This window comes from Myxine glutinosa, chromosome 5, assembly GCF_964187855.1.
Source record: "Myxine glutinosa chromosome 5, kmMyxGlut1.1, whole genome shotgun sequence".
In the NCBI taxonomy this organism is placed as follows: Eukaryota; Metazoa; Chordata; class Myxini; order Myxiniformes; family Myxinidae; genus Myxine; species Myxine glutinosa.
Window position 1 is genome coordinate 19,917,435 of NC_136265.1, and position 72,089 is coordinate 19,989,523.

At 48.0% G+C, this 72,089-nt stretch overlaps 1 protein-coding gene and 1 long non-coding RNA gene across 3 annotated transcripts; one reads left to right on the plus strand and one right to left on the minus strand.

Annotated features, from left to right (window-relative positions):
• Positions 1-8,818: 8,818 nt before the first annotated feature.
• On the minus strand, positions 8,819-10,855 carry LOC144892210 (uncharacterized). Its single transcript, XR_013623412.1, has 2 exons — positions 10,433-10,855; positions 8,819-9,600 (listed from the first exon to the last, which is right to left on the minus strand). It is a non-coding gene; the product is annotated as an uncharacterized LOC144892210 (long non-coding RNA).
• Positions 10,856-11,489: 634 nt separating this feature from the next.
• On the plus strand, positions 11,490-56,993 carry LOC144888213 (uncharacterized). Of its 2 annotated transcripts, XM_078777660.1 has the most exons (4): positions 11,490-11,582; positions 13,219-13,651; positions 52,855-52,995; positions 53,125-56,993. In XM_078777660.1, exon 4 carries the CDS (start codon positions 53,710-53,712, stop codon positions 55,264-55,266), a length of 1,557 nt encoding a protein of 518 aa, XP_078633786.1. In that variant the 5' UTR covers positions 11,490-11,582; positions 13,219-13,651; positions 52,855-52,995; positions 53,125-53,709; the 3' UTR covers positions 55,267-56,993. The 2 variants fall into 2 exon arrangements, 1 of the variants encoding a protein (XP_078633786.1); XR_013623413.1 differs by lacking the exons at positions 11,490-11,582; positions 13,219-13,651 and adding an exon at positions 30,458-30,904 and having other exon boundaries at positions 53,125-53,442.
• The last annotated feature ends 15,096 nt before the right edge of the window (positions 56,994-72,089 follow it).

Genomic DNA, 72,089 nt, shown 5'->3' on the forward strand with positions numbered 1-72,089 from the left:
AACCGTCGATGTTGAGGGCAAAGTTATGGGTGGATTTGGTGAGCGTTTTTGGGCCAATGATGATTATTTCAGATTTATCATAGTTAAGTTTGAGGAAGTTGATTTGAAGCCAGGATTTTATTTCAGTGATGCAGTTTGTCAGGATAGAGTGGGTGGCGGTGGAGATGAAAAGCTGGATGTCATCGGCGAAGCAGTGGAATTGGAGACCATGACGGCGGATTAAGTGACCAAGGGGGGACAGGTACAGAATGAAGAGGAGGGAGCCAAGAACTGAACCTTGGGGGACACCTTGGGGGAGGGGAGCAGTGGGGGATTTGCAGTTATTGATGGAAATGAACTGGCGTCTGTCAGAGGTATGATGTGATCCAAGAGAGGGCAGTGCCGGTAATGTTAAAGGTGGTTTCAAGTCGGGTGAGGAGGATGGTGTGATTGATGGTGTCAAAGGCGGCGCTGAGGTCGAGGAGGATGAGAATGTTGAGGTTGCCAACGTCAGAGGAGAGGAGAAGGTCTTTGGTGATTTTGAGGAGAGCAGTTTCAGTACTGTGGTTGGAGCGGAATCCGGATTGGAATGTTTCATGCAGGTTATTGGCAGAGAGGTGATGTTTGAGTTGAGTGGCTACAGCACGTTCCAAAACTTTTGACAGAAAGGGTAGGTTGGAGATGGGTCTGAAGTTGTTTAGGGTGTCAGGGTTGAGTCCAGGTTTTTTCAGAATGGGGGTAACAGCAGCAATTTTGAGGGATGGTGGGACGATGCCTGTAGAAAGGGAGGAGTTTATTGTTGCAGTGATAAGTGGAGAGAGAGAGCAGGAAGGGAGGCCTTGACAAAGCTGGAGGGGATGGGGTCAAGAGTGCAGGTGGCAGTTTTCATTCCTATGAGGAGTACAGAGAGATCAGTAGGGGAGACTGGGGAGAATTGAGACAGGGGTTGGCAGGATAAGGGGGGGGGCAGGTGGTTTGAGGTGGAGCAGGTGCGGTAGTGGTTAAGCTGTTGTAGATGTTGTCAATTTTGCATTGGAAGAATGAAAGGAAGGAGATGCAGTTGTCTACTGTGAATGACTGGATGGTGGTATTCAGGGGGCTGAGGAGTTTGTTTATTGTAGACAAGAGTGCTTTTGGGTTTCCAGAGCCAGATTGGATAATTTGAGAGTAGTAGGCGGAGCGGGCGCGGGAGAGCGCATCTTTGTAGTGCTGTAGGTGGTCCTTGTAGGCTTGGGAGTGAATTGTGAGACCTGTTTTATTGCGGAGTCTTTCAAGTTGGCGAGCACGAGTTTTCATCAGGCGGAGTTCAGGGGTAAACCAGGGAGCAGAATGGGTGAAAGAAACTGTTTTGGTTTTCATAGGCGCAAGCTGGTCAAGGCAGAAGGAGAGAGTGTGGTTGTAGAAGTCAGTGAGGTCAAAAGGGGTGTGGAGGTCAACGAAGGGAGAAGTAGACATTTTTTCAGAGAGGGTGGATGAGAATGAGGTAGGTGAAAGAGCTTTTAGCTTACGGAAGTTGATAGTGCGATAATGCCTTGGTGCTGGGGTGGGGATGTTGATGGTCATAGTGATGGCTAAGTGGTCAGAGAGGGTGAGGTCGGAACCAGAGAGATGATGCAAAATTAATCCAGTAGAGCAGACAAGGTCCAGAATGTGACCACGGTTATGGGTAGGAAAGTTGACTTGTTGAGTGAGGTTAAAGCAGGTGAGTAAATCAGTGAAGTCAGTGGAGTCCATGTGGATATTGAAATCACCGAAGAGGAGGATTGAGGGGGAGAGGGAACAGAGCTGGGTCAGAAAGTAGGAGAAGTCAGACAGGAATGATGGGTGTGGTTTGGTAGGGCGGTAGACGACAGCCATGACTGACTGTGTGTGACCAGAGAGTTTAAAAGCCAGGTGTTCAAATGATGGAGCAGATGAGATGGAGATGAGGCTGGTCTTGATGTCCTGTCGGTGTATTACGGCAATTCCACCACCTCGGCCCTCCGAGCGTGGTTTATTGATGTATGAATATCCATTGGGTGTAGTGAGGTTGAGTGAGAAGTAGTCCAGTGGTTGTTGCCAGGTTTCAGTGAGACAGAGAAAGTCCAGTTTATTATCCAGAATGTAGTCGTTCAGGATGAGGCTTTTGTTGTTGAGGGACCGGGTATTGAACAGGGTGAGCTTGATGTTGCTTTGTACGGTGGGGATGAACTCAGGTGATTTAGCCAGGGTTTGCAGACAGGAGGTGCGATCGTGTGCGTTGCTGTGACCAGGTGCGCTGGGACGATGAGTCCCAGTCCAGAATAATGCACCATTTCTTCCAGAAAATTGTTGAAATAAAAAATATTTTGGTATCCACAAATGTATTTCTTTGGTTTGCAGTGGGAAAAAACAAAAAAGCTGAAAAAATTACTAAATCTTAGCTTATTCCACACAGAAATCCTAAAATGGCCCGGACAATATTATTGGCACCTTTAGGAAGTTGTTCGAAAGAACTAGATTTCAAGCAGGTGATTGTCCTTTACTTTGGAATTGAACTCCTGTGGTGAGTTGCAGGTGCCTTTTATATAAAAAAATCACTCATTAACCGAGTTTGAATGGAGAAAAGGAGTCATTCTGCTGTTTTGTGTCACGCTGTGCACCACAATGAGCATGGAGAAAATATAGAAAACCAGAGAATTGTCTGAGAAGGTCAGACACAAGATTGTAGCCAAGCATGGACAATGTCAAGCCTACAAGTCCATTTCCAGAGACCTTGATGTTCCTGTGTCCACCATACGCAATGTTATCAGGAAGTTTAAGGCCCATGGCACTGTAGCCAACCTCCCTGGACGTGGCCGCAAGAGAAAACTTCATCGAAGATTGCAGCTGAGGATTGTTTGAATGGTGGAGAAAGCACCTCAATCAATTGCCAAACAGATTCAAGCTGAGCTGACCTTCAGACACAAGATACGACAGTTTCAACTCACACCATCCGTCGCCAACTCAATGAAAGGGGGTTCTATGGTAGGAGACCCAAGAGGACCCCACTGCTGAAAAAGCCCAACTCGAGTTTTCTAAAACACACCTGAACAAGCCAAATTCCTTCTGGGAGAATGTCTTGTGGACAGATGAGACCAAATTAGAGCTTTTTGGTAAAGCACATCATCTCCATGTTTACAGAAAACAGAATGAAGCCTTCAAAGAAAAGAACACCTTCCCTACAGTCAAACATGGAGGAGGTTCAGTGATGTTTTGGGGGTGCTGTGCTGCCTCTGGCACCGGGTACCTTGAATGTGTGCATGGCATCATGAAATCAGGAGATTATCAAGGCATTTTGGAGCGCAATGTTCAACCCAGTGTCTGAAAGCTGGGTCTCTGTCGAAGGTCATGGGTCTTGCAACAGGACAATGACCCCAAACACACTTCAAAAAGCACCCAGGAATGGTTCAAGACAAAACACTGGACTGTTCTGAAATGGCCAGCATTGAGTCCAGATCTAAATCCCATTGAACACCTGTGGGGAGATCTGAAAACAGCAGTTGGGAGAAGGACCCTTCAAATCTGGGAGAACTGGAGCAGTTTGCACAAGAAGAGTGGGACAAACTGCCGGTGGAGAGGTGGAGGAAGCTCATTCTTGGCTATCGGAAGTGCTTGACTGCAGTTATTTTGTCCAAAGTCTGTGCTACCAAATATTAAGTCTCGGGTGTCAATAATTTTGTCAATGCCATTTCTTTTTAGTTTCTGATTTAAAAGGAAATATTAAGTTGTGAATCAAAAACAAAGGTTCTGTAATATTAACAGTGAAATAAATAATTGTGGAGACCAAATACTTTTGTCAATTTCAACATATTTTTGGGGAAAATTGTGAGTTATTTGAAAGAAAGTGCAAGGGTGCCAATATTTTTGGCCATGACTGTATGTATGTAGGTATATATACATATACGTATTGTTGGAATATATTGCTAAGGTTTTGAGATTGGCACATATTGATCATTAAGGGTTAACGGGTTGTCCCCCATAGTTTGTCCACAAGCTACACGTGGGCCACCTTAGAGTATTAGTTATGTCATAGTATGTGTAAGAATAGGCCATTTCCCCTAGTAATACCTGCGTTGTGTAAAGCCATGAGTTTAGGTCCTTTCATTTTGCGTCCACCCTCCAATCCCACCTCCATGGGCATAATTGATCCCGCGCCCCATTTGGCTGATCCCTCAATTTGTTACGCTTTGGCTGCCCGCAGCATTTTGTAACGCTTTGGTTGCCAGCAGCATTTGCTGCCCTTTGTTCGCTCGCTAGTCGAGTAACACGAGGTAGGGCTGAGAAGAGGGAGGACCGTGGGGTCAGGGTGGGGCGGCGTCAAGGAGCGCGTCAGAGGCGATGACGGTAAGGGCCACCAGCCAACCAGGGCTCTAAGGGCATGGCGTGATAGGGCGTGGGAAGGTGCGTCTCGTAAGTGCTAGAAGGTTCGCGAGGCATGCCTATAAAAGCCTTTGCACAAAGCCCATAAGGAGGACTTGCTACCAGGAGGACCCGTTGGGAAAGGACTTATGAGAAGACTTGCCAGAGCACGAGAGAGAGCACGAGTGAATGGTGAACAGGACTCGACTGAAGTAGCACTCGCTTTGGGGGGCATTTACACGATATCTCAGTATTACATACGTGCCGAAGGAAAGGCAGCCAGACGCGCCGGTGGCGAATATCACCTATTCAGCCACGCGAGTGAACGCAGCAATAGCCGCCAGTGTTAACCGCCAACCGCCAAAGCCCAGACCCTACCGTTCGCCCCGTATTATCCCGTGTGTGCTGAACGACATGCGGAGAGCTCCTGCCCCTCCACTTACCATCTGCCCGGGACGAACCGGAGGCCGGAGGGAGCTGCACGAGAGCCATCCCTGGACGTGGTGAACGTCATCCTGCAGCTGCAAGCCCCGTGTGAGTGTGTCTGTGTGTGAGACGGGCCCGTTTGTCCTGGGGATTAAGTAAGACTGTTTTTAAGGCTGCACTGTGTCCTTGTTTTCTCGGAATCATTGTAAATAGTGTGAATAAAGTCTGTTCTTCCTTCCTTCCCAATTCGACCGCTTCTGTGATTTCTCCATTGGCTAAGCATGGTACGAACGAGATCGCTAGAACCGGGGTCACCATATAAACAGCACGAATTGCGTGTACGCACCGCTTGGCGTCTCAGCACGCGTGATTCGTGCGGGGCTTATTTCCTCGTTTCAGGGCAGCGCGAGTAATTAGGTAATAGTGATTCTAGTCCTACGACCCTATTTCGCGCTGTCCGAGAAGGACCTCAAAGGTCCCGGGTCCCGTCGGCCAGTCAAAGACAAGGACTAATCCCCCCTTGGTAAGGGGAGAAGGCTGGCGCAGAGATCCGCAACAATATATATATTCCAGATACTTACCTTGCCTTACCTATTCTTCTTACCTTGCCAGAGGAGAGGGTATTGCATTGGGGCTCACTAGTTACTTGGAAAAAAAAAAACCTGACATGTTGAAATGTGTCTGTCTGCACAGAACAGGAGTATGATTTTTCTCTGCAATTGTTGGTCCGATTGCCAAGAAATTTTCACCAGAGCAGCGGCCCCTCTAGAATTTTTTATGATAGTTATGACGTCGTATGTCATGTGGTACAGGTGCCATCTTGAGGGAAAAAAACTTTGCACCTCGATACTTCCAAAACCGCTGCATGGAAAAAAATTTAAACATGGCTCATTGTCAAGCACTCCCATGGCGAACAACATATATTCATGATGATGTCATCGGTGCCTTCATTATGACGTCATAATGACAAGTATCAAGCTTGATACGAGGAGTTTGAAATTTCTTGAGCATGGCCTGCACAAAAATTGCATGGGAGAATAAATTGTTGACGCCATCAGTCACGTGGGTGGGTAGCTATTGTGGAAGTGTAAATTTTATCGAGTGATTTATATGAGCCACAACCTGACAAACGCGTGTGTTTATAACCTGCTCACCTCTTGTGCAATTTTTTTTGTGACTTCCATACAGAAGTTGAGATTTTCTCAAGTAGGTGAATTATCTCTGGCACCCTGATCAAAATTGTTTGCTCGAGTTCGTAAACTCTTAAGAGGCAACGTTAGACCACATCTTGTCATAATTCTGTGGAGAACCACAGAATGGTAAAATCATTTTTTATGTCATGTTGGATCGGGTCTTCCCAGATGATAAATGATTCTGTGCAATATCGAATAATGATTCAGAAAATCATTATTGCGTTGTGTTTTAATACACTCAAATATAGAAATAAAATGTTTTTATACTAAGTTCTATAAGCAAATTGTAGAAAAATGAGGCTTTCTTGGTAAACAAGCATTCTGAGTATTGCGCTGCAATACATGTCCCCTACCGGCAGTCTGTCGTCCGGAAAACTGTTGGGGCACACTGAAGAGATGGATCTCCAAAAATATGCAAATTTATGCACGGTTCATGCTGGTTTTCAAACTTGATCTGAGTTATGCTGAGACACATGTGTGTACAAAATTTTGTGGAAATCAGCCACTATTTCGTGGTTATCGCACGGAAACCAAAGTGTGACAGACGAACTTCATCAAATATGCAAATATATGCACGGTTGAATGTGGGCGCGGATGATGTGAGACCGGGTTATCCTGACCGGGTTATCCTGACCGGGTTATCCGCGGACCGTGGAAGCTAGGTTACTTCTGACGCATGCTGTATATACTGCTAAGAGGGCAGAGTGACAGGAATATCCTTTGTGAATGAATGAATGATCGTTGTAAGGCCATTTTTCCCTGCGAGAGCAGGGTTTAGCCTTGCAGGCCCCATGACAATCATGGTTCCCTTTTTGAGGCAATGTTTTTTGATGGCCGGATGCCCTTCCTGACACCATTCATTCATTCATTCATTCACATTCACGTAGTATAAAGTGAATGACTTTCACATTGTTCTTGAAGTCTCCAAGCAGAATTGGGAGAGTCTTGGCTCCGCGAGGTCTGATGCGAACAAAAGAACATATCTTCCTCATTAAGGATATTTTAATATGCATTCTTCAATCTCCCCACTCAGCGGGATATCCCTCCCACCCCAATATTTCATTCGACCAATCACATTGTATCCCTCGATCTTAGCTGCCTCCCACCCCAATATTTCATTTGACCAATCCCCACTGCCCTCATCCCTCCCACCTACACTTTGCTCAACCAATCCTACTATTCTCCTCCCCTTTTCTTCATGCGACCAATCCCATCTTCGCTCCTCCTTTTTGACTTGCTCCTCCCAATTCCAGCCAGTAGGGGAAGGCGGGGCAAGTTGAGCATTGGGGTAAGTTGAGCCACCACCTCCCAGCCAGTTATGAATGAGTCAGACTTTGTGGTGGCGCCATCTATAGATGCCCCATTGCATAACTCCAAATTCTGCCATATTGTTTTCTAAATTGAAACAGAAACCAGTGTTGCAGAGGGAAAAATCCAATTTTCAGCCATAAAAGTAAAAAGGTGTAAAACAGGTAAGTTCACGTTTCTTCCATATGCAGCATAGATATAATATGGATATCAGATGACAATTGTTAGTCCAGGTATGTGTCTCCATTCTTGTCATAGACTTTAATACGATGGATGCATAGAATATGTGTGTATGTGGAGACATCTCAGAAAGTTCAGACTGGGGTAAGTTGAGGCAGACCCTACGGGGCAAATCGAGCCATGGCTCAACTTGCCCCGTAGGGTCTGGCTCAACTTGCCAACTCATGTTGGTGGAGATAATAATAATACGTATCACCATCTGATGTTCACCCATTTCCGAAAGCAACAGCAAGAAAGAAAACGAAAGCTGGTCGCAAAAAAGGCAGCAGAAAGATTCTGACTGACACCCCAGTACGCCAGGGGCTTGCAGCCCTATCTGAAAATCGCAAACGGAAGCCATCAGCCAAGAAATCAAAGAGATGCTTGTTCAAAGCTAATGGGAAAAAGACATGTCCCCCAAGATCAAAAACCCCTAGTTCCAGTGAGACAGATGGTGATTCAGAAGTTGAGTATGATGACGAATCAGATGTGGACAGTGATATGGATATCATTGAAGGTGACTTTGTAGTTGTCAAATGTGCTGGCAAATCAAGATTTGTGCATTACATTGCTCGGGTTGATGTACTGAATGGAGAGGAATTTCAGTTTGAAGGTGTCTTCCTGCAGAAGGTTGCTGGAAAAGTTGGATCTGACAACCCAGTGTTTGTTCCAAACCCAAAGGATGAAGCAGGATTTGAACTGGAAGACATCGTGCGTAAGCTGCCACAGCCTAAGTGCGTTGGCAGTTCTGCCCGTTGTTCTGGACAGCTTGTGTTCAATTGTGACTTGTCAGTTTGGCAGCTTAATTGACTTGATTTCTGACATGTTTTAGTTTTAGTTCCAGATCCAAATGATGAAGCTGGCATTGATGAGCAAGATATTGTGCCTTAATTGCCACAGTCTGACTGTTGGCCTTTCTGGGTGTATTTGGGACACTTTTGTTTTATTGTGACTTAAAACCTGTGGCAGCTGTTTTCAACTCAATCCAGCTGCCACATTGAATTATAACCATGAACACAAGGTACATGTAAATATTTCGTTTAGTGTTGTAACAAGTACATTAAATATTTTTCAGGCAGACCAATTTTTGTACTTCAGTTATCTTTATTTGGGGCAATGATCAACTATTTGGGATACTTTTTGTTTAATTGTGACTTGAAACTGTGACAGGTGGATTGAGTTGACTTTTCTTACCACAGTTGACAATATTGTTTTTCTATGAGAGTGACTCAATTTGTTCGTAACTGATTACTATAACCATGAACACAAGGTAATCATTTCGTTCAGTGTTGTAGAACTTTACAACATTAAATATTTTTCTGGCAAAACAATGGTTTTCTACTTTAGTTATCTTTATTTGGGGCAATGATCAACTTACCCCTATGTGGTACAACTTACCCCAGAGGTTGGATCAACTTACCCCATCAGGTGGGCAAGTTGAGCCATTTGGCCTCCGTTTTTTCAAAAGTCACAGTGACTTTCAGTGTGGGGATAGAAAGTAAGAACTAGCTACAAAATGTTTCCCAAGGATTAAATTAGAAGGCAAGATACTCTTTTGTGCAAGATCATCAGTAAGTTCAGTCCTAACATTCCAAGAACAAAAACTGGCTCAACTTGCCCCACCTTCCCCTATTGTCCAAAATATCCACAACACTATATTGGATTGAACATAAATCTACATCAGCAATAAAACACAAAATACACCAAACAATCACATCCTGGGAGGGTATGCAATCTCTGCTCTTTCTTGTTTGCTTATGCGAGAGCTGAAGGTGTTGCTCTATTTATATGGCTTTGGCCAGTGAGAGCTAATCTCCCATATCGAGGAGTTTTTTCCGAGATCCTCTTTGCATCGGTATTCGGAATCCATGAAAATTATCCTCAGAATTTTTATTAAATGATCAAAAGAATCCCCACTCCGCTGGTGCCTTTGTTTCGGGTGGTGTCTGGCAACTCTCTTCGCTTTCTGGGTGGCACATAGTCCTGAAATTTGATGAGCATTTCCTCCAGATCGTCTTGGTCTCCTTCCCCCCCCAAGCGTGAGTTTAGTGGATTTGATGACCTCATTCGCTGTTCCACGGTCCGAGCCATCCTGCTTGACGAGGCTTCATTATACCTGCGGGCATCCCAGACAAGACAAAAAATGACGTGATTTCTTAAACGACGAAACTCCTCATGGAGATCGAGACAACAAAAGTGAAACTCCAACAACAAAAGATAGTGTGTGTGTGTGTGTGTGTGTGTGTGTGTGTGTGTGTGTGTGTGTCTCTTCCATAACTCCGAAACCATAAAATGTATCAGCCCAAAACTCTGCATGCATCCGAAGGGAACTCCAAGGGGGGGCATGAATGAAAATTAAGTGTTTGGGTAAATAACCAGGTTGAACAAAGTATTTGATGGTTTCCATTCACAGGGATTTGTTGTAGCTGTGTCCAATAAGCTGACTGCTGTCGTAATCGAGGCAACACCGGTCAACGAGCGTATTATGAGGTGTGCACAGGTGTGCACTGTATCAAAGGAAGAGCAACACCTGTCATGATGCAACCAGCATCCTCAATTCAGGAATGAATCCCAGTCCAACATGAACTTGCTAATAACCACCAGGTGGTTGATCAAGGTTTACAAAGCATGTTACTCCACCAATCCATTTTGAGACTTGTCCTGGTGAAAGTCACTGGTTTTGTTCATGAAACTCGCCTCAGGTTTACTCAAAGGGACCGCCATCTGAAAGGTAACAACAGAGCACCACCCAGACACACCACCACCATAACCTGACACATCAGAGTTGCCCCGTGCTTTACCTCCTGTCATCAAAGAATGGGGGTCCCTGAGGCTTTGCTCCAGTCACATCATCTGGTGAACTGTCGGGTTCATCGTACTTTTACTTGTGTTTAATGGGAGCCGGAGTTCAAATCCTGCCACATACCTCCTTGAAAAATGTAACCCACCTGCAGGAGGACATCCGCAGACACAGTTGGGCACCAGATATGGATGGCTGTTGGCTCACGTGGAGCTCCTCCGCCCCTTGACGGGTTTTGTTTTTAATCCTGTTGGGTGTCCATATCCATACACCCTCCGAACCAGGACACCTGGTGGGGGAGTCGGTTTAGTCGGTGACAACCTGACCATGAAACAGGTTAGCACAGGTTTACATAGTACCTGCAGCAAGTGACAGGCATGACCTACAGGTTGTTAACTTCACGGACATACACGGCAGTCGACCTGTGCTGGGTTCCTGCCCACGTGGGCATTGGCGGGAATGAATCACGTGACTAGGCAGACAAACGCGCTCTCAGGTTGGATTCGGAACGCCCAGTTCCGCTGTTCTGGCAGAAGTCTCGAATTAACTAAACAGAATTTAATAATTTTAATTAATTCATAATAATATAAATTAATTAATAATTAAACAGAATTTAATAATAATTTAAAACGAATTTAATAATTTAATCAAATCAACAATGAATGGAAATCTCAATGGGAGTTTTCTCCACCAAGGGGAGATGGTGCCACGAGGTTCACCATTTGGTTCAATTCTCTGGGTCGTTCCCTCGGCTCTCCCGAAGGGATCAGACAATCTTACATAAGCTGCGACTCGGACACTGTTCTCTCAACTTCTACCGACATCAGATATGACGTCACCCGACGCCGACGGGGTTGTGTGGCCGGTGTGAGGTTCCCGAGGATTTGGATCATATTTTCTCTTTCTGCCCTCGGCATGAGGAGCTCAGATCGCGTCGACGTCGACCGCACACTGTCCGTCACGTGGGGATGACGTGGTGATCACGTGGTCAGGTCCACCCGATGTATTTCTCGGTCTAACTCAGAAGTATCCTCGATTCTGCAGATCAGTTTTAAGATTTATTAAAGGAACGGAGCAAGTAATATAATTATAAACCTCCAGTATCCATATCCGAGGTATTCAGGTGCGTGGCGTATATAGATCCTCGCGACGACTCTGAAAACACCAACAAATACTCATGAAAAATAGAAGAAGAAGAATTTTTTAAGGACAAAGAAGTGAAAGAACTTCCGGTTGATCTTCTCAACCTCGGACTGGACCTTCCTGTGACGAAGGTTCACGTGGTCTGATCGAAAGAGGTTTGTTCTGAGGTTGTCATTTTATTCATAATACTGAGAAATATCTGTGAAACGTTCATTTAAAGATAAAATAATTTCCTGTTCGTTGATGACGAGAAAGAAGGAAAGTTAAACGAGTTTATATTGAATGTGCGATGAGGTATTTGATTGTTCATTTAATGAGGTGTTTTTCACTCGTTTTGTTTCATTCACCACATTGTTTTATTTCACGTCATCACGAAACTTCCCACAACGATGATTAAACCTCTTTCTTCATTTTAACTACAAATCAGTCACAAAGTGTTTATAATTATCTTGTATATCCAATGTGACCTGTAAATGAGGAGGTGTAACTGTAACATTAACAAGGGTACGATGTACAATTTTGTATGTACGATGTACCGTAACGATGTACAATTATGTATGTACGATGTACCGTAACGATGTACAAATATGTATGTACGATGTACCGTAACGATGTACAATTATGTATGTACGATGTACCGTAACGATGTACAATTATCTACTTTCCCTCTTCTGGTGGATATTTAACGTTCACAACCTAAATGTCGATGGAAAACCTGATTCGTAATCTCGAAATATCAAAAAAATCCTGTGGGTCTAAACTCTAAAATGTAACATTCCTGGTTTATCTTCCCACTGAGATTCTATCCTTGCTTAAATTGGACTCAAGGAAATTAATCTGGAATTCCAGAACTGCGAGTCCGTGTCTGTGTTTGTCTCTGGCGTGCCGGTCTGTGTCTGTGTCTGTCTCTGCCGTGCCGGTCTGTGTCTGTCTCTGCCGTGCCGGTCTGTGTCTGTGTCTGTGTCTCTCTCTGCCATGCCGGTCTGTGTTTGTCTCTGGCGTGCCGGTCTGTGTCTGTCTCTGCCATGCCGGTCTGTGTCTGTCTCTGGCGTGCCGGTCTGTGTCTGTCTCTGGCGTGCCGGTCTGTGTCTGTCTCTGGCGTGCCGGTCTGTGTCTGTCTCTGCCATGCCGGTCTGTGTCTGTCTCTGGCGTGCCGGTCTGTGTCTGTCTCTGGCGTGCCGGTCTGTGTCTGTCTCTGGCGTGCCGGTCTGTATCTGTCTCTGCCGTGCGAAGCGTACAACACCCAGCCTTCGATGTAGACGTCTCCCATCCAAGCACAAACCTAGTTTCTGGGATGACAGGATTATGCGTGTTGAACCTGAAAAGTTCAACTTCCAGGAAAGTGGAGACGCTTTGGAACGTGTGTGAGACAATTGCAGTGAGAGGAAAATAAAAAACATGTTTTATATGTCCATGTGTATTAAACAAGAGGAACTACTCTGACCCTGAACGCGACATGATGCTGATGTCGTTTTCGTAAATTATACCAACACATCAACTTCAGATTGGGAGAGCATCCATGTGGTACTCAGGTCTTTGAAGACGGATATTTTTGGTCACAAATACCTGGAATTAGATTGGCCGATCCAGCTTGCGCCCTTATTATGGGCTCATCAGGATAACGTTATCCCAAATCAATATTTGTGGTGAACAAGCTGGATACGTTTACTGTTTCACTGGATATGTGATCAAATTGGATAAGATAATGACTCGCAAAACATTCCAAACTGTGCAAAGAAAATAACATGTATAACCTTTCTGTGATTAACATGAGCTTTGTATCCCTGGCAGGTCATTGGTGAAATGGAGAGCTTCTTGGAATGGCTCCAATCACAAGGACTGAGAGCAGAAACAGCCCAAGCAGTGATCGATAAGCTTGGAATTGAGAATCAGAAGGTTATTCGAGCTTGTACTGAGTCGGATCCATTGCGGGACGAGCTCCTCTCTCTCGCCAAAGAGAAATTTCAATTTGCAATGTATGCTGACTTCTGTAAATTTATGAATTCTTTTTCGAAGCCGCAAGATGTCCAGATTGCAGGTTCTTCTCTTTTGGGAAGCATTTTCGTCAACTTGGAGAATGTTATTCGGGAACTTTCCAGTTTCTGTGAAAAGATTTTCGCATCCCAAAATGTGCAGCTGGACCACGATTCTGGTTTCTGTCGAATCGGGCTCGGTGATTTCTGCAGTCTCCAATTTCAGGATGATGCATCAACACCCAAATCTGGTAGGTGACGTATTTTTATGCCTCCGTCGACCAAGTCAAAGGTCAAGTCAAGTCAAAGTCTGTAATATGTCTGTAAAGTGTAACTTGAGAATGGCGAAAGTGATCCAATTTAAACTTGTTACAGACATGCATAATGATGTAAGGATTAACTGATTAGATTTTGGAGTCCTCAGGTCAAAGAACAGAGGTCATGTCAGGTAAAAATGTGATTACTTGAGAACAGCTGAATTGATTTGTAGCAAACTTCGTACAAGTATTATAATGATGTAATAATATGGGCAGATGCATATCGGTCGATGTCGTGATGTCGAAGAGTGTCATTCTAGTTTAAATGTAACGCAGCATGTCAAGAAGTAACCTTTATTGGTTCACGAGTTATCAAACAGAGTGACCACTATATTCGCCATGGGTGTGTGTGTGTGTGTCTGTGTGTCTGTCTGTCTGTCCGCAGCATAACTACCCGATGATATCATCCGATCTTGATGAAACTTTGGTGGGAGGTTGATATCATGATCTAGTTGTGTCCTGCCTGGAGTGGGCGTATTGCGCCCATTGTGGGCGGAGCAACGCCCGAAAAAGTCGTCTTTTTAGGGGGTAATCGAGTTCAAGCTACATCTTCTCCGAGGGAGTTGGTGGAATCTGACAGGGGTTTTGGTATTTGGTTAGGCCAATGTCACGTGTCCAGCCGCATTCTAGCTCGATTTTTCATTTTTGTCACAAGGTCACAAATTCTAGGAAAGTGGATTTTTGATGGTTTTATTACATTGTTCGCTTCCTGATAGGGTGAAATGTCGTACATGATCTTATATTATCACATACATCATGAAATACAAGTTTTCCAACAAATTTCAGAATCTTCGACCTTTGACCTTTGAAAGTCACAAAGGTCACATTTTCAAAGTTGTCGGAATCTAACCAAATTTTCGGTATTGTGTGGCTAGCTAACCTCATAACTGATTATACATTATTAGTCCCCAACCGGTGTACACCGAAGGGGACGATAGCTTTGCACGCCGTCAGTCAGTCTGTCAGTCGTCGTGAAGTTCGTCGTGAAGTTCGAACTTGATCTGTAACTTATCATGAGGAAACCATGTGCTAAGTTTGAAATCATTAGCATTAAGCATTTAGAAAAAAAAGTCCGGTAAACTGTTCTTTGCGTGATGGACTAACAGACTGACTATAAAAAGCATCTAAAGGTGGTGCTCCAGGTGCGCGGGAATTCTGGGGGGGGGCGCGTGTGGCGGACACGAAAGCTCACTGGCGTGATGGCATCATTCCGCGCACCAAGTGGGCGTCGGCCACGCCCGTGGGGTAGGCGTGGCCTCGGGATATACATGGGGCTCGCAGCCCCGAGCTCCTCAGTGCTACAGTAGGGCTCTTTCAATAAAGACTTTTGATTTACCACGTTGTCCGCTTCCTCCTTGGTAAGCAAGTAGCGCGCGTAGCACCGCGCTTCAATATCACCTTTATCTATCAATAGTGTTGAAATTAAGATCAAATAGCTGTATGTTGAAATATGTTGAAAAAGTCAAAACTTTACATGGGGTGTACTTACTTTTTCAAGTGACTGTATACACATCGATCATTGATCGTGAACCGGAAAATATAATAAATTATTGATATTTAGCGACTCGAAAGGTTCTTTATCAACAACGTATTTTCTCGTGCTACAGGTGACCTGTCTGCAAGGTGTATAAATCGAAGTCCCAAGTGCGAATCACAGGTGAGCCCGTCCTGAGCTAATTAGCGATTGGGAACGATTCAGAACCTGTGGGTAAATAACCCTTGGTAATTTCCCCAACAGACGACAGACTGCCGGGAGGGGACGTGTATTGCAGCGCAATACTCAGAATGCTTGTTTTCTATCATTTCAATGTCATTGACCTTCGTTTTGACATTTGAAGGTCACAAAGGTCAAATTTTCAAAGTTGTCGGAATCGAACCGAATTTTCGAAATAAACCAAAGAATACCGCTCGCTCGTGAACCATCGTCGTCTCCTGACTTGTGTTCTGATTATTTTTTTTATTTTTTTTTACCTCTGCAACCAAAGGTGTACGGAGGTTATGTTTTCACCCCTGTCTCTGTTTGTTTCTTGTCAAACAAACATTTTTTGACAAGTATATTGATCACTCCGGTTTGTGTGTTTGTCTGTCCGCTCACGTACAAACACACAAACCGGAGTGATCAACATACTTGTCAAAAAATGTTTTTTTGACAAGAAACAAACAGACACAATTTTAAATCGTTCTTCACGAAACTTCACCAAATGGTAGAGTTGGTGCTCTAACAGAAACCGATTTATTTTTGAGGTCGAAGGTCAAAAGTCAACAAAGGCCAAAGATCAACCACTTTTTTTCAAATTTCTAAAGTCCTCAATTGTCATCTGATTGACTTGAAATTTGAATGGGATATGCACATCAGCTGACTGAATTCAACCTCCATCTATTTTCAAGGTCAACATCAGGCAAAGGTCAACAACCTTTACAAACCTCTAAAATCTTCAATTTTCATCTGATTTACTTGAATTTGCATGGCATTTTCATGTCAGCTTGCTGAATTCAACCACCAACTATTTTTGAAATCGGTGTCGGCCAAAATGTCAAAATAGGCCAGATTTCTAAAATTTTCAATTTTCATCCGAATTAACGTAAAATTTGAAGTCTATTCACATATCAGGTCACTGAATTCAACCACCAATTATTTTTGAGGTCAAAAAGATACTCCACTGAATGCCATTCCATTTTATTATATTGTATTATTAGAGACATGCACACACAACAGGCATTTTAAGGCCATTTTCCCTGCTGTAGTAGGGGTTAGCCTTTCGAGCCCCATGACAATCTTCTCCAACAGTTGTTTTTGTTGTGGAGAGGATTCTTGAGAAAGTATATGGAGGGTTTTCCAGACGGTGCTTTCGGAGAGACATGGTGAGGGTGTGAGATTTGTCAAGATTGAACGACATGCGAGAGGATTTTCCAGAGCATCGGAAAGATCATTAATTCAGATCAGAAAAAGCACAGGGCCCAGAACACTGCCTTGAGGAATAGAAGGGGAACAAACACCAGAAACAGATTTGACCAGACGACTGCAGGATTTGGAGGAAGGTGACAGGTTTGAGAGTTCAGTCTTGAGAGTAGAGAGCCGGATACTTTATCTTTTGCGAAGTGTCGCTCTATGATTGATTTTTCGCTCATATGATTCATTTTTCACTCTGCGAATGATTGTTTGTTTGTCTGAACAAGATATCTGAAAAAATTGTGGACGGATTTGGACGACATTTGACAGAGAGGTAGCGTTATGTGACAAGGATGAAATGATTAGATTTTGGGGAGATCCGAATCCGGATCCGGCTTGTAGAATTTTAAAAGTGATTCTTCACCATTTGAAGATGGGGCCAAAACCGATATACAGCACGATATCTCAAAATGTTATGGACGGATTTGGACTAAACTTGGTGGACAGGTTGGGTGTGTGACAAGGACGAATCGATTCGATTTGGGTGAAGATCTGAATATGGTTTCGGATAAGAGAAATATATTCTTTTTAAGTGATTCTTCACTCTTGAGAGATCAGGTGAAAAGCGATATTTGAAAATATTTTAAACATGATATTTTAAAAAGTTGTGGATGAGTCATGGCAAAACTTGGGGGATGAGTTGTTTTGGTGACAAGAACAAACCGATTGGATTTTCGTTCATGTCCGAATCCAGATCCAGCCTATCAGTGGGACACAAAACATAAACTGTTCAGCCTGGCGGACGTGCATTGCATTCAGAAACTATTCAGACCCCTTCACTTTTTCACATTTTGTTATGTTGCAGCCTTATGCTGAAATCGTTTAAATTCATTTTTTTCCCTCATAAATCTACACTCAATACCTCAGAATCACAAAGAGAAAACAGGATTTTAGAAAGTTTTGCAAATTTATTAAAAAGAAAAAACTGAAATATCACATTGACATAAGTATTCAGACCCTTTGTGATGACACTTGAAATTTAGCTCAGGTGCCTCCCATTTCTCTTGATCATCTTTGAGATGTTTCTACACCTTGATTGGAGTCAACCTGTGGTAAATTCAATTGATTGGACATGATTTGGAAAGGCACACACCTGTCTATATACGGTCTCATAGCTGACAATGCATATCAGAGCAAAAACCAAGCCATGAGGTCGAAGGAACTGCCTGCAGAGCTCAGAGACAGGATTGTGTCGAGGCACAGATCTGGGGAAGCCTCCAAAAAAAATTCTGCTGCATTGAAGGTTCCTAAGAGCACAGTGGCCTCCATAATTCTTAAATGGAAGAAGTTGGGAACAACGAGGACTCTTCCTCGAGCTGGCCGCCCGGCCAAACTGAGCAATCGGGGGAGAAGGGCCTTGGTAAGAGAGGTGACCAAGAACCCGATGGTCACTCTGGCTGAGCTCCAGAGATCCTGTGTGGAGATGGGAGAAACTTCCAGAAGGACAACCATCACTGCAACACTCCACCGATCTGGGCTTTATGGCAGAGTGGCCAGACGGAAGCCTCTCCTCAGTGAAAGACACATGAAAGCCCGCTTGGAGTTTGCAAAAAAGCACCGAAAGGACTCTCAAACTGTGAGAAACAAGATTCTGTGGTCTGATGAAACCAAGATTGAACTGTTTGGCCTCAATGCTAAGCATCATGTCTGGAGGAACCAGGCACTGCTCATCACCTGCCCAATACCATCCCAACGGTGAAGCATGGTGGTGGCAGCATCATGCTGTGGGGGTGTTTTTCAGCAGCAGGGACTGGGGGACTGGTCAGGGTTGAGGGAACAATGAACGGAGCAAAGTACAGAGATATCCTTAATGAAAACCTGAAACAGAGCGCTCAGGACCTCAGACTGGGCCGAAGGTTCACCTTCCAACAGGACAATGACCCGAAGCACACAGCCAAGACAACGCAGAAGTGGCTTCGGGACAACTCTGTGAAGGTCATTGAGTGGCCCAGCCAGAGCCTTGACTTGAACCCAATCGAACATCTCTGAAGAGACCTGAAAATGGCTGTCCACCAACGGTCCCCATCCAACGTGACAGAGCTTGAGAGGATCTGCAGAGAAGAATGGCAGAAAATCCCGCGACTCATTTGGACTGACATCTGTCAATTTCCCGACCCGGATCTCAGTTAACGGTATCTCTTCTTGACTTGGTTATGACTAACTTCTCTGCAAATGTCTGCTGTTCTTCTTCTCCAATCAGTTCATATGATCATATGCTTGTTAAAGTGGACATCTCTGGGCCATATTCAGAGAGCCTCCTCATCACTGATGTCTAGCATTTCACTCAGGCCGACTGGCAAGGTTTTCACCAGCCACCGAACATCTTTTTTCTTTTCTTTTTTTTTCTTCTTTTTTTGCACACAGAATCGAGGCTCGTGAAAGAGCTAACATTTATCACACAAACAAACCAAACAGACAAACAAGCAAAGTATATAAAAAGGGGAGCGGTAGACAAGATGGGGAGAGAAGGGGAAGCACATAAACACAACATTTGAGAGCAGAGACATCGGGAATGTGTGGGTGGGAGAGGGCTTGGGGGGGAGGCGGCGTGGGAAGGGGGGGTGGGGGGAGGGGTGGGAGAAGTATAAACACCAGGACACCAAGGACTTCCAGGAAAGAAGTTGGTATTTCAAAAAAGTGGATTTGGGGTGAAATTAGCGGGGGTAGAAAAGATCAAGGTTTTGGATGGGGGAAGATGAGAGTTGGTGGTGAACAGCTGTTTCAAAGACCTGGAGGGAGGAGTGGGATTGAAGAGAGTGAGGGAGTTTGTTCCAGAGGCAGGAGAAAAGAGGAATGAAGGAGAGAAGGTGAGCAGAGAGTCTTGATTTTGGCAGTTTAACCACAAGAGGGTTGCAGGCAGATCTTGAGCGACCTGTCGGAATATTTGGGGGACAGAGCCCAGAGAGAGCTGGGGGAGCAAGGCCAGAGAGGAGTCGGTAGAAGACAGAAAGACCACCATCCTGCCTGCAGTGAGTAAATGAAAGGCCCTCGGAGGTCGCTTCATCGCGGGAGATTCCAATGATTCTGAACGCTTTGGTTTCAACAGCGTGAAGACGAGCTTGGTGTGAGGCAGGAGCACCAGCCCAGAGGGGAGAGCAGTATTCCATTGAGCTGTGGATGAAAGCCTTGTATGTGGTGAGGAGCTCAGGTGTGCCAAGGAAGGACTTCGCACGACGGAGGATGCCCAGTCGGCGGCTGGCTTTGGAGGCCAGATTTGAAATGTGGTTTTCCCAGGAAAGATCATGGCAGATAGTGAGACCCAAAAGCTTGAGTGACAGAACTTCTCGGAGAGGATTATTCAGAAAGTGGATGGGAGGGTTGTCCAGTCGGTCTTTTCGGAGAGACATTGTAAGAGTGTGCGATTTGTCAGGATTGAAAGGCATGTTCCACTTGTTTGCCCAGTCTGTGATTTTGTCCAGGTCTGCAGAGATTGGGGAGGCCGCAGACGGCCGATCTGAGGGATGAGGATTGGAGTGGAAGAGAGTGGAGTCATCAGCAAAGAGATAGAGAGGATTTTCAAGAGAGTCGGAGAGATCATTGATACAACAACAACAACATGCATTTTAAAGGCCATTTTCCCTACTAGAGCGGGGGTTAGCCTTGCGGTCCCCATGACAATCTTCTCCATTTTGCCCTATTTTCTGCATCTCTCCTTGTTAAACCCCTTGCCCGCATTTCTTCTTCCACCATCTTTAGCCAAGTCTTTCTCGGTCTTCCCCGTCCTCTACTTCCTTCTACATTCATTTCCATCACTCTTCTCAACCAGTCACTTTCATCCTTCCTCAACACGTGACCAAACCATCTCAACCTGTTCCTCTTCACAGCATCAATCACAGGCTCTATTCCCATCATCTTTCGCAATTCATCATTTGTCTTCCTCTCTCTCAACGATACTCCGCACATCCGTCGAACCAATCGCATTTCCACCCTTTCCAACCTTCGTTGCTGCTCTACGTTCATTACCCAAGTCTCGCTCCCATAAATCATAACAATTCTCACACATGCAGCATACACCTTTCCCTTCAGCTTCAACGACACTCCCCTCATCATCAGCACGCCACTCAGTTCCCGAAACTTCTTCCATGCACATCTTACTCTAGCAACCGTTGCCGAGTCTGATCCACCTTCTCCATTCAGCATGTCTCGGAGGTAGCAAAATGTTTTCACACCTTCCAGCTTCACGCCGTCTCCAAGATCCAACTCAACATTTGCTCCATCTGTAGCTCCCTCTGTGCACACCTTACATTTGAATGTAGCTGCCACACTGGTTAATGACCCTCTCAGACCACTACATTTTTGATGAACCCACTCAGCGCACATTGTACATTGAATGGAGTTCACTCCGACACCCTTCCGACACACAGCACAGGGCCACTTCCCAGTTCTTTCCACCTTACCACATGCTTTACCACTTGCCATCACCTTCGTCTTTCCGATATTCACCTTCAGACCTTTTGTCTCCATACATTCCTTCCACTTGTTCATCTTCTCCTTCAGTTCATCCATACTTTCCGCAATCAACACCAGATCATCTGCATACAACAACTCCCATGGTAAACCCTCCTTTACGTTCTGAGCCAGCACTTCCATCACAGCTACAAATAGTCGTGGACTTAGTACCGACCCCTGATGCACTCCCACCTTCACCTCAAACTCACCACTGTTCCCATTCTTCGTCCTTTCAGCTGTGCGCGCTCTTTTGTACATTGCCATCACTACTCTGATCAACCATTCCTCCACTCCTAACTTCCTCAATGCCCATGTCAATACTTTGCGTGGAACCCTATCGAATGCTTTCTCCAGATCAACAAACTCAAGAAACAACTTCTTCCTCTTCTCCATGTACTTCTCCTGCAACTGCCTCACAATGAAAATCACGTCTGTCGTTCCTCTTCCTGGCATGAATCAAAACTGCATTTCGTCGATCTTCACTTTCTTTCTTATCCTCCTCTCCAACACCCTTTCCAATACCTTCATTCCATGCTCCAATAACTTTATCGCTCGGTACGAGCCACACCAGAGGGTCCCCTTTCCCCTTGTATAGAGGGATGAGGGTACTCGGTTCCCAATCCACTGGAATGCGGCCATCTTTCACCACCAGATTACAGATCTCTGTCATTCTCTTCACACCCCAACTTCCTGCTGCCTTCAACATATCTCACACAACTCCCGTCGGCCCTCCCGCTTTTCTACCCTCCATTGCTTTTGTCGCTTCCTCAGCTTCCTTCTCAGTTATCTTCTCTGCCGGTCCTAAAACTGGGTTACTCTCTATGTTGCCATCCCATTCATTCTCTGTATTCAACAGCATTTCCATATATCTTTTCCATCTTCCTTTAATTCCATCTGGGTCGACAACGATTTGTCCCACTTCATCCTTCAAGCAACTCACCCCCATCACATCACACCTCTCTTTCGCTATCTGCTTTGCAATCCTAAATACTGCTTTCTGACCCTCTTCCAAATCCAAGCGTTCTCCGAACATTTTCCTACATGCCTCCTGCGCCTTTGCTACCTCTCTTTTTGCAACATTCCTGGCTGCCTTATAACTTTCATGCTCTGTTGTTGCTGCTCCCGTACCCTTCGCCTTCTGCCACTCCTTGAACTTCTTCCTCTTCTCGTCAATCCTCTTTCCAACTTAATCATCTCACCACCATGTTTCTGAGTGCCTCGGTGGTCCATTTGTCCATCCACATACCTCACCAACGGCTCCCAACAGACGAGCTTTCATTGACATCCAACCACTTTAAAGCTCAACCACATCATCCTCGACCCTACTCAGCCTCTCTTTTAATGCCCTCCTTACTGTCACCTCTTTCAACCTCCACACCTCCACACCTTCATTCTCAGTTGGTACTTCACCCGCCGAGCTCTCCTCACACCTTTCACCCTTATGTCGCAGACAACCAAGTGGTGCTGTGAAACAGCCTCCTCCCCCGGGATCACCTTTGTGTCCCGGAGGTGCCCCCTAGCTTGCCTACGCACCATCAGGTCGTCAACGGTTGTCGTCGATCCACCTGACGTGTATGTAACAAGCTTATTATCCTCTTTCTGGAACTGAGTATAACAAATCAGCTCCATCAGCAAACTCCAAAATCCTTTCACCTTCTCCATTTCTCACACCATATCCGTAACCCCCATGAACTCCCTAAAAACCATCCATACTCCTTCCCATATGTCCATTTAGGTCTCCTCCTACCACAACAACTTCCTCATCTTTCACGTTTTCCATCAGCTTCTCTATCGCACACCAGAACTTGTCCTTCTCTTCATCACTCCGACCAACCTGCGGAGCATATACCGAGATGACGTTCACCAAGAGCTTTCCAATCATCATTTTCACCATCATCAACCTATCACTCACTCTAGTCACACTCACCACACTGTCTACAAACTCATCAGAAAACAGGACACCAATGCCATTCACGCCCTCCGGGCACCCTTGCCACATAAACCTGAATTTCTGTCCCTGCCTACCTTTCACCATTCTCACACCACTTCCCTTCCATCTCGTCTCTTGCACACAACATATGTCCACTCTTCTTCTGACCAATACTTCCACCACTTCTCCTGATCTCCCTGTCATTGTCCCTACATTCCATGTCCCAAACCTCAGAAACCGATCTCCACTTTGGGCTGTACCCTGCCCATATGTAGTTGTTATTGTCATGGTTCTCTTTTTGAGGCAATGTTTTTATGGTCGGATGCCCTTCCTGACGCCAACCCTCTTAGTCGTCTCTTACGACACGCAGGGATACGGTGTATCTATTCTAATCCAGGGTACACACTGGGAAACGTTTAAAACATGGAAATTCTGGGGGGGGGGGGGGGGGGGTCGGTCGGTCAGCATCACGGCTGCGGTTTAAACATATTTAAACAAAACCATGAAAAAACAATATGGGAAAAGTCTCTAAGTGAGAACGTGGATTTGAGAAAGCAGGAGCAGAGGTGGAAGAAAAACGAGATATAGGGGGCGGGGCACAAGTCGAGACGAGGAGGAGAGCGAACAAGCACGTGTCCGGGAGGAGAGAAAGAATTAATATAGAATTTTTTTTTTTTGCTTGTTTATTTGTTTGTTCTGTTTTCAAAACGCTGGACAAAGGGTAAGATATTCGTGAGAGGTAGGGGGGAGAAAAGAAAATGAAAGAAACAAGCAAATACGATGAAGGAAAGAACCCATATTCACAAAACACTGACGGGGGGGAGGGAGCCCAGAGAGACCAGGCCGCGCATGAGGCGTGAACAAAAAAAAAAAACGACTAATTACACACAAATTTGCAACAACTACAAAACCAAAACCAAATAGAAACACACAATAACACATGCACAACAAATACCCAGCGGAAATTTGACAGACACGAACGGGAAAACACTCAAACTTTGATGCCGTGGAGAGATCGAAGCAAGCCTCGTCGCTCGAGGGACCGGAAGTTGCGTCGGAGAGATCATTGATGAAGACCAGAAAAAGCACATGGCCCAGAACACTGCCTTGGGGAACTCCAGCCTGAACAGGAAGAGGAGATGAGATAAACCCATTCAGGGCCACACGTTGACTACGACTGAAGAGGAAGTCCGCCAGCCATGCGTGGAGATTTCCATGGACACCATAGGAGGAGAGTTTGGTGAGCAGAGCTGGGTGCCAGACCGTATCGAAGGCACGTGATATGTCAAGGGAGACAGCTCTAATTTCCTGTTTGGCATTGAGGACCTCCATCCATTGTTGGGACAGCAGAAGCAGCATGTCCAGAGTAGAGTGACCTGGTCTGAAACCAAATTGATGATCAGAGATCAAGCCATTGGAGAAGAGGAAAAGTTTCATATCCGAAGCAATGATGGATTCCATGACTTTGCTGATAATTGGGAGAAGGCTGATTGGTCTGTAGTTGCTCGGATCTGGTTTTGCACCTTTTTTGTGTAAAGCGGTGATGTTGGCTGATTTCCAAGCAGATGGCAGATGGCCTTGAGCAAAAGAGAGGGTGAACAGCACAGAGAGAGGGAGTGAAAGAGCGGAAGAACGGGGTTTTAGGACCCGTGGGCTGATGCCGTCAGGTCCAGTTGCAGAATCAGAGTCGAAGGTTGACAAACTTTTCCACCTTCTCAGGAGGAAAGGGCACAGAGTCCAGGAGCAGCTGGGTACGACTCGGTATGGTGGGTGCAGAGAGGGATGGGTTTGGGAGACAAGATTTAAAGGCAAACACAGAGTTGAGGCATTCAGCTTTTTCACGTGCGGAGTCAGCTGTGTAGCCGTTTGAGGTAAGGGAGGGGATAGAGGGGGAACAAAAACACCAGAAACAGATTTGACCAGACACCACCAGGATTTGGAGGAAGGAGACAGCTTTGAGAGTTCATTCGTGAGTGTGGAGAGATAGTGCTTCCTGGCTCTCCTGAGGGTGGACACACACTTGTTTCGGGCTTTGTGAAAGGAAATGAGATTTCCTTCCATTGGATTTGCTTTCCAGGAGACGAAGGCAAGTTGTTTCTGGGCAACAGCCTCACCACAAGATTCCGTGTACCACGGATGGGAGGAAGGGTATGACAACTGAAGACGAGATGGGATAAATCTGTGCATGAGAGAGAGCAATTTACTTTGGAAGAATTCCCAGGATGAGTTGATGTCAGAGGCGGTAGAGATGGGAGACCAGTCCAGATGATTGATGGCTGCTTGAAGACAGTGCCAGTTGGCCTGAGTGAAATGCCAGACTCATCGACACTGAGGAGGCTCCCTGAGAATGGTCAGAGAGATGTCCACTTTAACAAGCACATGATCATATCATCCGATTTGAGCAGAATAAGAGCAGCAGACATTTTCAGGTAAGGTAGTCTGGACTCTGGACTGGTCTCTCAGCTCCACTGTCTGATATCAACTCATCCTGGGAATTCTTCCAAAGAAAATGCCTCTCTCATGCACAGATTTATCCCATCTCATCTTCAGTTGTCACCCCCTTCCTCCGATCCATGGTACACTGAATCTTGTGGTGAGGCAGGTGCCCTCAAAACAACTTGCCTTTGTCTCATGGAAGGCGAATCCAACTGAAGGCAATCTCAGTTCCTTTCAGAAAGCTCAAAAGAAGTGAGCGTCTCCCCTCAGGAGAGCCAGGAAACAATATATATACAGTCACGTGAAAAAGTTAGTACACCCCGTGTAAAGTTTTGACTTTTTCAACATATTTCAACATACAGCTATTTGATCTTCATTTCAACAATATTGATAGATAAAGGTGATATAATATAACAAATATCATGAAACATTTACATATTGTAGTCCATTTAAATTTACATTTGTGTTTGTATTTACATTTTGTCGCCCTCGCATGTGGAAAAAGTAAGTACACCCCGTGAAATGTTTAAAAAAAATCTTTTTAACATATGTGGACATATCAATTTAAATCTTCATTTAAACAGTATCAATAGATGAAGGTGATCTAATTGAAAAAAAAAACAATGAAAAGTTGATTTTGCAATAATTTCTTCAACAAAAAATTAACAGAGACGCCATTTCCTTCTGTGGAAAAAGTAAGTACACCCTTGGCTCTAATAGGTGGTATTGCCCCCTTTGGCAGAAACAACCTCAAGTAGGCGTTTCTTAAAACTGTCTACCAGTCTCTGACATCGACTGGGAGAAATTTTTGCCCACTCCTCCATGGAGAATTCTTTCAGCTGTGCGATGTTTGAGGGGTTTCTTGCTTGCACAGCTCGTTTCAAATCCCCCCACAACATCTCGATGGGATTTAGATCCGGGCTTTGACTTGGCCATTCCAGAACCCTCCATTTCTTTCTTTTCAGCCATTCCTTGGGGGATTTATTGGTATGTTTAGGGTCATTGTCATGTTGCAAGGTCCACCTTCGGTTGATCTTCAACTTTCCGACCGATGGCCTCACATTATCCTCAAGCACCCTCTGGTACAATGAAGAATTCATCGTGGATTCTATGATGGTGAGCTGCCCAGGCCCTGATGCAGCAAAGGTGCCCCGGCCAAGATGCAGCAAAGCTGCCCCAAACCATAATATTTCCACCACCATGCTTTACAGTTGGTATCAGGTTCTTGTGGTCAAATGCTGTCTTTGGTTTTCGCCAAACATGTCTTCTGGTACTGTGGCCAAATAGCTCTACCTTTGACTCATCTGTCCAGAGCACATTGTTCCAGAAGTGCTGGTCTTTGCCGAGGTGTTCATTGGCAAACTTTAGTCTTGCCCTGATGTTCTTGTCCTGGCACACCTTCCATGTGGATTAAATTTGTGCAGCCTCTTTCTAACGGTAGACTCGTGCACTTTGACATCAGCAGTGGCAAGAGCTACCTGTCGGTCCCGTGATGACATTCTGGGGTTTTTAGAGACTTCTTTCAGCATCTTGCGGTCTGCTCTCTGGCTGAACTTGCTGGGGCGGCCTGGCCTGAACAAGTTGGCAGTTGTTTGGAATCTTCTCCACTTGTATATGATCTTCCTGACAGTCGAATGATTGATTTCAAATTGTTTGGAGATCTTTTTTAATCCCTTCCCAGACTTGTAGGCATCTATAAACTTCTTTCTGAAGGCTTCAGAGAGCTCTTTTGATCTCGGCATGGTGACGCCGCACACTTCAACAACAAAGAGCAAACCAAACGAAATGTCTGAGGTTTAAATAAGACAGGTTACTCCAAGATCCTCTCTAACAATGTTATAATCATGTGCACCTGAGCTGGTGCACCTGATTCTAATTTTAGGTATTTGAAGTTGTGATAAATGTCGGGGTGTACTTACTTTTTCCACATGCGAAATTTGCATTTATGTTTATTTAAATTATACAATGGACTACAAAATGTAAATGGTTCATGATATCTGTTATATTATATCACCTTTATCTATCAATATTGTTGAAATGAAGATCAAATAGCTGTATGTTGAAATATGTTGAAAAAGTCAAAACTTTACATGGAGTGTACTTACTTTTTCATGTGACTGTATCTCTCTGCTCTCAAGACTGAACTCTCAAACCTGTCTCCCTCCTCCAAATCCTGGTGGCATCTGGTCAAATCTGTTTCTGGTGTTTGAGTTAAAGGAGGGGATGGACTGGGAACAAACAGCTGCACAGCTGACATTGTACGTGAAAAAGCTGAATGCCTCAACTCTCTGTTTGCCTCAAAATATTGTGTCCCAAACCCATCTTTCTCTGTACCCACCTTACCCAGTCATACCCAGCAGCTGCTCCTGGATTTTGTGTCATTCTCGACCGACAAGGTGGAGAAGTTTCTGTCAAACCTCTACTGATTCTGCAACTGGACCAGGCGGCATCAGCCCACGGGTCCTAAAATCCTGCTCTGCCGCTCTATCTCACTCTCTCTCTGCTCTCTTCACCCTTTCTTTTGCTCAAGGTCATCTGGCATCTGCTTGGAAATCGGCCAACATTACCGCTTTGCACAAAGAAAGTACAAAAACAGATCCCTACAACGACATACTCATCAGCCTGCTCCCAATCATCAACAATGTCAGGGAATCCATCATCGCTTCTAATATGAAATGCCTCATCCTCTCCAATGGCTTAATCTCTGATCATCAATTTGGTTTCTGACAAGGCCACTCTACTCTGGACATTCTGCTTCTGCTCTCTCAACAATCGATGGAGGGAGGTCCTCAATGCCACACAGGAAATCGGAGCCGTCTCCCTTTTCATATCTCGTGCCTTCGACACGGTCTTCTTTTTTTGTTTTTTTTTGTTTACAAGATCGAGGCTCGTGAAAGAGCGGACTTTAATCACACAAAAAGTCAAATCGACACATAAAACACAAAATAAGGGGAGTGGTCGACAAGATGGGGAGAGAGGGGGAAGGTCACAAATACAACATTTGAGAGCAGGGACATCGGGAGAAATTTGGGAGGGAGAGGGCTTGGGGGGGACGTGGGAGAGGTATAAAACATATGAACACTGCAAGGACTTCCAGGAAAGAAGTTGGAATTTCAAAAAAAGTGCATCTGGGGTGAATTATCGGGGTAGAAAATATCAAGGTTTTGGATGGGGGAAGATAAGAGATGGTGGTAAACAGCTGTTTTAAAGACCTGGAGGGAGAAGTGGGATTGAACGGAGTGGAGGAGTTTGTTCCAGAGGCGGGAGAAAAGGGGAATGAAAGAGTGAAGGTGAGCAGAGAGCCTAGATTTTGGCAGTTTAACCATAAGAGGGTTGCTGGCAGAGATTGTGCGACCTGCAGGAATATTAGGGGGACATAGCACAGAGAGCTGGGGGAGCAAGGCCGGAGAGGAGTCGGTAGAAGACAGAAAGACCACCAAACCTGCCTGCGGTGAGTGAGTGAAAGGCCCTCGGAGTTAGCTTCATCACAGGAGATTCCAATGATTCTGAAAGCTTTGGTTTCAACAGCGTGAAGCCGAGCTAGGTGTGAGGCAGGAGCACCGGCCCAGAGGGGTGAACAGTATTTCATTGAGCTGCAGATGAAAGCCTTGTATGTGGTGAGGAGCTCAGGTGTGTCAAGGAAGGACTTCGCACGAGGGAGGATGCCCAGTCGGTGACTGGCTTTGGAGGCCAGCTTGGAAATGTGATGTTCCCAAGAAAGATCATGGCAGATAGTGAGACCCAAAAGCTCGAGCGACAGAACTTCTTGGAGAGGATTGTTGAGGAAGCAGATGTTTTATTTGAGAAAGTAGATGGTTTTCCAGACGGTATTTATGGAGAGACTTTGTGAGGGTGTGCGATTTGTCAGGATTGAAAGACATGTTCCACTTGTTTGACCAGTTTGTGATTTTATCCAGGTCTGCAGACAGTGAAGAGGCTGCTGCCTGCCTATCTGAGTGTTGAGATATGGAGCGGCAGAGGGTGGAGTCATCAGCATAAAGATAGAGAGGATTTTCCAGAGTCAGAGAGATTATTGATGAAGACCAGAAATCGCACAGGGCCCAGAACAATGCCTTGAGGAACTCAAGCCTCGACAGGAAGCGGAGATGAGAGAATTCCATTCAGAGCCACACGTTGACTACGACCGGAGAGGAAGTCTGCAAGCCATGCGTGGATATTTCCATGGATACTGCAAGAGGAGAGTTTGGTGAGCAGGGTGGGGTGCCAGACTGGTCAAACAAGTGGAACATGTCTTTCAATCCTGACAAATCTCACACTCTTACTATGTCTCTCCGAAAAGACCGACTGGAAAACCCTCCCACCAGTACAAAATCCTCCTCTTGACCTACAAAGCCCTCCATAACCTGGCCCCATCCTACCTGACTGACCTCCTCTCCAGACACACTCCCACCCGCAACCTCCGCTCTGCTGGTACCAACCTCCTGACCCCCCCCCCCCCCCCCCCACCATGCGGACCAAATTCAGATCCTGGGGGGACAGGGCCTTCTCCATCGCTGCTCCCACCCTCTGGAACTCACTACCTCACACCATCAGAGACTCCTCCTCACTCACCACATTCAAAACATCACTCAAGACCCACCTGTTCAACACTGCATTCAACATTTAACCCTCAGCATGTAACCCCTGAATATCTCTTCTCCTTCTCCTTCCTTTTGCTTTGATTATTTACCGATTGATTTTTGTCTTTTTGTACTTGTTTTTTGTACTCTGTCAAAGTGCCTTTGGGCTTCTTGAAAAGCGCTATATAAAATAAATGTATTATTATTATTATTAATGTTTGGTGTAGAGGATTTAAATCGATGAAGAATTCAAGTTTATAAAGAAATTCAGAACTTGACATCATCATCATCATCATCATCATCTTCATTATCATCATCTTCATCATCATCATCTTCATCATCATCTTCATCATCATCATCTTCATCATCATCATCACCACCACATGGCATCTGCAGCGAGTTCGTGCAGCCAGATCCCCTGCAGTTTCCACAAGCTGGAGTACACTCAATGTTATTTTTCTTTCATGTGCATCTCAGGGTGCTGCAGTCAACCTGACAGTTGCACCTGATCACCTGCAGCAGTTTTTCAGGAGCAGGAGCTCGGGCTATCTGGAATGGCACAAGCCCCTCGTCACACTCATGCCACCCCCACTCAGTCGGACGAAGTCCATCTGCCGATCCCTTCCATTCTTGAACTTGCACGTACACATGCAGGCTGTGGTACATTGCTGCTCCTGCTGTTGGTGGCAACATCTGTGGTTGAACGGGAGATGAGCTTGAAGCCACCTTCTCACAGAAGCGCTGATGACGGAGGAAGTCCAAGGTGTCAGTGGGTTTTCCATTGTAGAGGATCACCAATGCTTTTGCTCCTGCATCTGCGACATCCAGCTTCGAAGCAAAAGGTGTGTCAAACACCTTGGCCTGGTCACGGAATGCGCTGCTTGCTTTGAATCACTTGAGAGACGCTCCCTTTCCTATTCCATGGAGGCAAGATGTTGTGTCGCATCCAAGAACTGCATGTATAAAGAGCGCTTGCTTGCATATGTCTGGACCAAGTCGTTGTTTTGTAGCTTTGATGTTCCAAATGCGAGGCTTATTTCTGTTATTTTTTGGCTCAGGACAAAAGAAGATGTCATGGGATTCCAGACTTGCATGGTAGATGAGGAGGATGAGGTCTGTGTCATCACCAACTAGCTCAGTGTTGGTGGCAGCAGCAGACTGCACGGCCTTCTGCACAATCAGGAGGTCAGCATCCCCTGAAGCATGGTGCGTCTCACAGTTTTTTTTCTGCAGCTCTTCACTCAGCATGAAAATGAATCGCTGCTTATTCTGTTTGTTTGCAAGGAACTGCTCCTTCTTCATTGTGAGAGGCATGTCAGCTGCAAATGTCACAGTTGCGCCAGCATTTCCTTTCGATCGTCTCTGGTGTGTCATGTCCTTTGTGTTGGTGCTCTCATAATCATCGAACACGACAATGGCATTTCCATACCTCTTCGTCACATATTCCGTGTACTGGTGACAGATGTCTTTGTATGTTGCTCTGCGAGACCATGGGATGCGTTGAAGAAGTGCTCCTCCATCCAAGACATACTGGGTGTCATCATCGGGGATAATTGCAGGAACATCAGATCCGAGGAGATCCCTGATGGCACCAGCAAGGGCTGGCTTGTGTGCTTCTCTGAGGAAAAGAGAGGAATCAAAGAGCGCTGGTGGATAGCTGCATAGTTCATGCTTGAAGGCTGACTCTAGTTCATCAGCTTTTTGCGCAACTGTAATTAGTCTCTGGAAGAGAAGCTGTGGGTCAACCTGGACTTGATCACTATCAATCTTGACAGACGACTTCATGCCGAATGTGACTGCTTGGTCTTTCTTCTTGAAGGTGTACTCAGCTGTTGTTCTTTCATCCATTGACCTTAATATCGATTCCCCAACCGACTGAGCTGAATCAACGTTAACAGTTGGGTGGGCATGGACTCCAGTGGCAAGCTCCGCAGACTTGAGTCATTGCTGAATGGATTTCGCTCTTTTAGATACTCGAGAACTGACAGAGTGTCCTTCCAGTCACGGGCTTGTCTTGCTGTGGTCATGTCCTTGTTTTGTTCGCCGGTGTTGTAGTTCACCCCTGTGAGCTCCTGCATTGCCTGGTTTACTTCTGCACAGGCAGGCATCGAAAGCAGCCACAGCAAGCGTTGTTGCTCCGTCATTCCTCGACCACGTGTGAGCCCTCCGCTGATCTTCAGACTTCTCATCAGCTTTAGGCCTTCCAGGCTTTGCTCTCTTGGAGATTTCCATGTTCATCTGCTGAGCCATGGGTATCTGCTTCTTTGTGTGGAAATTGACGCTGCAAGTCTGATGGTACACTGCATCTGCAGCCTGCAGGTCGTGAAAATGCAGAATTCGCGCCTTGACAGTACCTGGCCCATCATCTGCTCGTTCGCGACATGTTGGCAGGAGCGTTTCTTTGAATTCAATGGTCTTGACTTGAAGAACTTGCTGTTTCTTCCTCTTTCTTCCAAACGTTGCTGGTCTACCACAAAAAAGGCAATCAGTCTGGAAAGAGAACCTCTCCTCAGATGACCTAAGTACTTGTCTGTCATTGCTTGTGCTTGGCTTTGACTCTTCTTGCTTGGTGTCCTTGGCTATCTGTTGTGGGTGACAGTATGTGCGGCGACAGTCTTTGTGTACCTTTTCTCCAGGCACAGTGTGAATGCTGTCTTTTCTTGCGTTGCTGGCCTGGTTGATGGCAGAACTTCCCTTTTCTCCAAGAGTTGATGCCGTTGACCCTCTCTCGTCTATAGATTTTTTGCAGATGGCACACACTTCAGATACCTCCATGACTGAAAACAGAAACCACTATCTACACTTCGTAAACAGCAAACCCTTCATATTATCACAACTGAAAGATGCCCATTGCAAAAAAATATAACATGGAAAAATATTGCTCTTACTACTAACTGCACGCTTTCTTACACTACTTGTTTTACAAATTTTTGTTTTACTTAAAACGAAATCTTTTCAGAAGATATACAAGAATATCCTTTTTGACTCCAATAAAGAATGAGCATGACCTCTAATCATCAAAATAAGATCAGAAGCAGATTCCCCACTGCTAAAAAAAAAAAATACATAGATGCATTATGCATTATTCTTATCTTGTTGTCCCACAATGACCTTGATGGTGACCTCATAGAGTTTCTGTGACCTTATATCACCAAAATAAGATCAGAATTTGATTCCTCGACCTCAAAAACCCATAAAAAGTGGTCTTACTCATGATTGTTTTGCTTTTGATTTTTTAAATAACAATTGTCGATTAGACGGATAGCGGCCATATTGGATTTTGCCGATTTGAGAACTTCCCCCCAGAGGATCTCTGAAGACTTTTTTGGGGTCAAAGAGGATATATTCAGGGACACAAAACAAGTGAGCGAGTTTTTGTTGCAATTAGTGTGAGGTCTTAAATACAAAATGCCTGCACGATCACAGCCGTGGTTCACTCCGGCTTGTCATCGCAATCACTTTTTCAAACAGTATGATTGTGTTGGTTCGAGTGAGGCACATCATTTGTTTCACCTTACGAACAACCACTCCAAACGTGTATGAGAGAATGCCAAGCGACAGTATGCAGAATCTGTTTGTCATTCTATGTCAAATAAACATCTCGGTTCTCGAGATTTTTGGAGAATTGCTCATAGCATTCTCAACCATAATCAATCATCGATTCCTGTCCTCTTCAATTGCCCTGAAGTGCTTTCTTCTTTTGATAAAGTCGACCTCTTTGCTGAGCATTTTGCTGCAAACTCCACACTTGAAGACCACAGACAAACATTGCCTCTTTGTCTTTCCCATCTTGACACCAGGCTTTCCACTGTCATCAGTACATGCAGGAAAGTTGCTAAGATTATTCAAAGGCTTGACATTTCAAAATCGACTGCACCAGATAGAATCCCTGCAATTGCTTCGAAGATGTGTTCACTTGATCTGTCTTCTGTTCTCTCAAAACTGGATTGCTTTTGCATGTCAGTTTGTGTTTCCACTTAGCTGAAATCAGGCTTCTGTCGTCCCTGTCTTTAACGGCTCAGGTGAGTAATCAGATCTTTCCTACTAACTATCGGCCTGTTAGCCTTCTACCCATTATCAGCAAAGTGTTTGAATCCTTGATAAATCGACAACTCATGACTCATCTGGAAACCCGCAACATCCAAAATGATGTTCAGCATGGCTTTAGAGTTTAGACATTAAAGGTCGACTGGTTGGCTGAACATGTAAATTCAATTCCCAGCATTCAATGACTGGAAATGTGAATCGGGCTTTGGATCGTCGTGGAGAAGCCAGGGTTGTTGCTCTTGACATCTCCAAGGCTAAATTATATGGCATTTCTGGAAAATTGCTTGGTACAATCTCTGACTTCCTTGCAAATTGTCAAAGCTCTGTGGTACATGAGGGACAGCAAGTAATCACCTGTCCATAACACATATGTAAGTTATCTGTGTCTCGTTCAACATCAACTTGTTTTCCAACCCCGTCTCTGGATTCTTCACCTTTGTAGGAACTCCCTGTTATCCCTCTGTTTGGAATGGATATCAGCTCAAACCTCAGCTCAGAAATGTACATCTCTTGTTGAGCTAAAAGCACCTCCCAGCGCCTTGAAGCTTATTTCGTTGCCAGTGATACCTTTCTCAAGCTGCTATGCTCCATCTATACAAGGCCACTATATGTCCTGTCATGGAGTATCATTGCCATATTTGGGCTGGTGCTCCAGCCTGTTACCTATCTCTTCTTGACAGAATCCAGCGACGTGCTGCCATTTTGGTGGGACAGGGATTGATATCATCCCTGGAACCTCTCTCAATCTGCCGCTCTGTTGCTTCCTTGAGCCCTTTCTACAGATATTACAACGGAATGTGCTCTGAGGGTCTATCAGGTTGTTCCACCTGAGCACACGTTCAGTTGCTCAACATGTTTGGCAGTTCGCACACTATAATTTGGCAGTTCATACAGTTCATACATTATACAATTCCCATCCATACACTATAACTGTCCCAAGGAGTAAGACTATAATGGAGAAGGTATTCTTCTGGTTTTTTCCCCCCTGCACAGCATCACTCTGGAACACCTTACCTGCATCCTGCTTTCCCCTCTATCCCAACCTCCCGCAATTCAAGAGGAATGTCAAAAGATTCCTCCTTTCTGTCTCATGTGTAATATCTCTACTTTCCTTTGTGTAGGCCTCACCTCGAGTGGCCTTGAAGGCTTTGTTGCAGGGCGATATCTCATTAAAAAAAAAAAATACGTGGGTGTGCATTGAGGGTACGTACCTCAGTTGGCACTGCCAAACCGTGCGGCACCAAAAGGAAACACGTTTTTAGCTGCGACGAGAAGCTCGATGAGAGCACCGCGTTGTTGTTGTTGTTGGGGTGCCTTTTTAGCTGCGACGAGCAGCTCTGTGGGAGGACCGCGTTGTTGTTGTTGGGGTGCCTTTTTGAATAGTGCATGCGCATACACTCGGACGTGCGTTGGTATGCGGTAAGATCATCGCTGACTAAAATCGCGATTTGTTTTTAAGAAACCAGAATAAATTTAGCAACAAAGACAACATGAATGTTTCCATATCGATCTCATTTCACAGAACTTGACACAAATTAGGTGTAATTATTGAATAGCGCATGCGCATACACTCGGTGTGTGTACCCCGGTTTAGAATAGGTACACTGTATCCCTGCGTGTCGTAAGAGGAGACTAAAAGGGTTGGCGTCAGGAAGGGCATCCGACCACAAAAACATTGCCTCAAAAAGAGAACCATGCCAATTACAACTACATGTGGGCAGGGTACAGCCCGAAGTACCCCGTGGGGGACCCCAATCTCTCTCGTCAAAACTCAAGGTGGGGAACCCGATCGAAGCAAGGGTGGAAATCACTCCTTTTATGACGACGAAACGTCTGATGCCCGACGTGGAGATCGGTTTCTGAGGTTTGGGAAATGGAATGTAGGGACAATGACAGGGAGATCAGGAGAAGTGGTGGAAGTATTGGTCAGAAGAAGAGTGGACATATGTTGTGTGCAGGAGACGAGATGGAAGGGAAGTGGTGTGAGAATGGTGAAGGGTATGCAGGGACAGAAATACAAGTTTGTGTGGCAAGGGTGCCCAGAAGGTGTGAATGGTGTTGGTATCCTGTTTTCTGAGGAGTTTGCAGACGGTGTGGTGAGTGTGACTAGAGTGAGTGAAAGGTTGATGATGGTGAAAATGATGATTGGAAAGCTCTTAGTGAACGTCATCTCGGGATATGCTCTGCAGGTTGGTCGGAGCGATGAAGAGAAGGACAAGTTCTGGTGTGCAATGGAGAAGCTGATTGAAAACGTGAAAGATGAGGAAGTTGTTGTGGTAGGAGGAGACCTAAATCGACATGTGCGAAGGAGGATGGATGGTTTTGAGGGAGTTAATGGGGATAGTTCCTCAGTTCAGGAAAGAGGATAATAAGCTTGTTGCATACACGTCAGGTGGGTCGACGACAACCGTTGACTACCTGCTGGTGCATAGGTGAGATAGTGGGCACCTCCGGGAAAGAAAGGTGATCCCGAGGGAGGAGGCTGTTTCACAGCACCACTTGGTTGTTTGCGACATAAGGGTGAAAGGTGTGAGGAGAGCTCGGCGGGGGAAGTACCAACCGAGAATGAAGGTGTGGAGGTTGAAAGAGGTGACAGTGAGGCAGGCATTAATAGAGAGGCTGAGTATGGTAGAGGATGATGTGGTGGAGCTTGAAAGTGGTTGGATGTCAATGAAAGATAGTCTGTTGGTAGCCGTTGGTGATGTATGTGGATGGACAAAAGGACCACGGAGGCACTCGGAAACATGGTGGTGGGATGATGAAGTCAGAAAGAAGATTGACGAGAAGAGGAATAAGTTCAAGGAGTGGCAGAAGGCTCGGGGTATGGGGGCAGAAAAGGCAGAGCATGAAAGTTATAAGGCAGCCAAGAAGGCTGCAAAGAAAGAGGTAGCAAAGGTGCAGGAGGCATGTAAGAACATGTTCGGAGAACGCTTGGATTTGGAAGAGGGTCAGAGAGCGGTATTCAGGATTGCAAAGCAGACAGCGAAAGAGGTGTGATGTGATGTGGGTGAGTTGCTTGAAGGATGAAATGGGACAAATCGTTGTGGACCCAGATGGAATTAAAGGAAGATGGAAGAGATCTATGGAAATGCTGTTGAATGCAGAGAATCAATGGGATGGCAACATAGAGAGTAACCCAGTTTTAGGACCAGCAGAGAAGATAAACGAGAAGGAAGTTGGGGGAGCGACAAAAGCAATGAAGAGTAGAAAAGCGGGAGGGCCGATGGGAGTTGTGGGAGATATGTTGAAGGCGGCGGAAAGTTGGGGTGTGAAGAGAATGACAGAGATCTGCAATCTGGTGGTGGAAGAAGGCCACATTCCAGTGGATTGGGAACTGAGTACCCTCGTCCCTCTATACAAGGGGAAAGGTGACCCTCTGGAGTGTGGCTCGTATCGAGCGATAAAGTTACTGGAGCATGGAATGAAGGTATTGGAAAGGGTGTTGGAGAGGAGGATAAGAAAGAAAGTGAAGATTGACGAAATGCAGTTTGGATTCATGCCAGGAAGAGGAACGACAGACGTGCTTTTTATTGTGAGGCAGTTGCAGGAGAAGTACATGGAGAAGAGGAAGAAGTTGTTTCTTAGGTTTGTTGATCTGGAGAAAGCATTCGATAGGGTTCCACGTGAAGTAGTGACATGGGCATTGAGGAAGTTAGGAGTGGAGGAATGGTTGACCATGACCAGAGTAGTGATGTCAATGTACAAAAGCGCACACAGCTGCAAGGACGAAGGACGGGAACAGTGGTGAGTTTGAGGTGAAGGTGGGAGTGCATCAGGGGTCTGAACAAAGTCCACTACTATTTGTAGTTGTGATGGAGGTGCTGGCTCGGAACGTAAAGGAGGGTTTATTGTGGGAGTTGTTGTATGCAGATGATCTGGTGTTGATTGCAGAAAGTATGGATGGACTGAAGGAGAAGATGAACAAGTGGAAGGAATGTATGGAGACAAAAGGTCTGAAGGTGAGTATCGGAAAAACGAAGGTCATGGCAAGTGGGAAAGCATGTGGTGAGGTGGAAAGAACTGGGGCGTGGCCGTGTCCTGTGTGCAGGAAGGGTGTCGGAGTGAATTCCATTCAATGTACAATGTGTGCTGAGTGGGTTCATCAAAAATGTAGTGGTTTGAGAGGGTCATTAACCAGTGTGGCAGCTACATTCAAGTGTAAGGTGTGTACAGAGGGAGCTGCAGATGGAGGAAATGTTGAGTTGGATCTTGGAGATGGTGTGAAGCTGGAAGGTGTGAAAACATTTTGTTACCTAGGAGACATGCTGAATGGAGAAGGTGGATCAGACTCGGCAACGGTTGCGAGAGTGAGATGTGCATGGAAGAAGTTTCGGGAACTGAGTGCCGTGCTGACGAGGAGGGGGTCTCGTTGAAGCTGTCAATTAATTAAAATTTTCGCACCCACATTCTCCGAATTTCCTAGAGGGAACTCCGACGTGTTTTCCACACCACTGCTCATGCTGCGGAACCTCTGTGGACGTCACACCCATAAGCGCCACCCTGTAACCTTCACCACGCCCACTCTCGCACCGTGGTGCTTCCCCCAAACAATGCACACTCGCAAGCCTCTTCCTGGATGAGCACACACAACTTTCACACCCGGCCGTCTCACGATCCCTCGCACACCATTTATTCACACAATGCACTCCACAGTCATTCTCACTCCATTCACACACATGGGTCACCCCATGATAGTTTACACACGACTTTACATATGAGCCATCCTGCCGAGGTTCCACAGCTGAATTTGTCATTCATGTCAGGTGCACCATCCGTGCCACGCACGCTCAGCCGCACACCATTCCTTGGGAAATCTTTGTTCAATCATCTGCACACGGGCATTTCTCCCGGCATGGACCATTTACACACCGTGACATGCAGTGCATTGAACTCTGACCTCCCTTGTTCCGGAACGGATTACAAACTTGTTCTTTTTAATCTCCCGCACACAGGACCAGAACAACAACAACAACAACAACAACATGCATTTTAAGGCCATTTTCCCTGCAAGAGCGGGGGTTAGCCTTGCGGGCCCCATAACAATCTTCTCCATTTTGCCCTATTTTCTGCATCTCTCCTTGTTAACCCCCTTGCCCGCATGTCTTCTTCCACCGTCTTTAGCCAAGTCTTTCTCGGTCTTCCCCGTCCTCTACTTCCTTCTACATTTATTTCCATCACTCTTCTCAACCAGTCACTTTCATCCTTCCTCAACACATGACCAAACCATCTCAACCTGTTCCTCTTCACAACATCAATCACAGGCTCTATTCCCATCATCTTTCGCAATTCATCATTTGTCTTCCCCTCTCTCAACGATACTCCGCACATCCACCGAACCATTCGCATTTCCACCCTTTCCAGCCTTCGTTGCTGCTCTACATTCATGACCCATGTCTCGCTCCCATAAATCATAACACTTCTCACACATGCAGCATACACCTTTCCCTTCAGCTTCAACGACACTCCCCTCCTCATCAGCACGCCACTCAGTTCCCGAAACTTCTTCCATGCACATCTCACTCAAGCAACCGTTGCCGAGTCCTGATCCACCTTCTCCATTCAGCATGTCTCCGAGATAGCAAAATGTTTTCACACCTTCCAGCTTCACGCCGTCTCCAAGATCCAACTCAACATTTCCTCCATCTGCAGCTCCCTCTGTGCACACCTTACATATGAATGTAGCTGCCACACTGGTTATTGACCCTCTCAGACCACTACATTTTTGATGAACCCACTCAGCGCACATTGTACATTGAATGGAGTTCACTCCGACACCCTTCCTGCACACAGCACATGGCCACTTCCCAGTTCTTTCCACCTCACCACATGCTTTACCACTTGCCATCACCTTCGTCTTTCCTATATTCACCTTCAGACCTTTTGTCTCCATACTTTCCTTCCACTTGTTCATCTTTTCCTTCAGTCCATCCATACTTTCCGCAATCAACACCAGATCATCTGCATACAACAACTCCCACGGTAAAACCCTCCTTTACAGTCTGAGCCAGCACCTCCATCACAGCTACAAATAGTAGTGGACTTAGTACCGACCCCTGATGCACTCCCACCTTCACCTCAAACTCACCACTGTTCCCGTCCTTCGTCCTCACAGCTGTGCGCGCTCTATTGTACATTGCCATCACAACTCTGATCAACCATTCCTCCACTTCTAACTTCCTCAATGCCCATGTCAATACTTCGCGTGGAACCCTATCGAATGCTTTCTCCAGATCAACAAACCCAAGAAACAACTTCTTCCTCTTCTCCGTGTACTTCTCCTGCAACTGCCTCCCAATAAAGAGCGCGTCTGTCGTTCCTCTTCCTGGCATAAATCCAAACTGCATTTTGTCGATCTTCACCTTCTTCCTTATCCTCCTCTCCAACACCCTTTCCAATACCTTCATTCCATGCTCCAATAACTTTATTGCTCGGTACGAGCCACACTCCAGAGGGTAACCTTTCCCCTTGTATAGAGGGACAAAGGTACTCAGTTCCCAAGCCACTGGAATGCGGCCTTCTTTCACCACCAGATTACAGATCTCTGTCATTCTCTTCACACCTGAACTTCCTGCTGCCTTCAACATATCTCCCACAACTCCCGTCGGCCCTCCCGCTTTTGTACTCTTCATTGCTTTTATCGCTTCCTCAACTTCCTTCTCAGTTATCTTCTCTGCCGGTCCTAAAACTGGGTTACTCTCTATGTTGCCATCCCATTCATTCTCTGTATTCAACAGCATTTCCATAGAGCTTTTCCATCTTCCTTTAAGTCCATCTGGGTCCACAACGATTTGTCCCACTTCATCCTTCAAGCAACTCACCCCCATCACATCACACCTCTCTTTCGCTATCTGCTTTGCAATCCTGAATACCGCTCTCTGACCCTCTTCCGAATCCAAGCGTTCTCCGAACATTTTCCTACATGTCTCCTGCGCCTTTGCTACCTCTTTCTTTGCAGCCTTCTTGGCTGCCTTATAACTTTCATGCTCTGCTTTTTCTGCTCCCGTACCCTTCGCCTTCTGCCACTCCTTGAACTTCTTCCTCTTCTCATCAATCCTCTTTCCAACTTCATCATCCCACCACCATGTTTCCGAGTGCCTCGGTGGTCCTTTTGGCCATCCACATACCTCACCAATGGCTCCCAACAGACTATCTTTCATTGACATCCAACCACTTTCAAGCTCAACCACATCATCCTCGACCCGACTCAGCCTCTCTTTTAATGCCTCCCTCACTGTCACCTCTTTCAGCCTCCACACCTTCATTCTCGGTTGGTACTTCACCCGCCGAGCTCTCCTCGCACCTTTCACCCTTATGTCGCAGACAACCAAGTGGTGCTGTGAAACAGCCTCCTCCCCCGGGATCACCTTTGTGTCCCGGAGGTGCCCCCTGTCTCGCCTACGCACCATCAGGTCGTCAACAGTTGTCATCGACCCACCTGACGTGTATGTAACAAGCTTATTATCCCCTTTCTGGAACTGAGTATTACAAATCAACAAATCAGCTCCATCAGCAAACTCCAAAATCCTTTCACCTTCTCCATTTCTCACACCATATCCGTAACCCCCATGAACTCCCTCAAAATCGTCCATACTCCTTCCCACATGTCCATTTAGGTCTCCTCCTACCACAACAACTTCCTCATCTTTCACATTTTCCATCAGCTTCTCTATCGCACACCAGAACTTGTCCTTCTCTTCATCGCTCCGACCAACCTGCGGAGCATATCCCGAGATGATGTTCACCAAGAGCTTTCCAATCATCATTTTCACCATCATCAACCTATCGCTCACTCTGGTCACACTCACCACACTGTCTACAAACTCCTCAGAAAACAGGACACCAACACCATTCACGCCCTCCGGGCACCCTTGCCACACAAACTTGTATTTCTGTCCCTGCCTACCCTTCACCATTCTCACACCACTTCCCTTCCATCTCGTCTCTTGCACACAACATATGTCCACTCTTCTTCTGACCAATACTTCCACCACTTCTGCTGATCTCCCTGTCATTGTCCCTACATTCCATGTCCCAAACCTCAGAAACCGATCTCCACTTCGGGCTGTACCCTGCCCATATGTAGTTGTTATTGTCATGGTTCTCTTTTTGAGCAATGTTTTTATGGCCGGATGCCCTTCCTGACGCCAACCCTCTTAGTCGCCTCTTACGACACGCAGGGATACGGTGTACCTATTCTAACCAGGGTACACACCGTACACACTGGTCCAAGTCAATTCATGTAAAACTAAAAGCACAAGGATGGCCGAGTCGTCCTCCCAAATACATTACACATACAAGCTCCTCCACAAGCTTGGGATCACCATTGATAACAAAGAAAAGGTTCGTTTACACTGCACGTTAAGTAGCTAAGATGGCCAGGCGTACAGAATGTAAACGCAACACTTTCGAAGGTGATGATGCACGAAAGAAAATGCTTGATGCTTGATGAAATGAAAATGAAAATGCTTGATGAAAATGCTTGGTGCACGAAAAAACGATCAATAAACTATATTCCCAAATGGAGCACTACCAAACATACCCAAATACAGACAAAGGGAAATCCAACTGAAAAACAGAGGTGTGATTTAGTCGGCACTTAGTCTTAAATCGGCTGGTGTATCTCGTCAGGAATCGTCAAAGATCGTCCGAGGCCCTGGCGTCTTTGCGCATGAAACACACTCCTTGGCGCGAAGTAGGCCTTCCGTGTGAAGCGAACGGCCTTGGCGTGCAGCTCGCTCTTCCCAGCCGTGCTTGTCCTCACGATGTCTGCACGGAAACCACAGCTCTCTGTCCACAGTTCCCCTCCTCACGACCGACCCCAGCAAGACGTCAGAAGACGACCGCTCCTGATGAAGCCGGGACCCGAACTCGCATGACGTGAGAATGTCTTGCCTGATCGATGTACCTCCAAATTGGCTGGTGTATCTCGTCAGGAATCGTCAAAGATCGTCTGAGGCCTTGGCGGGAAAATGTGTTCGTTGGCGCGAACTAGGCCTCGCTGCGTGTCCGCTCCATGCACAGTTTAAGAAGGTCCGCAGGACGAACCGCCGTCCGCAGGACACAGGACCGCAGGACACAGGACCAGAACATACAGCTATTTTATATTTTTCACGCTCGGGCGGCTCAACCCACCTGTTAGTCAAGCTAACGGTTACCCACGTCTGGGTCTGTGCATGACCCGTACTCTCACGCGTTCATGCACTCCACTCTGCACGCTCCCGGCACACACCCTTTCACACCATGCATTCGCTCCAGCTGACACAGCCTCACCTCATCGTGGTCCGCTTTGATCGCTCATATCCTCTCCACCTGCACCTGACATGCGTTATCCCGATCTTTACACTTTTTGCTGCACATTCCATGATCTCTTCCTTCACATTCTTTGCCCTCCAGCTTGTCTCTCATCATTCTTCTTTGCCTTTATCCATTTCATCTTTTATCTTTATTATTTCCCGATTTGAATCCTTTGGTTCTTCTTCTGAGATTACTTTAGTGTCTTCCATTCGTTTTTCATTTTCCGTTCTATCTTCTCCATTGTTCGTCCCATTTTTTCTGTCTTCTGTGTTTGGTCATCATGTCCCATTTTACATTCCTTCTTACTTGCCAACATTTCCCTTTTTACGTCCTTCTGAGCTGCCCTTAGATCCTGCATTTCTTCTGATTTGCTTGTTCAGTTCTTTTTGCCCATCTGCAAGTCCTTTTACTCCCTGTTTGGGTTAATTTACCTCTTGTTTAATCCCATTTATCTCCTCAATCATTCCAGCCTCACCTGCCCTCATCTCATTACGTTCACATTCTTCCTCACCTCACCTAACCTCATGCATGTCACCCTTTATGCCAGCCAGCCTGGCTCTCCTCCATTTTCTTCATCATCTGTTCCATAAGATGACTAATCAACAACATCAAATGGTCGCTGCCAGACTGCGATGACAAGGTGACCCACTATTCCGTGCCATTGGTGCTGCCTTGTCCAGGGGCTGGTGGATCCAAAACCTTGATCTTTTCTACCCCCGCTAATTCACCCCAGATACATTTTTATGAAATTCCAACTTCTTTCCTGGAAGTCCTTGCAGGGTCCATATGTTTTATACCTCTCCCATCTCCCCCCAAGCCCTCTCCCTCCCACACTTCTCTCGATGTCCCTGCTCTCAAATGTTGTGTTTGTGTCCTTCCCCCTCTGTCCCCATATTGTCTACCGCTCCCCTTATTTTGTGTTTTATGTGTCGGTTTGACTTTTCATCTGTCTATAATTCCAGTAATCTCTGTGTGTGTGTGTGTCTGTGTGTCTGTGTGTCTGTGTGTTTGTTTGTCTGTGACCGCTGTTTCTCGACAACTACCGGTCCGATATACTTGAAACTTGCCAGGTATATTGCTGGGGACCCGAGGATGTGCCTTTTCAAGGTTTCATATTAATCGGACAAGTAGTTACCGAGCTATGGCGATTTAGCCGTTCGCCGTTCGCTTTCGCTTTACGAATGGACCAAACCATTTCATGTAAATAGAGGGGGGGGGGGGGGTTCTGTGGTCGTTACTGGCTTTGCGAATGGACCAAACCATTTCATGTAAATAGAGGGGGGGGGGGTTCTGTGGTCGTTACTGCCACGTGGTTTCAAAGTTGTTTTTTTGCACGCACGTACGGGCAAGCACGTACGGGCAAGCACGTACGTACGGGCACGTCCTAGTCTATCTATAATTCCAGTAATCTCTGTGTGTATGTGTGTGTGTGTGTTTGTCTGTGACCGCTGTTTCTCGACAACCACGGGTCCGATATACTTGAAACTTGCCAGGTATATTGCTGGGGACCTGAGGATGTGCCTTTTCAAGGTTTCATATTAATCGGACAAGTAGTTACCGAGCTATGGCGATTTATTTACCATGCCGTTCACTTTGGCTTTGCGAATGGACCAAACCATTTCATGTAAATAGAGGGGGGGGGGTTCTGTGGTCGTTACTGGCTTTGCGAATGGACCAAACCATTTCATGTAAATAGAGGGGGGGGTTCTGTGGTCGTTACTGCCACGTGGTTTCAAAGCTTTTTTTTTGCACGCACGTACGGGCAAGCACGCACGTACGGGCACGCCCTAGTGTGATTAATGTTAGCTCTTTCGCAAGCCTCGATGTTGTATGCAAAAAAAAAAAAAAAAAACCCTCAAAACCGTCTATACTCCTTCCCACATGTCCATTTAGGTCTCCTCCAACCACAACAACTTCCTCATCTTGAGAGAGGAGGCTTGGGTCCTCGATCGCAATCAGCACAATCACTGCTGCCCTCCCTGGTCCTTCTCCCACAATGTTACATTCATGTACAGCTTCCTGGGCCATTAGCTCCTCCATATCCTCCTCAAGTAAGCCCACTTGATCCTGCTCACCTTGACTTGACAAAGCTGGACAATTTTTTAAAGTCCAAGTTCATCCTACACACCTTACAATTTTTGGTGTGCCGCTTATAGCTCCCCATTTTAGGATCTCACTCCTGACATCAATTGTTCTGGACGCAGGGTTCTCCCTCTTTTAACGAGAGAAAAATGACCACAGTGTGATCACCAGCTGCGACGTGTAGAATCATGAGGATATCCGTTGCAATATGCACGAACAAATTCGACCAGTCATAAAATTATGCGCATGCACTCGCGTCTTTTTGTCTTTCAGTTCTGGTCTTGTCCTTTGTTTTGCGACGCAACATGCTTCATCAATTGATTACACCTAATTTGTGTCAAGTTCTGTGAAATGAGATTTATATGAAAACATTCATGTTTTCTTTGTTGCTAAATTTATTCTGGTTTTTTCAGACAAATCGCGATTTTAGTCCGCGATGTTCTTACCTCATACCAACGCACGTCCGAGTGTATGCGCATGCAACAACAACAATCAGTCATTTTAAGGCCATTTTCCCTGCAAGAGCGGGGGTTAGCCTTGCGGGCCCCATGACAATCTTCTCCATTTTGCCCTATTTTCTGCATCTCCCCTTGTTAATCCACTTGCCCGCATTTCTTCTTCCACCACCTTTAGCCAAGTCTTTCTCAGTCTGCCCCGTCCTCTACCTCCTTCTGCATTCATTTCCATCACTCTTCTCAACCAGTCACTTTCATCCTTCCTCAACACGTGACCAAACCATCTCAACCTGTTTCTGTTCACAGCATCCATCACAGACTCTATTCCCACCATCTTTCGCAATTGATCATTTGCCTTCCTCTCTCCCAACGAGACTCCGCACATCCACCGAACCATTCGCTTTGCCACCTTTTCCAGTCTTCGTTGCTGCTCTTCGTTCATTACCTCTGTCTCGCTCCCAGAAATCATAACACTTCTCACATGCAGCATACACCTTTCCAGGGATTATCCTGGGGGATTATAGCAATGGGAGAAAATCTCCCTGTGTACAAAACAATGAGATTTTTTTCCAAACACGATGGGATTATACAAAATTAAATTAAAATTGAAATTAAATTAAAAGGGAAACCCATGCATATACTTAACATGAATTGGCTGGTGTATATATATGAAACAGCAACACATTGACTTTTAGAGTGTATCAGTGTTTTGTTTTTAACATTAAACACTAACAGTAAGCACGTTTTCTTTACAATATAGTAAATATTCATTTTTTGGTATCTGAACAGTAATTACTTTTGACATAAAAGATTTTCTCTGATTTATGCGTGAAAATTGAAACCATTTAACTCATATAATCGAAAGGAAAAAAAAGTTTAAAGTTTTTACCTGATACTTGGGCCGTGGGAATCTTCCTCTCTGATAGATGTTGTTGGATGGCTTTAAATATGCAGGGACGGAAAGTGCAGCCGGCCCGCTCTGAAGGTTCGGATCGGGACACCGGGATTCATTCCGGTCGGCCCGGAGGTGGGGGTGCGCGGCCTGTCACGGAACGTCAAAACAAACGGCCTGCCGGGGCCACCCAAAAGTCGGGCGTGAGGGGCGCGTCCACTAATGGAACGCCTCTCGCTTCCCAGATCGAGGGCCACGTGGTCAGGAGAACCTCGTCCCTTCTGGTTGCCCTGCCGTCCCGCCGTGGGCGCTGGCAGGGTGTACTTCAAACTAAGCTTAAGTGTCAAGTGTTAAGTTCCTCCTTGCCCTCGCAAGGGAAAGGCTAGGGTCAAGCTCTTCCAAATTTCCAAACACTAGAAATCGGACGTCTCAAATTAATTAACTAATTTGTAAATACATCTCAGTCGCCCGCGACCTCTCTAGCGCGGACGTCGAACCAGTTCATTTCCGGGCGACCGGGCCGAGTATCGGCTCGGCCGTGGCCGAAGCCGTTGATTCCGCCGTAGCACGCTAACGCGTAGGCTCGCGCGCCCCTGGTCCGCCGGGGCTCCGCGGGTGTCCTACCGTGCCTGGCTTGCCCGTGCCCGGGGACGGATTTCGCTGTCTAAACATGGTAGCGCTAGGCCAGTGGGACCGCCGGGACCCACGTGCACTCACAAGGTGTTCTGCGCGTGGGCGGCAGTATCAGACCGGGGCGCCCAAAGGCGCCACGCACCCAAACGCTCCCCGGCTAAAGTTCATCCTGAAAGCGCCCACATTGTGCGGACAAACCAAGTCAAGGGCCACGTGGTCAGGAGAACCTCGTGCCTATCGGCCGGCCTCAAAGACCGAAATTGTGACGGTGTCCCATTGCCGAAGTGATATGCAGATCCGTCAAAAATAGAGTGAAGGGCGTCATAGTTTTTGGATCCAAAATTCTGGCTGTTACACACAGCTTGTGATGTACAGCAATGTCTGTACTCTCGTCCATCATAATTGTAATGGCAGGTGACTTGTGGAGCTTCTCGCTGACGGATTTGTCAATTGTTGTGGAAATGGCATCCAGAAAACCACAGGCTGATTTATAACTCGCATATGTCACATGTTTGTTCACTTTTAAATTCTCCAGATTTGTGGTATTAAGCTCTGACAACAAGGTCAGCAAGCTGTTATACTTAGACAGGGGAATTGCTTCCTTCGACATCCAATACACCACTTTCAGACACGTCAAAATACTTTCCTCTTCTTTTGATTTAGACCCTCAACCGTGAGTTGAAGATTTGTTCTCGCCAGTGGTGCTGCAATCGCTCGTTGGTGATCAGATGACGATATATGTCAGGTTATTGTAGTCGTTTTGAAATTATTTGTACCTTCACTTAGACTGTTGACCAACTTCTCCGATCTACACAGTGAACAATACATTTTGTTCTGATCGGCATCATATTTCAGCCAGTCTCCGAATTTAAGGACCCAGCTATCTTGAAACGTTATTAAAGTTTTGCCGGAAGTAGATGTCTGCACTGTGGTGGCCCTGGCCACTGTCCCGCTTTCGCCCTGCACACAGTCACTAACTGGATCATCCTGGTTGTGCTCGGTGTTAGAACTACTGCTGGTACCTATGAAGAATCGTTTTATGCTTTGCCCATCAGGCTGTGGTTGCGGAGGTCTCTTTTTCGGCGGCATTTTCGGAAAAAGCGTAATCCAGAAACTACTGCACACAGCGAACACGTGGTTGCCGAAAAGCCGTCGTTTAATGCCGCAAAATATTGTCACGGCTACCGCAAAGCGTGAAAGTGAAATTAAAATGGCTACGGTCTGTTTACAGTTGAGAATAGCTTCGTCTTTGACAACTTCCAGACCTGACAAAAGCAGTAGTAAGTACACGATTTCAGCCTGTTTCGCCTGAAAACTACACCGTGACAACTGACACGCTCCATGCGATTTTTTTAATTATTTTTTTTAAATCGCTCTGGCCAAAATTGTATGCGATATTTTCCAACTTTATGCGAGAATATCGCGGAATCATGGCCAAAGTCAATCCCAGCCTTTCCCTTCTGCTTCAACAACACTCCCCTCCTCGTCGGCATGCCACTCAGTTCCCGAAACTTCTTCCATGCACATCTCACTCCAGCAATCGTTGCCGAGTCTGATCCACTTTCTCCATTCAGCATGTCTCCGAGGTAGCAAAATGTTTTCACACCTTCCAGCTTCATGCCGTCTCCAAGATCCTACTCAACATTTCCTCCATCTGCAGCTCCCTCTGTGCACACCTTACTATTGAATGTAGCTGCCACACTGGTTAATGACCCTCGCAGACCACGACAATTTTGATGAACCCAATCGGTGCACATTGTACATTGAATGGAGTTCACTCCGACACCCTTCCTGCACACAGCACACGGCCACTTCCCAGTTCTTTCCATGTCACCGCATGCTTTACCACCTGCCATCACCTTCGTTTTTCCGATATTCACCTTCAGACCTTTTGTCTCCAGACATTCCTTCCACTTGTTCATCTTCTCCTTCAATCCATCCATACTTTCCTCAATAAACACCAGATCATCTGCAAACAACAACTCCCACAGTAAACCCTCCTTTACGTTCGGAGCCAGCACCTCCATCACAGCTACAAAGGGTAGTGGACTTACTACCGACCCCTGATGCACTCCCACCATCACCTCAAACTCACCACTGTTCCCGTCCTTTGTCCTTACAGCTGTGCGTGCTCTTCCGTACATTGCCATCACTACTCTGATCAACCATTCCTCCACTCCTAACTTCCTCAATGCCCATGTCACTAATTCACGTGGAACCCTATCAAATGCTTTCTCCAGGTCAACAAACCCAAGAAAAAACTTCTTCCTCTTCTCCATGTACTTCTCCTGCAACTGCCTCACAATAAAAAGCACGTCTGTCGTTCTTCTTCCTGGCATGAATCCAAACTGCATTTCTTCCATCTTCACTTTCTTCCTTTTGACAAGGAAATTCGGAGATTGCCGAACTCGTTCCCAAGACTTGCCCCTTCTGCTTGTGACCTGAGGGAGGGAGAAGTTTTTGTCTTTACCTGGAGGTGATCAAATCAATTCCCCTTTAGAAATTAGGGTTAGGGCAATTTCTGTTGATGGCGTGTGCCGTGCGTAGGTCGGATACGCACGTGAGCGGGCACGTCATACGTCACAGCGAGTGTGAGTGGCATCCGAAAAGTGTGGACAACGTAGTGAGTGAGTGGGCAACTTTTTGGGAGAACTGGGGACCGGCCGAACGTGGCCGCGATGGGATCGGCCGAGGTCACGCGACCGATCCTGTGTCTTAATTGTGGAAGAAGAAATGCGGGCAAGGGGGTTAACAAGGAGAGATGCAGAAAATAGGGCAAAATGGAGAAGATTGTCATGGGGACCGCAAGGCTAACCCCCACTCTAGCAGGGAAAATGGCCTTAAAATGCATGTTGTGTGTGTGTGTTGTGTTCACTTTCTTCCTTTTCCTCCTCTCCAACACCCTTTCCAATACCTTCATTCCATGCTCCAATAACTTTTTCGCTCAATACTAGCCACAGTCCAGAGGGCCACCTTTCCCCTTGTATAGAGGGACGAGGGTACTCAGTTCCCAATCCACTGGAATGCGGCCTTCTTTCACCACCAGAATACAGATCTGTCATTCTCTTCACACCCCAACTTCCCGCTGCCTTCAACATGTCTCCCACAACTCCCGTCGGCCCTCCCGCTTTTCTACTCTTCATTGCTTTTATCGCTTAGCCTGGTGTTGGCTTAGCGGTTAGGGTGCCGGCTTGGGATCCTAGGATCCTGGGTTCGAATCCCGGTCGATCGCTGAATTAACGCCAGGGGGGTTGACTCAGCCTGTCATCCTTCCGAGGTCGGCAAATTGAGTACCAGCTTGCTGGGATGAATGATCACGGTGTACCCCGGTTTAGAATAGGTACACCGTATCCCTGCACATCGTAAGAGCGTGACCAAGGGTTGGCGCCAGGAAGGGCATCCGGCCATAAAACATTGCCTCAAAACAGGGAACCATGATTGTCATGGGGCCCGCAAGGCTAACCCCTGCTCTAGCGGGGAAAATGGCCTTAAAACGATCATTCATTCATATATTCATTGCTTTTATCGCTTCCTCAACTTCCTTCTCAGTTATTTTCTCTGCTGGTCCTAAAACTGGGTTACTCTCCATGTTGCCATGCCATTCATTCTCTGCATTCAACAGCATTTCCATATATCTCTTCCATCTTCCTTTAATTCCATCTGGGTCCACAACAATTTGTCCCACTTCATCCTTCAAGCAACTCACCCCCATCACATCACACCTCTCTTTCGCTATCTGCTTTGCAATCCTGAATACCTCTCTCTGACCCTCTTCCGAATCCAAGCGTTCTCCGAACATTTCCCTTGATGCCTCCTGCGCCTTTGCTGCCTCTTCTCTTTGCAGCCTTCTTGGCTGCCTTATAACTTTCAGGCTCTGCCCCCATACCCTTCACCTTCTGCCACTCCTTGAACTTCTTCCTCTTCTCGTCGAGCCTCTTTCCAACTTCATCTTCCCACCACCATGTTTCCGAGTGCCTCGGTGGTCCTTTTGCCCATCCACATACCTCACCAACGGCTCCCAACAGACTATCTTTCATTGACATCCAACCACTTTCAAGCTCAACCACATCATCCTCTGCCATACTCGGCCTCTCTTTTAATGCCTCCCTCACTGTCACCTCTTTCAACCTCCACACCTTCATTCTCGGTTGGTTGAAACCAAAGCTTTCAGAATCATTGGAATCTCCTGCGATGAAGCTAACTCCGAGGGCCTTTCACTCACTCAACGCAGGCAGGTTGGTGGTCTTTCTGTTTTCTACCGACTCCTCTCCGGCCTTGCTCCCCCAGCTCTCTCTGTGCTCTGTCCCCCAAATATTCCCACAGGTCGCACAAGATCTGTCAGCAACACTCTTGGTTATACTGCCAAAATCTTGGCTCTCTGCTCACCTTCACTCCTCTTTTCTCCTGCCTCTGGAACAAACTCCCCCACTCCCTTCAATCCCACGCCTCCCTCCAGGTCTTTAAAACAGCTGTTCACCACCATCTCTTATCTTCCCCCATCCAAAACCTTGATCTTTTCTACCCCCGCTAATTCACCCCAGATACACTTTTATGAAATTCCAACTTCTTTCCTTGAAGTCCTTGCAGGGTCCATATGTTTTATACCTCTCCCATCTCCCCCCAAGCCCTCTCCCTCTCACACTTCTCTCGATGTCCCTGCTCTCAAATGTTGCGTTTGTGTCCTTCCCCCTCTGTCCCCATCTTGTCTACTGCTCCCCTTATTTTGTGTTTTATGTTTTGGTTTGACTTTTCGTGTGATTAATGTTAGTTCTTTCGCGAGCCTCGATCTTGTATACAAAAACCCCCCCCCAAAAACCCCTCAAAACCGTCTATACTTCCCACATGTCCATTTAGGTCTCCTCCTACCACAACAACTTCCTCATCTTTCACGTTTTCCATCAGCTTCTCCATTGCACACCAGAACTTGTCCTTTTCTTCATCACTCTGACCGACCTGCGGAGCATATCCCAAGATGACGTTCACCAAGAGCTTTCCAATCATCAACCTTTCACTCACTCTCGTCACACTCACCACACTGTTCACAAATTCCTCAGAAAACAGGACACTAACACTATGCATGCCTTCTGGGCGCCCTTTCCACACATACTTGTATTTCTGTATAATACTTGAACACAAATCGCCTTCTTCTTATTTCCAATAATCTCCAGTTTAGCAGTACTTGGACATGTTAAATGGGGTGGTGTATAAGGGTGATGCAGAAGACTGCTTCAATTGGACTTAACATCCGGAATTTTTATTTCACAATCTTTAACTTCATTATTATCTTTAAATTGAAGTATACCTTCCATGGCGTAACATGTTCGATGAACTCCCGAGATGGTTCTCAAACTCATTTCCCTGCAAAATACTGACACTGATTTATACACAGGTGATGTCTATCCTGTAAATGTGGAAGGCAAACAACACGACAACGATTCATCTGTCACAGAAGATTCAAAATGTGCTTCTGCAAAGGAAGGTTCAGATGATATTGACATGACAAACGGAAGTGCTTCCTGTTTTGCAACTGGTGAGTGGAAACATAAAAAAAGAACATAAAGCCTTTTGTATGGAGAAAATATAAAAATTTCCAGAAAAGTGTTAAATATTTTGCATTTTGATTTTGACAAAAAAGAAAATGTGTTTTTTGTTTCTGTAGAACAATCAAGAAGTAATATGGGACAAATAAGGTCCATTGGCAGCTTGACAGTGAGGAAGAAGCCTTTTTTGAAGAAACAATCACGAGATCAAGTCTCGCTTCCTGTAAAATACAAATACTTGTCTGGGCCTCGCAACACCAAGATTAATATGAAATTAAACAAACAGAGAAAGGTTCAAGAAAAGCGAAAATGTTATCAGTGTAATGTGTGCAGAAAGGATTTTGCTTCAACGAGTAAAATCAAAATACACATGAGGATCCACACTGGAAAACGTCCTCACAAATGCTCTGTATGTGATAAAGGTTTCTCTCAAAACAGCTATTTGAAATTACACATGAGGGTCCATACAGGAGAGCAACCTTACAAATGCTCGATATGTGATAAAGGTTTCTCTCAAAGCAGCAATTTTAAATTACATACGAGGATCCATACAGGAGAGCGACCTTACAAATGCTCTGTATGTGATAAAGGTTTCTCTCAAAACAGCTATTTGAAATTACACGAGGGTCCATACAGGAGAGCAACCTTACAAATGCTCGATATGTGATAAAGGTTTCTCTCAAAGCAGCAATTTGAAATTACATATGAGGATCCATACAGGAGAGCGACCTTACAAATGCTCTGTATGTGATAAAGGTTTCTCTCAAAACAGCAGTTTTAAATTACATATGAGGATCCATACAGGAGAGCAACCTTACAAATGCTTGATATGTGATAAAGGTTTCTCTGTAAACAGCAGTTTGAAATTACATATGATGATCCATACAGGAGAGCGACCTTACAAATGCTTGATATGTGATAAAGGTTTCTCTGTAAACAGCAGTTTGAAATTACATATGAGGATCCATACAGGAGAGCAACCTTACAAATGCTTGATATGTGATAAAGGTTTCTCTCTGAACAACAATTTGAAAAAACATATGAGGATCCATACAGGAGAGCAACCTTACAAATGCTTGATATGTGATAAAGGTTTCTCTCTGAACAACAATTTGAAAAAACATATGAGGATCCATACAGGAGAGCAACCTTACAAATGTTCGATATGTGATAAAGGTTTCTCTCTGAACAAAAATTTGAAAAAACATATGAGGATCCATACAGGAGAGCAACCTTACAAATGCTTGATATGTGATAAAGGTTTCTCTGTAAACAGCAGTTTGAAATTACATAGGATGATCCATACAGGAGAGCGACCTTACAAATGCTTGATATGTGATAAAGGTTTCTCTCAAAACAGCGATTTGAAAAAACATATGAGGATCCATACAGGAGAGCAACCTTACAAATGTTCGATATGTGATAAAGGTTTCTCTCTGAACAAAAATTTGAAAAAACATATGAGGATCCATACAGGAGAGCAACCTTACAAATGCTTGATATGTGATAAAGGTTTCTCTGTAAACAGCAGTTTGAAATTACATAGGATGATCCATACAGGAGAGCGACCTTACAAATGCTTGATATGTGATAAAGGTTTCTCTCAAAACAGCGATTTGAAAAGACATATGAGGATCCATTCAGGAGAGCAACCTTACAAATGCTTGATATGTGATAAAGGTTTCTCTCAAAACAGCAATTTGAAAAAACATATGATGGTCCATACAGGAGAGCGACCTTACAAATGCTTGATATGTGATAAAGGTTTCTCTGTAAACAGCAATTTGAAATTACATATGATGATCCATACAGGAGAGCAACCTTACAAATGCTTGATATGTGATAAAGGTTTCTCTCAAAACAGCGATTTGAAAAAACATATGATGGTCCATACAGGAGAGCGACCTTACAAATGCTTGATATGTGATAAAGGTTTCTCTGTAAACAGCAGATTGAAAAGACATATGAGGATCCATACAGGAGAGCAACCTTACAAATGTTCGATATGTGATAAAGGTTTCTCTCTGAACAACAATTTGAAAAAACATATGAGGATCCACACAGGAGAGCAACCTTACAAATGCTTGATATGTGATCAAGGTTTCTCTGTAAACAGCAGTTTGAAATTACATAGGATAATCCATGCAGGAGAGCAACCTTACAAATGCTTGATATGTGATAAAGGTTTCTCTCAAAACAGCGATTTGAAAAAACATATGATGGTCCATACAGGAGAGCGACCTAACAAATATTCGATGTGATTTTTTTTTTTTTTTTTTTTTTTGTGTATTGAATCGAGGCTCGTGAAAGAGCTAACATTTATTTCACAAACAAATCAACCCGACAAACAAAATATACAGGTTTCTCTCAAGGTATACGGGCTCTCAAAATAGCCATTTGAAAAGTCATATCAAGATCCACACAGCAGAAGTGAAATCTGAAATACCAAGATGTGAAAAATGACGTCGAGGATTTCAAGATTGAAGAAACCTGAAATTGTACCAGTGATAGTCGGAGCAACAGGAAATCCGGATGTTCAAGAAAACCCCAACTGAGCGCTTAAAAAGCATTCCGGGGAATATCACGACAAACATGCAACAGGTGGAGGCTATCAAAGGTTCAGTGAGGATTCTAAAACGAGCCCTTGGAACAAAGAATTCTGGGGAATATCACGACAAACATGCTGCAGGTGGAGGCTGTCAAAGGTTCAGTGAGGATTCTAAAACGAGCCCTTGGAACAAAGCATTCTGGGGAATATCATGACAAACATGCTGCAGGTGGAGGCTGTCAAAGGTTCAGTGAGGATTCTAAAACGAGCCCTTGGAACAAAGCATTCTGGTGAATATCACGCCAAACATGCTTCAGGTGGAGGCTGTCAAAGGTTCAGTGAGGATTCTAAAACGAGCCCTTGGAACAAAACTATGAGAATGAAGTTTCACAAACTGGTTCATGAATAATGATCCTTTACCGAAAATGGAGGTGGAGATTTTGATTTCTGGGAGACTTTCTCCCACCTCCTAAAACCCGCATGTTGAGATAACAACCAACGAGAGCGTCCTGACAAATGTTCCGTTTGTGATAAGGATTTTATTTCAAAACGGAGCTTGAACTTCCAGAGTGCAACCCACCTGGAGTGCTCGCGTAAAAAAGTGCTCCGACTGTGGGAAGGGATTTGCTGATAAAAGGTTTGTTAAATTCACGTGGCATTACCTGTGCGAGGTTGTACGTGCCCCCACCCCCCCTCCCCCTTGTAAGCGTTCCTGAGCAGTCGGCAAGGTATTCAGTGAACCAGGAAGGAGAAAGCTATCGTGTAAGCGTACAGACCTTTGGGCACATACCTTGTGAGCACAACTCCTCAGAGTACCACCTGTATCCAGAATGTCCACAACAATGATTGCACACTAGTGCCAAAAGACAGCAAGAATCTCAAAATGCTAAGCCCATCCACGTCCACTCAACTCAAACTGCAGTTAAAGAAAATGACACATTAAAAAAAATATGTAAAATTTCTTAATTTGATTCTCCACGTTGTCATCACAGCGGATTGTTGAAAATTTGAAGCCAAAATCTCAAATGCCATGGTAACAAAACTGAATCTCTCAACATGATCTTGTATCTCACTGTGCTTCTTCCAGGGCCTTCCTTCGGTTGTCAATTTGTAATTCTTGTCTCTGTCCTTCCCATGTTTCCAGCCAAGTTCCATTTGAGTTTTTTGATCGTGACCAGTGTCTCGAAAATTAGTTTTCTCTCTGATTTACTTGTTTTTCTTGTCCCTTTTGGTTGTGCTCAGATGGAATCTTTCCATGGTGGTTTGGACATCAATTTTAACTCAATCTTTGCTGTAGTCCATGTTTCATTGCCATGTGTGATATGGGGAGAACATCCTTGCTGTAAAATTGTTTATCAGAAGAAGACTCCTGCCCATGTTTTTCATGAAACTTGAATTTATGAAGTGTGTCACAATAAAGAGAGCTTCTCAAAGTGTAAATGCCCTGTCTGTGTCATTGTGAATATGTAATGGGTGCATGATCAATTTATATTGTCAGTCAGTGGAGAGTTTGGAGTTGTCCACATCCCCATGAGTAATCCTGATCAAACCGAGAGTTGTTCACCAAACCAGGTGAAAGCCTTGCAGAGATAGCATTTACCATCATAGCTTGACTGCACTTCATCCCATCACTCATTGATCTCGAGCAGCTCAGCTTCACAAGCCCCAACGTGGAAGGCCACACAGCTAGTTGCGCCCACATTTTTGTCAACATCAATGGAAAAGCATTGTTAATGGAGGGAATACCTTTGAACACAGAACGTAAACGTATTTTAAACAGTATCATGGTATTTTGAACCAATTTCAATGGTTGCTCGAAGATAGGGCAGCATGTATGTACAATCATACTGACAATCATAAGACTTCAAACAAAAAAACAATATACCTATTTTGGGGGGCAACCCCCTCTCCCATGCCCCACCCCACCCGATTTTGATAATGCCTTGAACAAACCTTGGTGTATCATGGGTGATGAAGGTTGTGATCAAGTTTCATCAAAATTGTGTGTAGTTTCTGAGAAAAGAACAAATACTTATTCTGCGGGGCAACCCCCCATGGACCCCCTTATACCCCGACTTTTTAAATGCCAGGAACAATCGTTGGGACATCACGGGTGATGAACAGAACGTTATGGTGAAGTTTCATCGGAATTGTAAGTGTAGTTTCTGAGAAGAAAGTAAATTCCTATTTTGGGGGGCAACCCCCTCCCCTCCCCAGTGGCTTATCGAGGAAAAATGACGCTCGGGCGAGATGTCAAATTTCCGCCCCTCACAACTCACATGCTGAATTCAACACAAAGCCCAATGAAATAACTTTATTACAAATCAAATTAGGTGCAGTGCATTTGCAAGTTAACAGTCAAAGTTTTGTTTTCTGCCTTTGTTTTGTTTTGTTTTCAGAAAATTGTGGAAATTATTTTATAAAATGAATCTTTGATAAAAATTGGCCCAACTTATTCAATAGGATGACAGAAGTATTCCAAAAGCATACATGCAATGTCAGTTCCACGTCTTCGCGTTCGCAGAAGAAAAACATAGGTGCAATACACCTGTTGCTCACCTGGCAGAATAAACAGTATGCTGCACTGACTGAAGTTATTGTTACGTCGGTAGGGTAAAGCAATATCTAGAGTCAGGTAGATCTGAATAGGTAACATGCTTCAACTGTCGCGATAGGGAATCTACCTTTCATAAGTTATATGTTAGTCGGGTTAAGATGTCTGCTTGTGAACATACCAGGATGTTTGAGTGTTAGATCGTGTAAGGATTAAGATAAACCCCTGTGTGTCACACCTGGTAATCAAACCTTTGTCCCTTATGGCAATGCACACCAACATAAACACTTAGACAGGCCCTGCAGTGCAACATTAAATAATTCCCTTCCCTGACGAGGACTTTGGAAGAAAACAGGCAAGGGGCCAGTTCGGGTCACCGCCGCATTGGCCGCAGCCAGCTACACATCTGGCAGGCCTTGGAACATGGAGTGACACGAGCTATCACCACGCTACAGGCCTGTGATTGATCAGCGCGGTGGGCGCGAACCTCCAGCCAACGAATGCTGGAGGCGCGAAGCTGGAAGGTTCGGTGGAGGGCACTGATTGGGTTGCGGGCCAAGGCTGACGTCACCGCCGCAAGGTTATATCAGGGCGCGCCGAACGACATTTGCGCTCTTGCATATAGGGTTCGCTCTTGCACAGCACGTCCCTCTGGCCCTCTTGCACGTCCAGCTCGAACCCTTGTGCTTTCTGGCTGTCTCTGGCTGTCTTGTGCTCTCTGCGCTTCCCTTCTTTGTCTTGGGATATCTCTGGTGGTCGTTGGCTCACCATCTTCGTGGTGCTCGGAGCGGTGCTCAATGTTTTGGAGCTGAGAGTTGTCCACGGACCTTGTTGGCGGTTGACGAGGAGCCTGGGGTGGGCGTTGGCTCGGGCCTTCGCGGTGCAGCGGAGCTTGGAGCCAAGTGGGGACGACAGATCACAGACAGATAAGGATGCACCACAGAACATTACATGACGAGACATTTCCTTTCGTAATCCATTCCTGTGTGGCGTATTTGAAGTGCGGTGTGTGGGATCCCAAATTAGGACTTTTATTTGATTACCGTCGCGTTTCATTGTTATCGGGTGCCGGGAATAAACGTCTTTATTTTTGTACATTCTGATTTGTCGTTCGTGAGTTAATTAATTTCCCTGCAGGATCGAAGCTGCCGTCGGTTCGCCTTCCACAGGTACGCGCTTTTACCGCAGTTTCCATTTCCCTTCTTCCTCCCGCGTTTTATCGCCGAATCCGTGTTTGGTCGTCGCCTCGAGTAAATCCGTTCTGTTCCATCCGCAGTCCCTGGTCTTAACCGAAGGGTCCGCGTGATAGTATTCTAAACCAATTTGAATGGTTGCGAGAAGACAAGGGCAGCATGTCGAATGATATCAACATAATCATAAGACTTTAAGCAAACAAACAAAATCCTATTTTGGGGGGCAGCCCCCATCCTCGTCCCTGTCTACCTCTTCAGACCCCAATTTTTCCAATGCCTTGAACACAAACATTGGTACATCATGGATGATGAAGGTTGTGGTGAAATTTCATCAAAACCGCGTGTGTTGGTTCTGAGAAGAAAGCAAATACCGATTTTAGGGACGGACTGTGACTGACTGATGGAATAATGGACTGACTGATGGACTAACGGAGTGACTGATGGACTAACGGACTGACTGATTGACTGACTGATGGACTAACGGACTGACTGATGGACTAACGGACTGACTGATTGATGGACTAAAGGACGGACTGATGGACTAATGAACTGACTGACTGATGGACTAATCGACTGACTGATGGACTGACGGACTAATGAAGTGACGGACTGACTGATGGACTGGCGGACAATGCTCCATCACATAAACTCCCATGAACTTCGTTCCAGGTGAGCGAAAAAGAGAACAAAAACGTCTGCAGAAGAAACCTCAGCACGCCAACCCTGCAAAGATGGAAGCAGAGAGAACGAGAGCTCCGCGGTGATGATTACATCGATCACAAGAGAATCCTGACACTGGGGTGAAGAGCATTTTTACAAGTACGACTTCTCAAGATTTTGCTGAGATGACGATCAGCAGCAAGACCCTGAGGTCATGTGGCTTCTCCCCTCCATGAAGCGCCATGTCGCATCAGCCCGCCACTCCTCGACCTTCTCAAGGGGAATTCTACCATTTTTGCTTTCGTAATAAATAGATGATATCGTGTTTTATCTGACAGGATTTTTTTTTAAAATAAAGAAAATTAATTTTCAACCTTCAAAAATCGTGCGAATAAATTCTGCTTTTTTGTTGGTATCCTTTTCTCATCTGTACAAATGAGCCGAGAACACGAATGACGCGTGAACGGCGAACAAAAATGAACACGAACGCCTCGTTCGCTTAGTTTCCCGGCATGCCACGCGCTCCTTTGCAAGCCGCCTCCCCCCGGGATATCATTGGCCACAACCATTGGTCAGCAAACTAAGGGCGGTGCCATTTGCACAGTTTAACTCCTTCCTTCGCTTGCGCTTTTATGCGTTGCGGCAAAATGGTACGAAATGTCCATAATGATAAATGTAAAACAAGCGTTACGCCTAGGTCCCCCGTCGGGGAAGTGATGTGAGTAGACAAAGTGGAAGACGCAGAAAACATGCTTTGATATGATATTTCGCTCACAAGGTTCAGACATACATGGAGGCGGCCATCTTGGATTTTGACGTGGCGACCCAATTTTCAATAGGGTTCTTCCTTATGCCTAGATACACCCACACACCAGATTAGAAGTTGGTACTTCGCTTATTTTTCAAGATATTTCGCTCACAAGGTTCAGACATAAATGGCGTCAGACATACATGGCGGCGGCCATCTTGAATTTTGACGTGGGTTGCACCCACACACCAAATTCAAATGCGGTCCTTTGCTTACGCACGCACGCACACACGCACGTACGCACGCCCGCACGCACGGACGGACGGACACACGGACGGAGGGGAAAACCATAGTCCCCCTTTCGCTCCGCGGTGCGACGGGGGACAATAACAAATTTGCCGCCCCCCAAAAGTGCCGCTCGGGGCGATCGCCCCTTGCACCCCCTCCCCCCCCCACACGCTACACCAGTGCCCTCCCCCTCAATCACTATGCCAGTCCCCCCCCCCCCCACTCGCAACGCCAGTGCCCCCCCCCCCGCCCCCCGTCCCACAGGGCCTGATTTTTTTCTATTCCATTGTAGCGGTTACCGCTGGATGTACATAATCGCCTTGCACCGGCCAGAACACGGCCAGACGCGCCTCTCCCGGGCATGCCCGGACTCACTGTTCCCGGGCACGCCCGAACCTCCCGGGCACGCCCGGTCTCGTCTTTCCCGGGCATGCCCGCTCTCGCCTTTCCAGGGCTCGCCCAGAGCGTCCGGGCATGCCCGCTATCGCCTTTCCAGGGCTCGCCCAGAGCGTCCGGGCATGCCCGCTATCGCCTTTCCAGGGCTCGCCCAGAGCGTCCGGGCATGCCCGCTATCGCCTTTCCAGGGCTCGCCCAGAGCGTCCGGGCATGCCCGCTATCGCCTTTCCAGTGCTCGCCCAGAGCGCCCGGGCACGCCCAGCCTCGACTTGCCAGGCCGCAGCCAAACACGCCCGGGCAGGTCCAGACTCGCCTTTCCAAGGCTCGCCCTTGATACCCGGGCATGCCCGGTATAGCTTTTGCCGGGCAAACTTCCTGACATAAATATGTATATATATTGCTGCCCGATAAACGAGCTTGTCAGAATACCTGAGCTGTTTTGTTTCAATAAAGCAACTCGGACGAATTCCGTCTTTGGTCGCGTCAATTCTTTCGACTCGCGTTGGAGCACAGTTCCTTCATTGGTGACCTTCCGACATGGATACGGCAGTGACGCTTAAACTGCCTACCTTCTGGGAGGCTCACGCGGCTGTTTGGTTCGCCCAGGCGGACTCCCAGTTCGCCCTGCGAGGCATCACCGCGGACGACACCCGCTTCCACCATGTTGTGGCGGCGCTCGGTTCCGCCACCGCGGCCCGCGCCTTGAGCCTCCTCCAGCACCCGCCGGCTGCTGACAAATACGACGCGCTGAAGACGCTCCTCCTCGGCGCTTTCGCCCTCTCACCGGCAGCACGCGCACAGCGCCTGCTTGACCTGCCCGAGCTCGGCGACACGCGCCCGTCCGAGCGCATGGACTATATGCTCTCGTTGCTCGGCGAGCACTCTCCGGCATTCCTGTTCCGGGAGCTGTTCCTTCGCCAGCTGCCTCACCCGGTACGCCTCGCCCTGGCTGGCACGTTGATCACGGATTCCCGCGCCCTCGCCAGGGAAGCCGATAAGATCTCCTCGGCGGGCCAGCACATCGGCGCGGTTACCTGGAGCCCGCCGCCGTCCGAGACAACGCCCACGACGCCCGAGCACCCTGCGCGGTTGGAGGCCGAACTGCCGGTGCAACTGGCGGCCGCCACGCCGCACCGCCCGCTTCCGACACGACGGCCGGGGCCTCCACCTGACCGGGCGTGGTGTTATTACCACGCCAGGTTCGGACACAAGGCTCGGACATGCCGGCCCCCGTGCACTTTCGGCAGGTCGGGAAACGGCCGGGCCGGCGTTCATTCCCAGCCATGAGCGCCGGCCACTCGGGCAACTTGCTGTTTATTCGGGACAAAGCGTCTGGACGGCGTTTCCTGTGCGACACCGGCGCCCAACTGAGCGTCATACCTGCCTCCGAGCAGGACAGGCTGGACGCAGTTTGCGGCCCCTCTTTGGTCGCTGCTAATGGCTCGGCCATACGCACTTTCGGCCCACGCATCGTCACCCTCTGCTTCGGCAGCCAGCGCTTTCAATGGACTTTTGTTACCGCCAGCGTCCCCGTGGCTTTGCTGGGCGCCGACTTCCTCTGCGCGCACGGGCTGCTGGTCGACGTCAAACGACGTCGCCTTGTCCACGCCGAGACCTTCAGCTCCCTGGCGTGCACAATGAGCAGCTCCGCGCCGACCAAACTGGCGTGCGCCCTCCCGGCAACGAACGAGTTCGCTCGCCTGCTCGTGGAATTCCCGGCCCTCACGCGGCCGACGTTTTCGTCCGTCGCGGTGCGGCACGGGATCGAGCACCACATACCCACTACGGGCCCGCCGGTCTACGCCAGGGCCCGCCGCCTCGACCCAGCCAAGCTCGCCGTGGCAAAGGCCGAATTCGACGCGTTGGAGCACCTCGGCATCGTGCGGCGCTCCGATAGCGCGTGGGCCTCGCCACTGCACATCGTGCCAAAGCCGGGGGGTGGATGGCGCCCGTGTGGCGACTACCGCCATCTCAATGACGCTACCACCCCCGACAGGTACCCGATCCCGCATATTCAGGACTTTTCCGCCCGTTTGGCGGGACGGGTCATCTTTTCGAAAATTGACCTGATACGGGGCTACCACCAGGTACCTGTCCGGGCGGCCGACGTCCCGAAGACGGCCGTCATCACGCCGTTCGGCCTGTTCGAATTTTTGCGGATGCCGTTTGGCCTCAAGAACGCGGCCCAGGCGTTCCAGCGCTTGATGGACGGCGTGCTGCGCGACCTGCCGTTTCTTTTCGTCTATCTGGACGACATCCTCATCGCCAGCACGTCCCGCGCCGAGCACCTCCTCCACCTCCGAACACTGTTCGGTCGCCTCAGCGAGCACGGCTTAATTGTCAACCCGGTCAAATGCCACTTCGGCGCGACGACCGTTGACTTTTTGGGCCACCGCATCACCAAGACCGGGGCCGTGCCGCTGCCGACCAAGGTCGAGGCCATCACCACGTTCCCGCGTCCCCGTTCCATCAAGGCCCTCCAAGAGTTCCTCGGCATGGTGAATTTTTATCACCGATTCGTGCCCCGCGCTGCTCAGCTCATGCGGCCCCTTTACGAGGCCCTCCGGGGCAAGCCGGCCAAGCATGACATTGTTTGGTCCGCGGCCATGGACGCGGCCTTCGCCAGTGCCAAACGGGCCCTCGCCGACGCAACGCTGCTGGCTCACCCGGTGCTCAACGCGCCCATCGCCCTCACTACGGACGCCTCCAACTACGCGGTGGGCGCCGTCCATGAGCAATGGGTGGACGGGGTTTGGCAGCCACTCGCTTTTTTCAGCCGGCAACTCCGGCCGAACGAGTTAAACTACAGCACGTTCGACCGCGAGCTGCTCGGGCTATTCCTGGCCGTTCGCCATTTCCGACACCTCCTGGAGGGCCGCCCGTTCACGGCTTTCGTCGACCACAAGCCGTTGGTCTACGCAATGGCTAAGGTCACGGAGCCGTGGTCGGCCCACCAGCAGCGCCACCTCTCCGCCGTGTCGGAGTTCACCACGGACATCCAGCACGTCGCCGGCAAAGACAACGCCGTGGCCGACTGCCTTTCGCGGGCCAGCGCGAACGCGGTCCACCTCGGCGTGGACTTCACGCTCATGGCGGCCGACCAGACCACCGACGCCTCGGTGCAGGCACTCCGCGTGGCGGACACGGGCCTCCGCCTGGCCGACATCCCCTTCGCGGGCACCGTCCTGCTCTGCGGCGTCTCCCAGGGCCAGCCTCGCCCCATCGTTCCCGTTTCCTGGCAGCGCCGCATCTTCGCCTCCATCCACGGCCTTTCTCACCCGGGCCGGAAAGCTTCTCAGAAGCTGGTGTCGGCGCGTTTCGTCTGGCACGGCCTTCGACGAAACATCCGCGACTGGGCCAATGCCTACACGGCCTGCCAGCGAGTCAAGGTCCACCGCCACACCCAGGCCCCGCTGGCACCTTTCGCCGTGCCTGAACGGCGTTTCGACCACGTCCACGTGGACCTGGTGGGTCCCCTGCCCCCCTCGCGGGGGTTCACCCACCTGCTCACCATGGTGGACAGGACCACCAGGTGGCCGGAGGCCGTGCCCCTCACCTCCACCACCACCGCCGACGTGGCGCAGGCGTTCATCGCCACCTGGGTCGCGCGCTTCGGCGCACCAGCGGACATCTCGTCCGACCGCGGCCCACAGTTCACGTCTGAGCTTTGGGGCGCGGTCGCCCGTTCGTTGGGGGTCACGCTGCACCGCACCACGGCCTACCACCCCCAAGCCAATGGGTTGTGCGAGCGGTTTCACCGCTCCATGAAGGCCGCACTCATGGCCGGCCTTCAGGACGACGGTTGGGCCGACCGGCTGCCGTGGGTCCTTTTGGGCCTTCGCACGGCCCCCAAGGAAGACCTCCAGGCGTCCGCCGCCGAGCTCGTCTACGGCCAGCCACTCCGCGTCCCGGGCGAATTCGTGCCTGACGCTACCAGTCCCTGGTCCGCCGCTCGCCAGCGCTCGGACCTCCAGGAGGCCGCCCGACGATTTGCCCCCGTGCCGACGTCCCGCTACGGTGGCCCCCAGTCCTACGTCCCCCCGGCGCTTCGCACAGCGGAGTACGTCTTTGTGCGTCATGACGCGCACCGGGGGCCACTCCGGCCGCCGTACGACGGGCCCTTCCGGGTCCTGCGACGGGGCGACAAGTCTTTCATCGTCGACTTCGGCGGCCGGCCGGACCGGATTTCTGTGGACCGCCTCAAACCGGCGCACATGGACGTCGACCGACCACCATGGTTGGCCCTTCCTCCGCGGCGAGGCCGCCCCCCGTCCACAGTTCCCCCCGCTCGACCACCCACCACCACGTCAGACCCCTCCCCACGACCCTCCAGGGGTCGCTTCGGCCGGGTCATCCGGACCCCCCTTAAATTGACCCTGCCGGTGCAGGTCGATTCTGGAGGGGCGTGTGTAGCGGTTACCGCTGGATGTACATAATCGCCTTGCACCGACCAGAACACGGCCAGACGTGCCTCTCCCGGGCATGCCCGGACTCACTGTTCCCGGGCACGCCCGAACCTCCCGGGCACGCCCGGTCTCGTCTTTCCCGGGCATGCCCGCTCTCGCCTTTCCAGGGCTCGCCCAGAGCGTCCGGGCATGCCCGCTATCGCCTTTCCAGGGCTCGCCCAGAGCGTCCGGGCATGCCCGCTATCGCCTTTCCAGGGCTCGCCCAGAGCGTCCGGGCATGCCCGCTATCGCCTTTCCAGGGCTCGCCCAGAGCGTCCGGGCATGCCTGCTATCGCCTTTCCAGTGCTCGCCCAGAGCGCCCGGGCACGCCCAGCCTCGACTTGCCAGGCCGCAGCCAAACACGCCCGGGCAGGTCCAGACTCGCCTTTCCAAGGCTCGCCCTTGATACCCGGGCATGCCCGGTATAGCTTTTGCCGGGCAAACTTCCCGACATAAATGTGTATATATATTGCTGCCCGATAAACGAGCTTGTCAGAATACCTGAGCTGTTTTGTTTCAATAAAGCAACTCGGACGAATTCCGTCTTTGGTCGCGTCAATTCTTTCGACTCGCGTTGGAGCGCAGTTCCTTCACCATGATCAAACTTTGGTGCATCACGGGAGATGTAGGTTGTGGTCAAGTTTGTTCATCGGAATTTAATGTGTAGTTTCGTAGAAGAAAGTAAATACCTGTTTTGGGTCCGGGGAATCCTCCCTCTCCCCCCAGCAGGCGCCCCCAATGTGCGCAGATTTTGATGCGGTCATTCACCCACTGACTCACTCGCACTCACTCACTTGCTAACTAACTCGCACTCACTCACTTGCTGACTCACTCACTTATACTGACTCACTCACATTCACTCACTTGCTGACTCACTCACACTCACTTGCTGACTCACTCTCACTCACTCACTTACTGACTCACTCGCACTCACTCATTTACTGACTCACATTCACTCACTTGCTGACTCACTCGCACTCACTTGCTGACTCACTCTCACTCACTCTCTTACTGACTCACTCGCACTCACTCATTTACTCATTTCAAATCTTTACCAGATTCGAACCTTTACCCTCTTCGAACATTTACCCTCTTCGAACCTTTACCCTGTTCGAACCTTTACCCTCTTCGAACCTTTACCCTGTTCGAACCTTTACCCTCTTCGAAGCTTAACCCTCTTCGAACCTTTACCCTGTTCGAACCTTTACCCTGTTCGAACCTTTACCCTGTTCGAACCTTTACCCTGTTCGAACCTTTACCCTGTTCGAACATTTACCCACTTCGAACATTTACCCTCTTCGAACATTTACCCTCTTCGAACCTTTACCCTCTTCGAACCTTTACCCTGTTCGAACCTTTACCCTCTTCAAACCTGTTCGAACCTTTACCCTCTTCGAAACTTTACCCTCTTCGAACCTTTACCCTCTTTGAACCTTTACCCTGTTCGAACCTTTACCCTCTTCGAACCTTTACCCTCTTCGAACCTTTACCCCCTTCGAACCTTTACCCCCTTCGAACCTTTACCCCCTTCGAACCGTTACCCCCTTTGAACATTTACCCACTTCGAACATTTACCTTCTTCGAACATTTACCCTCTTCGAACCTTTACCCTCTTCGAACCTTTACCCTGTTCGAACCTTTACCCTCTTCAAACCTGTTCGAACCTTTACCCTCTTCGAACCTTTACCCCCTTCGAACCTTTACCCCCTTCGAACCTTTACCCCCTTCGAACCGTTACCCCCTTTGAACCTTTACCCTCTTCGAACCTTTACCCCCTTCGAACCTTTACCCCCTTCGAACCTTTACCCTGTTCGAACCTTTACCCTGTTCGAACCTTTACCCCCTTCGAACCTTTACCCTGTTCGAACCTTTACCCTGTTCGAACCTTTACCCTCTTGAAACCTTTACCCTGTTCGAACCTTTACCCTGTTCGAACCTTTACCCTCTTCGAACTTTTACCCTGTTCGAACCTTTACCCTCTTCGAACCTTTACCCTCTACGAACCTTTACCCTCTTCGAACCGTTACCCTGTTCGAACCTTTACCCTGTTCGAACCTTTACCCTCTTCGAACCTTTACCCTGTTCGAACCTTTACCCTGTTCGAACCTTTACCCTCTTCGAACCTTTACCCCCTTCGAACCTTTACCCCCTTCGAACCTTTACCCCCTTCGAACCTTTGCCCTCTTCGAACCTTTACTCCGTTCGAACCTTTACTCCCTTCGAACCTTTACCCTCTTCGAACCTTTACCCTCTTCGAACCTTTACCCTCTTCGAACCTTTACCCTGTTCGAACCTTTACCCTCTTCGAACCTTTACCCTGTTCGAACCTTTACCCTGTTCGAAAATTTTACCCTCATTAACAATGTCGTCTTCGGCGACATTAATTTAACCCCAAATTTGGTTCGTAGCAAGTCCTCCACGTGGTATTAATAACTTGAGTTAACGAACCTTGTTTTGCTTTGAGAACTTTTGCCCGTGTTGATCAGATTTTAATTTGATGACTTGTTCTTGAGGTCATCCATTTAATGATCAAGGATTGTCATTGGTCCGTGCAGCATCCACTCAGAAGCCCAAGATTGGACCACCACCACCATCTTGGTGAGTAAAGTCATGCATCTTCCTCATTAATTATTACAGTAAAATATTTCTTTCATCGTTTTGATGATGAGGAAATAATCCATCAATAGAATTAATAATTAATTGAACACCTTTCCCAAAGGAGAGCAATCAACCTTGTTAAGATGGATCAGAGAAACTGGGATGGTGTGAGTTTTGAGCCAGGGGACCCGACACATCATGTTGTGGGAGCTGTGCTCGCACGATAAAATCGGACAAAATGGACGACGCCAGGAATTAAGTTTCTCTGAGCTATTTATTTCCAGCTCACTCGAAAGAACTCAAAAAGCACTGAATCAGCCCATCGAACAGGCGGCAATATCTATCAGAAACGCAACACACAAAAGCAACGCCTCTCAGGCGGGGCGTGGTATGCAAATAGATAAGCCACGCTTCTCAACGGGGCGTGGTATGCAAGGCAAGCGTTCGCCCGGTAAAGGCAAGTCTCAACACGCCCGGGCGAGTCCGGAAACGTGACCGCTCGCCGGTTGCGTCATCGGCCGGTGCAGAGTAATTGTGTCATGCTACCGGGAACCGCTACACGCGCCCCCCCAGAATTAACATGCACCGGGAGATTCAGTTTGAGGGGGGTCTTGATGACCCGGCCGAAACGACCCCTGACGATTCGTGTGGGGGTGGTAGGTGGCGGGGCGGTGGATGGTCGGGCGGGGGGCCTGGTTGACGGGGGACGGCCCCGTCGTGGAGGAAGGGCCAACCGTGGAGGTTGGTTGAGGTCCAAATGGGCCGGCGTGAGGCGGTCCACGGAGATGCGGGCCGCCTTGCCGCCGATGTCGATGGTGAACGACTTGTCGTCCCTCTTCAGGACCCGGAAAGGTCCATCGTACGGCGGCCAAAGCGGTCCCCGGTGTGCGTCGTGCCGGATAGAAACGTACTCCGCAGTGCGAAGTGCTGGGGGGAAGTGGGGTTGGGGGCAGCCGTGGTGGGACGTGGGCATGGGGGCAAATCTCCTGGCGGCCTCCTGGAGGACCGAGCGTTGGCGAGCCGCGGACCAGGGGCCGGTGGCGTCAGGGATGAATTTGCCCGGCACGCGCAGTGGCTGGCCGTAGACCAGCTCGGCAGTGGAAGCCTGGAGGTCCTCTTTAGGGGCCGTTCGGAGGCCCAATAGGACCCACGGGAGCCTGTCGGCCCAACCGTCGTCCTGGAGGCTGGCCCTGAGAGCGGCCTTCATCGAGCGGTGGAACTGCTCGCACAAGCCGTTGGCTTGGGGGTGGTAGGCCGTGGTGCGGTGAAGCTTGACCCCCAAGGCCTGGGCGACCGCGCCCCAAAGCTCGGAGGTGAATTGTGGGCCTCTGTCGGAGGAGATGTCCGAGGGGGCGCCGAAACGGGCAATCCAGGTGCCAATGAAGGCCTGCGCCACGTCGGCGGATGTTGTTGATGCCAGCGAGACGGCCTCCGACCACCTGGTGGTCCTGTCCACCATTGTGAGGAGGTGGGTGAAGCCCCGCGAGGAGGGAAGGGGTCTCACCAGGTCCACATTGACGTGGTCGAAGCGCCATGGGGGCACGTCGAATGGTGCCAACGGGGCCTGGGTGTGCCGGTGGACCTTCGCCCGCTGGCAGGCGACACAGGCATTGGCCCAGTCGCGGACGTCTTTACGGAGCCCGTGCCAGACGAATTTCGCTGCCACGAGCTTCTGTGATGCTTTCCGGCCCGGGTGGGAAAGGCCGTGGAGGGCATCAAAAATGTGCCGCCGCCATCCGGTGGGCACGATGGGGCGAGGTTGGCCCAGGGAGACGTCGCACAGGAGAACTGTGCCTGTGTCCTCGAAGGGGACGTCGGCCAACCGCAGGCCTGTGTCCGCTGTCCGGAGGGCTTGCACCGTGGGGTCGGCGGTCTGGTCAGCCGCCATGCAGGCGAAGTCCACACCCAGGTGGACGGCGTTCGCGCCGGACCGGGAGAGGCAATCGGCCACAGCGTTGTCCTTGCCCGCGACGTGACGGATGTCCGTCGTAATTCGGACACAGCGGGGAGGTGGCGCTGCTGGCGGGCCGACCACGGCTCCATAACCTTGGCCATGGCGAAGACCAGGGGTTTGTGGTCCACAAACGCCGTGAACGGGCGGCCCTCCAAAAGATGGCGGAAGTGGCGAACAGCCAGGTAAAGGCCGAGGAGCTCGCGGTCGAAAGCGCTATACTTGCGCTCGTTAGGGCGAAGCTGCCGGCTGAAGAAGGCCAGCGGTTGCCAAGCTCCGTTCACACACTGTTCATGCATGGCGCCCACCGCGTAGTCGGAAGCGTCCGTGGTGAGGGCGATGGGTTCGTCGAGCGCCGGGTGCGCCAGCATGGTCGCGTTGGCGAGGGCCAGCTTAGTGCCCGTGAACGCCGCGTCCATCTCTGTGGTCCAGGCGACGTCGTGCTTGGCCGGCTTGCCCCGGAGGGCTTCGTACAGGGGGCGCATGAGTTGGACGGCGCGAGGCACGAACCGGTGGTAGAAATTTACCATCCCCAAAAATTCCTGTAGGGCCTTGATGGAGCGAGGGCGCGGGAAACTTGTGACTGCCTCCTCCTTGGTAGGCAGCGGGACGGCCCCGCGCTTCGTGATGCGGTGCCCCAGGAAGTCGACGGCCGTTACGCCAAACTGGCATTTCGCCAGGTTGATGATGAGGCCGTGCTGGCCGAGGCGCTCAAAAAGCGTGCGCAGGTGGACGAGGTGCTCCGCCCGGGAAGTGCTGGCGATGAGAATGTCATCCAGGTAGACAAACAGAAAGGTGAGATCGCGCAGCACACTGTCCAGTGTCCATCAGCCGCTGCAAGGCCTGGGCTACGTTCTTAAGGCCGAACGGCATTCGGAGGAACTCGAAGAGGCCAAAAGGTGTAATTACAGCCGTCTTCGGAACGTCGGCCGGCCGGACAGGTACCTGGTGGTAGCCCCGAATGAGGTCGACCTGGGAGAAGATCACCCGCCCCGCCAAACGGGCGGAAAAGTCCTGCATGTGTGGTATCGGGTACCGGTCGGGGGTGGTGGCGTCGTTGCGGCGGCGGTAATCGCCGCATGGTCGCCATCCGCCACCCAGTTTGGGCACGATGTGCAGGGGCGAGGCCCACGCGCTATTCGAGCGTCGCACAATTCCCAATCGCTCCAGCGCGTCGAATTCCGCCTTCGCCACGGCGAGTTTGGCCGGGTCGAGGCGGCGAGCCCTGGCGTAAACCGGTGGACCTGTGGTCGGGATGTGGTGTTCGACGCCGTGCTTGACGGCGACGGCCGAAAACGTCGGCTGCGTGAGGGCGGGAAACTCGGCGAGCAGGCGGGTGAAATCGTCCGTGGCCGGGAACGCGCAGGCTAGCTTGGTCGGAGCGGAGCCGCTCAATGAGCAAGCGAGCGAGCGAGCTGAAGGTCTCCGCATTGATGAGCCGACGCCGTTTGACGTCGACCAAAAGCCCATGCGCGCAAAGAAAATCTGCACCCAGCAAGGCCATGGGCAAGTTCGCCGTGATGAAGTCCCACCTGAAGCGCTGGCCCCCGAAGCAGAATTCGACGCTGCGTGAACCGAAGGTGCGGGTGGAGGAACCGTTTGCGGCGACCAAAGCGGGGCCACAAAGCGCGGCCTGTTTGTCCTCCACCGAGGCAGGTATCACACTCAGCTGAGCGCCGGTGTCGCACAAAAAACGCCGCCCG

Bases quoted from the DNA above. Each gene is read 5' to 3' on its own strand.
- LOC144888213 (XM_078777660.1), top strand. From the start codon at position 53,710: ATGAGGATCCATACAGGAGAGCGACCTTACAAATGCTCTGTATGTGAT.